Source organism: Hyla sarda, chromosome 4 (assembly GCF_029499605.1).
Source record: "Hyla sarda isolate aHylSar1 chromosome 4, aHylSar1.hap1, whole genome shotgun sequence".
Classification (NCBI taxonomy): Eukaryota; Metazoa; Chordata; class Amphibia; order Anura; family Hylidae; genus Hyla; species Hyla sarda.
The window spans coordinates 65,351,218-65,423,306 of record NC_079192.1 but is presented as its reverse complement, the minus strand read 5'-3'; the positions used below and the strand labels follow the sequence as shown (position 1 = coordinate 65,423,306).

The 72,089-nt window shown below is 45.3% G+C and overlaps 1 protein-coding gene across 2 annotated transcripts; it reads right to left on the bottom strand.

Moving 5' to 3' along the window:
* Nucleotides 1-35,487: 35,487 nt before the first annotated feature.
* Nucleotides 35,488-63,841, bottom strand: NUDCD3 (NudC domain containing 3). 2 transcript variants are annotated; one of them, XM_056571258.1, is made up of 7 exons: nucleotides 63,693-63,841; nucleotides 57,560-57,760; nucleotides 57,233-57,483; nucleotides 46,016-46,148; nucleotides 41,922-42,065; nucleotides 37,862-38,050; nucleotides 35,488-35,720 (listed from the first exon to the last, which is right to left on the bottom strand). In XM_056571258.1, exons 2-7 carry the CDS (start codon nucleotides 57,749-57,751, stop codon nucleotides 35,610-35,612), a joined length of 1,020 nt encoding a protein of 339 aa, XP_056427233.1. In that variant the 5' UTR covers nucleotides 57,752-57,760; nucleotides 63,693-63,841; the 3' UTR covers nucleotides 35,488-35,609. The 2 variants fall into 2 exon arrangements, with proteins under 2 accessions (XP_056427233.1, XP_056427232.1); XM_056571257.1 differs by lacking the exon at nucleotides 63,693-63,841 and adding an exon at nucleotides 63,346-63,469.
* Between the last annotated feature and the right edge of the window lie 8,248 nt (nucleotides 63,842-72,089).

Sequence of the window (72,089 nt, the reverse complement as noted above, 5' to 3'; positions counted from 1 at the left end):
CAGACCCAGAAAGGGTCGGAGCACAAAGTCAGTGTGAACTTAGCCTAAGATGATATACAGGTGAAATGTTAGGCTGGGTTCACATCACGTTTTTGCAATACAGTTCCCGTATATGTTTTCAATTTGAAAATCGTACGGAACTGTATTGAAAACCATATGCATTGACTCTCCATTGTAAGCTGTATGCCAAATGATGCATCCGGTTGTGTCCATGTTGCATCCTGTAAGGTTTTGTCAGTTTTTTTCCTGTACCCAAAACCGCAGCCTACCACGGTTTTTGGTCCGGGTGAAAAACCGTATTGAAACGTATACGTTTTTTTTTAACATGGGAGTCAATGGGAACCATACAGAACCGTATGTGCGTACAGTTCCATACGGTTTTCACCATACGGTTTTTGACTTCACACGGTTTTTTTTTCTTGGAATTTTAATCAAACAAGTGAAACTTTATTCATAATGGAGTGAAAAGTTAAAAATTTATACTTTTTTTCCTTAAAAAACGCACACAACTGGACATAATTTTTCAAACCATATATGGATTAAAATTTGTACACACGTTTTGATACAGTTTAGTCCGGTTTTGAGGAATCCGTTTTTATTTATCACAAACCCGATACGGGAACTGTATTGCAAAAACGTGGTGTGAACCCAGCCTTAGCTTTGAGTGCTGAACAATAGGTGACAGTGCCAGCATGCAGCATAACTAACAGTCCTTTACAAATATATCTAAGAAAACAGGTAGAAAAGAAGTAAGACTAGAGCATATTGCTGTGGATCTGTAATGTGTGGGAGGGGTGTGATTGACAGACATCTTTAAGTTCCATTTAGTCGATGATATACAGGCATCTAAATAACATGTAATGCAGAACAGCGCTGTGACGGTATACAGTGGTCCCTCAACATACGATGGAAATCCATTCCAAATGGACCATCGTTTGTTGAAACCATCGCATGTTGAGGGATCCGTGCAATGTAAAGTATAGGACAGTGGTCTACAACCTGCGGACCTCCAGATGTTGCAAAACTACAACACCCAGCATGCCCGGACAGCCAACGGCTGTCCGGGCATGCTGGGTGTTGTAGTTTTGCAACATCTGGAGGTCCGCAGGTTCAAGACCACTGTTAGAGGAAGTTATACTCACGTGTCCCCGCCATTCCGGACCATCACCGCTCGTCACCGCTGCCCGGGATGTCGCCGTCCATCGCTGTCGCAGCGTCCCCGAGGTGTCCCCGACGCTCCGGTAAGGCCTCTTCTTCCCCGGCATCTGCGCTCTCCGTCATCATGTCGCTACGCACGCCGCTCCTGTTGGATGATGGGACGGCGTGCGCAGCGACGTGATGACGTCGATGGAGAGCTCCGCCGATGCAGGGGATCCCGAAGAGGACGCACCGGAGCCCCGAGGACAGGTAAGTGATCATCAGCAAAGGGCACCGTAAATGGCTATCCGGGGGCAGCTGAAGCAGTCAGCCCTGCCGGATAGCCGTTTATGCGATGGCCCCGACATACAAAAGCATCGTATGTTGATGCTGCCTTCAACATGCGATGGCCTCTGAGAGGCCATCGCATGTTGAAATGATCGTATGTCAAGGCCATAGTAGGTTGAGGGGTCACTGTATATGTAGTGATGTATGGTATTGTCGCTCATATTCTTTCCGCGTGTTTATCCTTTTTCTATTGTCATTCTCTGTCTTTCTAAGTTGGCCTCATTACTTAACCATCTCTTCTGCTTGAGGTGTCGTATAAGTCTGTCTGTCTCCCTTTTCCGCACTACACAGCATGGAAAGCTGTCTCTTCCAGCTATTATTGGGTGTTTCCATGGACACCGCTATGAAGGGGGTGGGCGAGATTTCCATTATTACTCAGGCTGCAGAGAAAAAGCCTGACAGATGCAACAGTTGTGGCGAGGAAGAAGTGCGAGCTCTCCCGTCCAGCCTGACAATGGCCGCAGTCCACCGTGACACGGGCCTCGTCATCTACACCGCTCGTAATAAAATCTATTTCCTTGCGTTTTGTTATTTTTAGCGTACGACAAAAGATCGCATTGGTGGCAATATCACCGGAGAGGAGTGGGAGTACACTCGTACAATTTATATGCTGTGAAGCAGTGGGAATGTGTTACAATTATCCCAGGCTGAGGTTAATAAATGACTTTAAACATTGAGATGAATTGGAGATGTGTGTAAAATAGAATAGGAAACATGAGTGGAAAAAAAAAGCAGGTTAATGAAATTTTAGTGACGCTTATAATACGATTTTCTATTCTGTCTCACGTTCCGTGGTAGGAATGAGTTTCTAGTGTAGAGTATTGCAGGTTATAATTCATGAAAATACGGGCCCATTCACACTACGTATTTTCCGAGTGGAATTCCGCTTCAGAGTTTTGCTGTGGAAAAAATACGGTGTTGCAGCTCCCCATTGTTTTCAATAGGATTCTGCTGCACCATTTACACTACGGAATTTGCGTGGTGGATGTTCTGCCTGAGAAATTCCGGACCCCAGGCTCCAAAAGAATTAACCTGTTCATTCTTTCAGCTTAATGCGCTTTGGAACGGTCCTAGCACCTGCTTGTTCTGCCAGCGCTCGGGCAGAGATTCCGTAGTGTGAATAAATCCTAAGTCATTCCTAACGAATAGTAATGTAGACTAGAGCAGTGTGTGCCTCTAGCAAAACTCCCAGCATGCCTGGACGGCTATTGGTAAAAAAAATATAAAAAATTAAGGCAGGGTGTGGGTGTGGGTGTGTGGGGGGGTTTATCAGGATAGGGGGAATCATTAGTGAGGAAGGAAAAAAAATAACATATAACAGGTAATCTTTAAGGTTTTTCTTTACCATAGCATTATCCTTTCTCCACCAAACTTTACAGCTGGCACAATGCGGTCCGGCTGGTAATGTTCTGGCATTCACCAAACTCAGACTCGTCCAGCAGACAGCTAGAGAAGCGTGATCCATCACCCCCACAGAACCCATCTCCTCTGTATGATGTTAGGTTATTGTGCACTGCACCATACACATGACAATGCATGAAAAAAAGCTCTGTATATATATATATAATATACAGTCATGGCCATAAATGTTGGCACCCTTGAAATTTTTCAAGAAAATTAAGTATTTCTCACAGAAAAGGATTGCAGTAGCACATTTTTTGCTATACACATGTTTATTCCCTTTGTGTGGAGCTAAACAAAAAAAGTGAGGAAAAAAAATTAATTGGACATAATGTCACACCAAACTCCAAATATGGGCTGGACAAAAGTATTGGCACCCTTTCAAAATTGTGGATGAATAAGATTGTTTCAAGCATGTGATGCTCCTTTAAACTCGCCTGGGGCAAGTAACAGGTGTGGGCAATATAAAAATGAAACCTGAAAACAGATAAAAAGGAGAGAAGTTCACTTAGTCTTTGCGTTGTGTGTCTGTGTGTGCCACACTAAGCATGGACAACAGAAAGAGGAGAAGAGAACTGTATGAGGACTTGACAACAAAAATTGTGGAAAAATATCAACAATCTCAAGGTTACAAGTCCATCTCCAGATATCTAGATTTACCTTGCCAGTGCGCAACATTATCAAGAAGTTTGCAACCCATGGCACTGTAGCTAATCTCCCTGGGCGTGGACGGAAGAAAAAAAAATTGATGAAAGGTGTCAACGCAGGATAGTGCTGATGATGGATAAGCAGCCCCAAACAAGTCCCAATATATTCTAGCTGTCCTGCAGGCTCAGGGAGCATCAGTGTCAGTGCAAACTATCCGTTGACATTTAAATGAAATGAAATGCTATGGCAGGAGACCCAGGAGGACCCCACTGCTGACACAGAGACATAAAAAAGAAAGACTGCATTTTGCCAAAATGAACTTGAGTAAGCCAAAATCCTTCTGGGAAAACGTCTTGTGGACAGATGAGACCAAGATAGAGCTTTTTGGCAAGGCATCATGAAATCCGAGGATTACCAACTGATTTTGAGTCGCACTGTACAGCCCAGTGTCAGAAATCTGGGGTTACGTCCGAGATCTTGGGTCTTCCAGCAGGACAATGACCCCAAACACATGTCAAAAGCCCCCTGAAATGGATGGCAGCAAAGTGCTGGAGAGTTCTGAAGTGGCCAGCAATGAGTCCAGATCTAAATCCCATTGAACACCTGTGGAAAGATCTTAAAGGAATACTGTCACTTGTTTTCTCCCGCACTATCCACAGGTACTGGTGGATAGTGCGGGAGACGCTGATTAAAATGAGCCCTACCTTGTCCGGATGCCGCGCCTAACTGGGGGGAAGGGGGATGAATATTCATAAGCGGCGCTGACGTTAGCACCAGTTAAGCGCCAGTAGCCCCGCCCGTGCCAGTTACAGGAAGATTTCAACAGATAATAAAACTATAATTGCAGGAGAACGGCAGCGCAGATCCGGACAAGGTAGGGCTCATTTTAATCAGCGTCTCCCGCACTATACACCTGACTGAAAGTGTATAGCATATTCGCACAAAAAAAATATGCGTCATTACGAATATATATCACTATATTCTAAATATTTGCATTTAGAAAATTCACGCTCAACACTAGTGCCAAATCATTCCCCTCTTTTTTATCCTCTGTGCCACATAATTTTCCCTTGATCTCCCCCTGTGCCATTTTATTCCCCCTTTATTACCTTCTGTACAAATTCATCACCCTCTCTTTACCACCCCATGTGCCATTTCATTTCCCTTTATCCACCTGTGCCACTTTATTCCCCCTGTGCCAAATCATCCCCCTTTCACCCCTTGTGCCACATCACTTTTCCCCTCCCCTTTCCCCCCTGTACCTTGTCAGCAGGCTCAGGTGCTGGGGCTCTCAGCCGGTTTGATGCTCTCCTGGTGTCCTTTGCGCTGCACTTACTGAGAGCAGCAGCGGTAGCTGCGGGCACTGACGAGTGGCGCCAGGAGCTTCACTCCTCAGTCACCATTGCTCACAGCCTCTAAGCAGCACAGTGGATGTCAGGAGAATGTCAAACCCATTGAGAGCCCCTGTTCCTGAGCCTGCAGGCTAGGTAAGAAGACCAGCAGGGGGAGGAGGGAGGAGGAAAAGTGATGTGGCACAAGGGGTGAGGGGGGGGGGATGATTTTGCACAAGGGGTGGTAAAGAGGGGTGATGAATTAGCACAGAGGGTAATAAAGGGGGAATTAAATAGCATCAAGGGGAAATGGGTAATCAAGGGGAAATTATGTGGCACAGGGAATTAAAAAAAAAGGAGGGTATGATTTGGCACAGGGAGAATAAAGTGGCACGGGGAGAGGGGCAATGATAAGGTCAGCAGACGTACAGAAGGAGACCACTGTTTAAACAGCAGTCTTCTGCTTCTGTGCTGGGACTGCTGCAGGGGGGTGCAGCGGGGGCCTGGGCCCATTACTGGGGTATTGACTGTACCCCCCCTGACGGCAGCCCTGTGTACAAGGTAGAGCTGGCACATAAGCCAGGTTGTCCCCTTCTGGGTGTGTTTTGTCCCCTATTGGGTTTGTACATTAAATCTTATGGGACTCTGCGGGGGAATTAAATACTGTCTGCTATTGGGAGGTGTCCGCTAAGAGAGATTTTACTGTATATATATATATATATATATATATATATATATATATATATATACCGTCACACATATTGGCTGTCTCTGATAGTTATGGGAGCCAGCACCCCTACAGCGCAGAGCTCCATGTCTAAGGGGATGTTGATCTCCCTTTAAGCGTGAATTACATAACATTATAATAATAGCTTCCCTGTAAAGGAAATGACAGATTCCCAAACATTCGGTAAAATAAATGAAACAAATCTCTTCATATTCCAACGCTGAACTCTGATAACTTTTAAATGCGATAAGTTCAATCATGGCTGGATTTAGCATTAGATATGACAGGCTTGTGTCTAGGGGAGGCAGATAAGCTGCTCTTCTCCGCCAAAGCCCTTATTCAAGCTTTTTTTCCCCCCTTCAGACTAAAATTAACTTAAGGAACGAGAGAAAAAACAAACGACAAAACGGGAGAAAGACATTTTGTAATTGTTGTTTCCCTTACGTCCTAACCAGCAGAACAAGTGGGGTGTTCTGCCCCTGTGAAGCTGGCAGGACGGTGGAATTTTTAATTTTGCCCAAGTAATTAAAGATTTAATTAGCCCCCCCATATAAGGCCTCCTCCCTTAGGCCACATTGCTTTTTTTCTGTCCTGTGGACAGCAGGATGGTACAGGCTCTGTGTATCACTGAGCCTGCATGGAGTGTTCCCCCTCCTTTGTGGGGGGGGGTATCTTTTTATATTTTAGTATGGTTTCCTGCAGCCTTACTGCCTTCCTTTTATTCTTATTTATTTTTGCTGAGCGGCGTTGGACACGCCGCCCAGTACTCATAGCTATATCTCCCTGCGTCCGGGCTGCCCATATCTTATAGCGGGGAGCGGCGTGTATGAGGCACTGCTGCGCCTCCTATTTTTTTCTCTTCGGCTGGGTCCGGGTTTCCTCCCCCTCCCTTCCCTCTTTGTTTAGTGACTTACCGGTGCGAGCTTGTCTGGGCAGCTACGTTGCCTGCGTTCAGCCCCGCCGGGGCCACAGACCAGAAGTGCGTCATCTGACAACTTCCGGTCCGGCGTCTGTGCTGCTAAAGCGCACATTTCTAATACTTCCGTTGGATTGGAAGGGGCATAGTTTTGAAAATACTGATATTTTCTATTTTTACTGTGCTTGTTACACACTGTGTTGTCACATCCGGTGGGGGCGGAGCTTATTTCAAAAAGCCCGCCCGCTCCTCTATTTAAAGCAGCAGGTCTCTTGCTGCCTAGCTGCTATAGTGACTACAAGCGTGACTATCTTGTGTTTGTGATAACATTTCTGTCTTTATCTTAGGTACTTTGCGGTCTATGCGTTCTGCATTATTGATGCAAAACATCTTTAAAAAAAAAAAAACATTTTTTTTCCTTTTTCCCCAGAATGTCTACTCCCCCTAGTGGTGAGTCACACCCTGGTAGCCGCAAAACTACCTCTAAGAAAAGACATCTAACCTGTGCGGAGTGTGGTACCCCTTTACCGGACTTCTATGAATTTCATAGATGTCCGGGCTGCCGCCCTCCTCCCAATCCAGAGGAACCTACTATCCAGGACATGTTTGTGTGGATGAAGGAGTTTATGGGAAACTCCATTAATGAGTTAAAATCCGCTGTGGTTGCTAAGAGACCTAGAGTCTCCCCCAGTCCATCTTCCGTTCCTGATGACTCGCTGATGTCGGTGGATGTTCGGTCCGAACAGTCGGTTGAGGAGATTACGTTACCATCTCTCTTCCCAGTCGACAAGACACAAAGACTACTTAGGTCCATACGGTCAAGGAATCAGGATGTTGACCCAGGGGAAGCCTCTACGTCCACCTCTAGAGGGCCTTGGCCTTTCAAAGTGGATGAGTCCCTTAAAAAACTTATGGTGTCCGAGTGGAAACACCCTGATAAGCCTCCTGTTCTTACTAGGAGGTTTAAGTTGATGTAGCTGCTTCCAGAAAGTGAGACGGAATCCTGGCTTCCACCTCCCAAGGTGGATATGGCAGTCACCAAGCTCTCCAAAAGGGTTTTGGTACCGGCGGATGATGGGAGTAATCTCCAAGATCCATTAGATAGGAAAGTGGATTCGCTGTTAAGACGCTGCTATTCATCAGTTTCTGCCTCTGCAAATGTGGCTATAGCAACATCTGAAGTAGCTGACTTTGCAAAAGAACGTGTTCTCAGAGTGCAGTCAGATATTGAAGGGAATGTTCCAGAAGAAGAAATTCTGGACTCATTCAAGACTCATTCAAGTCTGGATTATTTGTGCGAGGCATCTCAGCAACATCTTAGATTGGCTGCAAAATCTATGGCTCTCGCCTCTGCTAGCAGACGCCCCCTATGGCTCTGCCCCCGGATGGCGGATAATTCTTCAACGTTTAACCTCTGTGGTCTTCCCTTTGAGCCTGGTAGACTCTTCGATTCCGAGCTGGATAAGATTATGGAAGGCCTTGCTGTTAAGAAAGGGAAATGCCTTCCTGTTCAGAGCTTTCGTGGGCACGCCAGAGGAAGAAGTGGTAGAAACCAGGGCGCTTCTAGACCTCAAAAGCGCCAGTCCAACCAAAGACGTGGTGGGGGATGTGGTCGTGGTAAAGACTGCAAGTCTGATCTATGACTCCATAGCCTCCACCCACGATTTCCTTCTCCCTTCCCTTCCTATCCCTCAGGTGGAAAATCCAGCCACCATTCCCCCTCCAGTAGGAGATCGTTTAAGTTTATTTCTAAGTGCCTGGATCCAGGAAATTCAAGATCCTTGGGTCTTAAATATAGTCAAGTCAGGCTACAGGATAGAGTTTATTCCCCCCCCCCAAGGAAATTTGTGTTAACCAAATTGTTACCCCAACCAAGTCAATCCATCCTAGAAGAATCCGTTCTTCATTACATAGAGAAGCATGCTCTAGAAGAGGTGCCTCTTCATCAAAAAAGGGACAGGGGTTTATTCCCCTATTTTCCTAGTCCCAAAGCCATCAGGGGACTGGCGTATGATTATCGACCTTTGTTTCCTGAACCGTTTTATAAAGAAAAAATGGTTCAGAATGGAAACCATTCGGTCAGTCCCCAGCATCCTGGACCCTCAAGATCTCATAATTACCATCGATCTGAAGGATGCTTACCTTCAGTTCCCATCCATCCTGCTCACAGGAAATTCTTGAGGGTTGCTGTCACCATCAAAGGTGTGGTAAAGCATCTCCAGTTTGCTGTTTTGCCGTTCGGCATTTCTTCTGCTCCCCACACTTTCACAAAAGTTGTGACTCCAGTTGTTGCTGCTCTCAGACTAAAAGGTCTAGAGATCATCCCTTACCTGGACGACTGGCTTCTAAAAGCCGCCACTCCAGAGGTTTTGCAATCCCATCTTCACCTGGCTCTAGATTTTCTCCAGTGTCTAGGCCGGATTATAAATTGGGAAAAGTCCGAGATTATTCCTTCCACCACCAGTAAGTTTCTGGGCTTCATAGTCGATTCTTCTCAAATGACCTTATCTCTGACTCCAGAGAGGAAAGGTCGAGTAGTAAGAGCCGCGGAGTTCTTGAGGAGCCCTCGCAGGGTCGCCAGTCGAACTCTGATGAAGATGTTGGGTCACATGTCAGCCTCTGTAGAGGCATCTCCGGCCAAGAGCAAGTGTTGGCTGTCTGGAATCGCAACCCCAGAAGGTTGGACAAAAAGTGCTCCCTGTCTCCCGAAGTCTGAGCATCCCTCAGTTGGTGGAGGGATCTGACGGATGGGATGTCCTTGATTCAACCTCGTTGGATCATTTTGACCACGGATGCCTCCCTTCTGGGCTGGGGAGCCCATCTGGACAAAAATCCGGTTCAGGGTATTTGGACCCCTCAGGAGAGACTTCTCTCCTCCAATATGAGAAAGCTGAGAGCAGTTTGACTAGCTCTCCTCCATTTCGCTCCCCTTATTCTAGGGAAAGCAGTAAGCGTCCGGTCAGACAACACCACGGTGGTCTCTTACATCAACAAACAGGGGGGCACAAAGTCACAAACTCTCCTCAGAGAGTCAGAACTAATTCTTTCCTGGGCAGAGTCCAACCTAACCCACCTTTCAGCAATCCACATGATAGACGCTCTGCCCATTCCATGGAGATTTAGGCTGGCCTACATATTCCCTCCACTTTCCATGATACCGAGGGTATTGATGAAAGTCAGGCAAGACCAGGCCTCTGTGATAGCCATCATACCATTCTGGCCCAAGAGGTCCTGGTTCACCCAGCTCATGAGGATGAGTCAAGGGTGTTATTGGAGGCTTCCCCCCGTGCATTACCTAGTGTCTCACAACAGAGGCTCCTGCCTAGATCTGAGGAGACTCAATCTGACAGCCTGGAAATTGACAGGACCCTACTAGAGAGTGGGCTTCCTGCAGAGGTTTTGAGAACCATTGCTCACTCCAGAGCACAATCAACAAACAAAGTTTATTCCTGGATAAAACAGATCTTTCATCAGTGGTGTATTATGAAAGAGGTAGTAGCCTCAGATCCTCCTCTTTCTGCATTACTACGCTTTCTCCAGGATGGCCTTGACAAGGGTCTAAGCCCATCTACTCTAAAGGTTCAGGTTTCAGCACTCTCTGCCTCTTTAGGCAGATCTTTGTCACAAGATCCCCTAATCAAAAGATTTCTCAGGGGAGCTGAAAGACTTAAACCTAGGGTTCTCAGGCCTATCCCCAGATGGGATTTACCCACTGTTCTTAAGGGGTTATGCGCTCCCCCCTTTGAACCCCTGGAAGAAGTTGACTTTAGGTATTTATCGGTTAAAGTCACCTTTTTATTGGCCATAACCTCAGCCAAAAGAATTGGTGAGCTTCAGGCCCTTTCGGCTTTTGAGCCTTACACACTCTTTCTCCAGGACAGAGTCCTGTTGAGATATCTGCCCACCTTTGTTCCCAAGGTCCCAACTTTCTCAAAAATCAACCAGGTCATATCTCTCCCAGTTCTGTGTCCTAACCCATCTTCTCCTGAGGAAGCTGCAGATCACACTCTGGACATTTCAAGAATTCTGAAAATCTACATTGCAAGAACTGGAGAATTCAGAAGATCAGAACACCTTCTTGTTTCTTTTTCAGGGAAGAACAAATGTTTTAAAGCCTCTAAACCTTCTCTGAGTAGGTTGATTAAAGAGGCAATCCGAGAGTCCTTTGTAGCCCAGGAGTTGGCTCCTCCTGCCTTTGTTACTGCCCATTCTACCCGGGCAGTATCTACCTCCTTTGCTGAGAGGAAATCTGTGCTGCTGCCTCTTGCGGCACCCATAACACTTTTGTCTGTCATTACAGGGTTAATGCCAAATATTCAGAAGAGCTGGCTTTTGGGCAATCAATCCTAAGTGCCGCTCTGCCGTAGTCCCTCCCTATTTGTGTTGTTACTTGCTAAGTCCCCACTTGTGCAGCTGGTTAGGACGTAAGGGAAGCGTTAATTTTTAACGTAAATTTGTTTTCCCTTAGTCTTAATAGCAGCACACAAATTTCCTGCCCGTAATTTTTTTGTTTATTTTACTTGTTATTAAGCAATGTGGCCTAAGGGAGGAGGCCTTATATGGGGGGGCTAATTAAATCTTTAATTACTTGGGCGGGATTAAAAATTCCACCGTCCTGCCAGCTTCACAGGGGCAGAACACCCCACTTGTGCTTCCAACCAGGAAGTGGATCGCGGCGGAGACCGGAGCCGGTTACCGGAGGCCCCGGGGGAGCGGAGGAAGGTATGTACATCTTTATTTTTTAACTGCCAGCACTATGGGGGACAATTTTTATGTTCTGGAGTTCCCTTTTAAGGACCCAGGTTTTTTCCATTTTCGTTTTTTTCCTCCTTACCTTTAAAAAATCATAACGTTCAATTTTGCACCTATTTTGCGCTTATTTTTTGCTTCACTAATTCTACTTTGTAATGACATCAGTCATTTTACCCAAAAATATACAGCGAAACGGAAAAAAAAAGTTATTGTGAGATAAAATTTAAAAAAAAAAAAAAGCATTTTGTAACTTTTGGGGGCTTCTGTTTCTACACAGTAAATTTTTCGGTAAAAATGACACCTTCTCTTTATTCTGTAGGTCCATACAATTAAAATGATACCCTACTTATATAGGTTTGAAATTGTCGTACTTCTGGAAAAAAATCCTAACTACATGCAGGAAAATTTATATGTTTAAAATTGTCATCTTCTGACCTCTATAACTTTTTTATTTTTCCGTGTACGGGCCGGTTTGAGGGTTCATTTTTTGTGCCGTGATCTGAAGTTTTTATCGGTACCATTTTTGTATTGATAGGACTTATTTTCATGATAATAAAAAGTGACCAAAAATACATTATTTTGGACTTTGGAATTTTTTTGTGCGTACGCCATTGACCGTGTGGTTTAACTATATATTTTTATAAAACGTATATTTCCACACGCGTCGATACCACATGTTTATTTTTATTTACACTGCTTTTTTTTTTTTTTAAATGGGAAAAGGGGGGTGATTCAAACTTTTACTAGGGATAGGGGTTAAATCTTTATTCCTTTTTTTTTTTTCACTTTTTTTTTGCAGTGTGAGGGTATGTTCCCACTACATAATTCATGCGGAATTCCGTGAGCGGAATGCCGCGAACGGAATTACGCGCTGTGAACATAAACCTCAGTGTGAATGGGTCTTCCGCGAGACCCGTTCACACTGCGGAATTTCAGCGGCGGACAATTCAGCTGATGAAATCGTTCCGCGCAAAGAACATGTTCATTCTTTGCGCGGAAGTCTGCGAACACTGCATAGCCGTCAATGGTGACAGCGCAGTGCTACGTGGTCCTACCGCTGAAGTATTGCAGCGGCGGACGCCAGAATGGAATCTCCGTTCGCAGAATTCTGCGAGCGGAGATTCCGTTCATTATCCGTAGTGTGAACATACCCTTATAGCTCCCATAGCTGCTGAGGAATATAATAGTACTGAACGGCACATGGAGGCCTCAGCAGCTGTTGGGGTCGGGTGAGGATAATCTTGGCACTTTATGCATTTGCACTTTGTTGTTATATAGTACTGTAGCGGGGTGCTCTACTAGGTTGAGACTTTCAGGTGTGAGTCCTGATATTTCAGGCATACCCACAGAGCACTAACTGCATTATTTGGTCACATTGCATATGGCACTTTTTTGAAATTATTTTGAGAAATAATCTATATATATATAAAACTCAATGGGGGACATGTATCATTATTTGTGTATGGTAGAAGCAGTTTACCCCTTTTGCCGAAGTCTAAATTATGCGCAGAAGCGCTAAATTTATCAATCAAGCGCAATGAGTTTTATAAATTGCGGGTAAATATAGTAATCTCCTCAATCCACTGTTTGAAAAATAGAATCGATGATTTAGAGCATCTTGCTACGTCAAGTCCAAGACGGCTTATATTTGCGTTCAAAAAAAGCTACTTGCGGAAAATGTTTGGGTGTAAAGGAAAAGTACGCAGTTAATAAATCAGTGCGTACTATAGATGTCACTCCAAGGTACCCCGAATCGGCCACATCTGGAGGACACGCTCTACCAAAACGTGCGCAAAAAATGCGCAAAAAAACGGCTTGCGCAAAATTTTGCACAAAAAATACACACAAAACGGGTAAAAACTTTGATACATGTCCCCCAATGTGTGTATGTAGGTGTGTCTGTTCCACAAAAACGTCCAAACGGCTAAAGATATTAACATGAAACTTGGCACACGTTACTGATATGTCAACAACACAGGATAGGTAATTTAACCCTTACCCACCCCCATTTGCCAGGGTCGGGGTTTTTGTTTAAAGTCCCATACAAGTCTATGGGAAATATATGTTACTGAATAACTTCCAAACGGCTGGAGATATTTTGATAATACTTGGTCACATGTTACTTATATGTCCACTTAAAGGGGTACTCCGTGGAAAAACTTTTTTTTTTTTAACTCAACTGGTGCCAGAAAGTTAAACAGATTTGTAAATGACTTCTATTAAAAAATCTTAATCCTTCCTGTACTTATTAGCTGCTGAATACTACAGTGGAAATTATTTTCCGTTTGAAACACAGAGCTCTCTGCTGACATCACGAGCACAGTGCTCTCTGCTGACATCTCCCTTTTAGGAACTGTCCAGAGTAAAAGGAAATCCCCATAGCAAACATATGCTGTTCTGGACAGTTCCTAAAATGGACAGCGATGTCAGCAGAGAGCACTGTGCTCGTGATGTCAGCAGACAGCTCTGTGTTTCAAAAAGAAAAGAATTTCCGCTGTAGTATTCAGCAGCTAATAAGTACAGGAAGGATTAAGATTTTTGAATAGAAGTAATTTACAAATCTGTTTAACTTTCTGGCACCAGTTGATTTAAAAAATAAAAAGTTTTTCACTGGAGTACCCCTTTAAAATATAGGATAGTTAATTTAACCCTTAACTACACCCATTTGTGAGGGTTGGGGTTTTTGTATAAAGTCCCATGCAAATCAATGGGAAATGTATGTTCCCACATAACTTCTGTACGGCTGGAGATATTTCAATACCTGGTACACATATTACGGGTCGGGATATGAGGACGGGATGGGAGGTCAAGATAGGAGGTCAAGATAGGAGGACGGGATGGTTGGGATAGGAGGTGGAGATAGGAGGTCAAGTTAGGAGGTCGGGATATGAGGACAGGATAGGAGGTCGGGATAGGAGGCGGGATAGAAGGACGAGATAAGAGGTTGAATTAGGAGGCGGGATAGGAGGTTGGGATATGAGGACGGGATAGGAGGTCGAGATAGGAGGTCGAGATAGGAGGACGGGATAGGAGGTCGGGATAGGAGGTCGAGATAGGAGGTCGAGATAGGAGGACAAAATAGGAGGACGAGATAAGAGGATGAGATAGGAGGACGAGATAGGAGGTTTGGCGATAGGAGGTCGGGATAGGAGGTCGAGATAGGAGGACGGGATAGGAGGTCGAGATAGGAGGTTGGGATAGGAGGACGGGATAGGAGGTCGGGATAGGAGGTCGGGATAGGAGGTCAAGATAGGAGGACAGGATAGGAGGTCGGGATAGGAGGTCAAGATTGGAGGACGGGATAGGAGGTCGGGATAGGAGGACTGGATAAGAGGTCAGGATAGGTCAGGGTATGAGGACGGGATATGGGGTTGGGATATGACAACAATATATGGGGATGAGATATGAAGTCAAAAGCTTCCGCATTTGTTGATTTTCCTCCCCAACAAGGATTAGGAAGGAAAAACCGGGCAACGCCGGGTACTCAGCTAGTATATATATATATATATATATATATATATATATATATATAAGTGGTTGGTGTTATAATAGTACTGAACCGCACACTCCAACTGTATTATATTGGTGAATCCTGTCTGTAAGAGCTTGATGTTATTTTAATATATGCTTAATAAAATTGTATTTTATTCCCTTATCTAAGTGTAAGCTCTACATTTCTTTAGTGTATAATGTATAGAGGTAGAGTACTTAGTACTCAGAGTAAGGCCAGAAGGACATAGAGAACAGAAATATATGATAATTGTATATGTCCGAGAGGATCTTTTTGTGTATTTATAATGTTGCACTATATAGCAGTATAGTATAAGTATATAGTGCTGGGAGTTGTAGTTTTAGTTTTGGTCAGCTGCAAATCCAAAGGAGATTTAGAGGGGGGGAAGGGGTTGTCCCAAAGGTTGGATCAGTTTTTAAGCTGGAGTACCCCTTTAATGTACTGTTTTGCATCAGCACATTTTATGTAATTGTTTATTATTATGGGCAGTTTTTGTGTTATGCAACAATATTTCATTTCATTTTTCATTTCAGATTATTTAAATTAATTAATTTATTTAATTAATTTTAAAAATAGAATACAAACCTTTTTTTTTTTTTAAGGTAGGTGGGGCAGATGATTTTCGGTTTTGATTAAGCTCATGCTAAATTATTGGTTTTGGTCCGAAATTTTCATTTCAATCTACCACTAGAGAAAAGTGCATATAAATCAGATCTAATATACTTCTATTAATAGTGTTACTGTCTTTAAGAACAATCCAATAATAGTCCAAGGACAGTCTGGCTCTGTTGCACCATTGGCGGTATACAGGCTGACGTAAACAGTGACCTGTACTCTGCAGGCGGTAAAATCACAGGGAGCCGATGACCTGTCCTGGTCACACAGGGACCAATAATAAAAATATATGAGGAAACTGCTGTATAGATAAATCCTGAATATACAAGTAAAGGTAAAATATGTATGATCTATATATGTGTGGTTATTGTAGCGTCAAATCACGGGACACAGCTAATCTGCACCGTCCTAGTGTATAGAGATGGAATGTAAACACTTCACAGCCGTGAGCAATTCTTTCCTTCTCTTTAGTGTGCAAAACACACAAACACACAATCAGAAGTGGTGAGCGGTGGCTGGTTGCCATAACAACAACCAGGCAGGTTTGTAATACTGCGGATCCCCCCCCCCCCCCATACTTGCAGCTTGTACACCCCCCACTAGCTCCGTATATATAGCTAGGAAGGAGCATTATAGAATGTCTAGAAGCCATCCACCTATAATAAACAATAAATACGCTATGCGACATCTGTATACAGCAGCGAGCTGAACCAACTGTTGCTATATGGAGTTATATAATAGTGCGGAGGACATAATGCAGCCTTAACACGGATGTGTGATAGTGAACATGCCGCACTGTATAAAGAAGAGACATAAACACTAGTCATGAACATACAGCTCCATATAAATGATGCATGAAGCGCCGTCACATCCATCGATTAAGGAAACAAAGCGTTTACAACGTAAAACGCATTACAGACACTTTCCAGCTGTGTTAGGTGATGGAGGGATTTTTTTTTTTTTTTTTTGCTTTCCTACTTCATTAAAGTATAACTCTCATATGGAAGGACCATAGGGAACTGCATAATGGGCAAATCCCTAATGTGCTTTCAAGAGCAGAATCCTAATGCATATACATAATTCCTCGTGGTTGATCCTAAAACCCACCAACAGACTATAAACGGAGGCCACGCAGTCTACATAGGGTGCCTGTGGGATACACCAAGAGCTGTAGGTGGTGCACGACCTATGGCCCAAGGGTCGCATGTGGCCACATCCATCATAAGCCACACATGCTTGTCTGTGTCTATAGAATTAAAATGATAGGCAGGGGTTCTATCTCTGGGACCCCCATATATCCGCTGAATCGGAGTCCACGTTACCCATCAGAAAGAAGATGATTGTCACGGTTCGGCTGGCAGGAGGTAGATCCTCTGTGCCAGAGAGGGATTGGCGTGGACCGTGCTGGTGGACCGGTTCTAAGTTGCTACTGGTATTCACCAGAGCCCGCCGCAAAGCGGGATGGTCTTGCAGCGGCGGTAGCAACCAGGTCGTATCCACCAGCAACGGCTCAACCTCTCTGACTGCTGAAGATAGGCGCGGTACAAGGGAGTAGACAAGAGCAAGGTCGGACGTAGCAGAAGGTCAGGGCAGGCAGCAAGGATCGTAGTCAGGGGCAACAGCAGGAGGTCTGGAACACAGGCTAGGAACACACAAGGGAACGCCTTCACTGGCACAATGGCAACAAGATCCGGCGAGGGAGTGCAGGGGAAGTGAGGTATAAGTAGGGAGTGCACAGGTGAATACTGATTAGGCCTGCTGCGCCAATCAGTGGCGCAGCGGCCCTTTAAATGGCAGAGACCCGGCGCGCGCGCACCCTAAGGAGCGGGGCCGCGCGCGCCGGGACAACACAGACGGGGAACGGGTCAGGTACGGGAGCCGAGATGCGCATCGCGAGCGGGCGCGTCCCGCATCGCGAATCGCATCCCGGCTGGGAGTAATATCGCAGCGCACCCGGACAGCAGGTCTGACCGGGGCGCTGCGAATGAGAGAACGCTGCGAGCGCTCCGGGGAGGAGCGGGAACCCGGAGCGCTCGGCGTAACAGTACCCCCCCCCCCCTTGGGTCTCCCCCTCTTTTTGGAGCCTGAGAACCTGAGGATAAGACTTTTGTCCAGGATGTTGTCCTCAGGTTCCCAGGATCTCTCCTCAGGGCCGCAATTCTCCCAGTCGACCAAGAAGAATCTTTTACCTCTGACCGTCTTGGATGCTAGAATCTCCTTCACAGAAAAGACGTCAGAAGATCCGGAAACTGGAGTGGGAGAAACAACTTTGGGAGAGAAGCGGTTAAGGATGAGTGGTTTAAGGAGAGAGACATGGAAGGCATTGGGAATACGGAGAGAAGGAGGAAGAAGGAGTTTGTAAGAGACAGGGTTGATCTGGCACTTGATTTTGAAAGGACCAAGATAGTGTGGTCCCAGTTTATAACTGGGGACACGAAAGCGGACATATTTAGCGGAGAGCCATACCTTGTCTCCGGGAGCAAAAATGGGGGGAGTTCTTCTTTTTTTTATCAGCAAATCTTTTCATCCGGGATGAAGCCTGTAAAAGAGAATTTTGGGTCTCTTTCCATATGGTGGAAAGATCACGAGTCACTTCATCCACAGCGGGCAAATCAGAGGGCATGGGAGTAGGGAGGGGAGGAAGAGGGTGACGGCCGTACACCACGAAAAATGGGGATTTAGCAGAAGATTCGGAGACTCTGAAGTTGTATGAGAATTCGGCCCATGGTAGAAGATCTGCCCAGTCATCCTGGCGGGAGGAAACAAAATGCCGTAAATAGTCACCCAGGACCTGATTAACTCTTTCTACTTGCCCATTGGATTGGGGATGATAAGAAGAAGAGAAGTTTAATTTGATCTTGAGCTGTTTACAGAGGGCCCTCCAGAATTTAGACACGAATTGGACGCCTCTATCTGAGACGATATGCGTGGGCAAACCGTGAAGGCGAAAAATGTGTACAAAAAATTGCTTTGCCAACTGAGGCGCTGAAGGAAGACCAGGAAGAGGAATAAAATGTGCCATCTTGGAAAATCGATCAACGGCCACCCAAACAACTGTGTTGCCACGGGATGAGGGCAAGTCCGTAATAAAGTCCATACCAATCTGTGACCAAGGCTGTTCAGGAACAGGCAGAGGATGAAGGAGACCAGCAGGCTTCTGGCGAGGAGTCTTATCCCGGGCACAGACCGTACAGGCCCGCACGAAATCAATAACATCAGTCTCCAGAGTCGGCCACCAATAAAATCGAGAGATGAGTTGCAAAGATTTTTTGATGCCCACATGGCCTGCGAGGTGGGAGGAGTGTCCCCATTTGAGAATCCCGAGATGCTGGCGTGGAGAAACGAAGGTCTTCCCTGGAGGAGTTTGCCTGATGGAAGCTGGAGAAGTGGAGATCAGACAGTCCGGAGGAATGATGTGTTGCGGAGAGACCTCTACTTCAGAGGCATCAGAAGAACGAGAGAGGGCATCGGCCCTAATGTTCTTGTCAGCAGGGCGAAAATGGATTTCAAAGTTAAAACGGGCAAAGAACAACGACCACCTAGCCTGGCGAGGGTTCAGTCGTTGGGCAGACTGGAGATAGGAGAGATTCTTGTGATCAGTGTATATGATAACTGGAAATTTTGATCCCTCCAGCAGGTGCCTCCATTCCTCAAGCACCAATTTAATGGCCAGTAGTTCTCGATCCCCGATGGAATAGTTTCTCTCCGCCGGGGAGAAGGTCCTAGAAAAAAAACCACAAGTAACAGCATGCCCGGAAGAATTTTTTTTGTAGAAGGACAGCTCCAGCTCCCACTGAGGAGGCATCTACCTCCAATAGGAAGGGTTTAGATGGGTCAGGTCTGGAGAGCACGGGAGCGGAAGAAAAGGCAGACTTGAGATGTTTAAATGCGTCTTCCGCTTGGGGGGACCAGGACTTGGGATTGGCATTTTTCTTGGTTAAAGCCATGATAGGAGCCACAATAGTGGAAAAGTGTGGAATAAACTGTCTGTAATAATTGGCGAACCCCAAAAAACGTTGGATAGCACGGAGTCCGGAGGGGCGTGGCCAATCTAAGACGGCAGAGAGTTTATCTGGGTCCATTTGTAGTCCCTGGCCAGAGACCAAGTATCCTAGGAAAGGAAGAGATTGACATTCAAAGAGACATTTCTCCATTTTGGCATAAAGTTGATTGTCACGAAGTCTCTGAAGAACCATGCGGACATGCTGGCGGTGTTCTTCTAAGTTGGCAGAAAAAATCTGAATATCGTCCAGATAAACCACAACACAGGAATATAGGAAATCACAAAAAATTTCATTAACAAAGTCTTGGAAGACGGCAGGGGCGTTGCATAGGCCAAAGGGCATGACCAGATACTCAAAGTGTCCATCTCTGGTGTTAAATGCGGTCTTCCATTCGTCCCCCTCCCTGATGCGGATGAGATTATAGGCACCTCTTAAGTCCAGTTTGGTAAAGATGTGGGCACCTTGTAAGCGATCAAAGAGTTCCGAGATAAGAGGTAAGGGGTAGCGGTTTTTTACCGTGATTTTATTAAGTCCGCGGTAATCAATACAAGGACGTAGGGAGCCATCTTTTTTGGACACAAAAAAAAATCCAGCTCCGGCAGGAGAGGAGGACTTGCGGATAAACCCCTTTTTTAAATTCTCCTGGATGTACTCCGACATGGCAAGAGTCTCAGGAGCAGACAGAGGATAGATTCTGCCCCGGGGTGGGGTAGTACCCGGGAGGAGGTCAATAGGACAGTCATAAGGCCTGTGAGGAGGCAAAGTCTCAGCTTGCTTTTTGCAAAAAACGTCAGAATAGTCCATATAAGCCTTAGGAAGACCGGATACAGGGGGGAACCACAGGGTCACGGCAAGGAGTACTGGGAACCGATTTAAGACAGTCCTTGTGACAAGAAGTACCCCAGTTCTTGATTTCTCCTGTGGACCAATCAAGGGTTGGGGAATGGCGTTGAAGCCACGGTAATCCAAGAAGAATTTCAGAAGTGCAGTTGGAGAGGACCAAAAATTCAATTTTTTCGTGATGAGGTCCGATGCACATTAGGAGAGGTTCCGTGCGGTAACGCACGGTACAGTCCAATCTTTCATTGTTAACAGAATTGATGTAGAGGGGTCTGGCGAGACTGGTCACCGGGATGTTGAACCTGTTGATGAGAGAGGCCAAAATAAAATTTCCTGCAGATCCGGAATCCAAGAAGGCCGTAGCAGAGAAGGAGAAGGTAGAGGAAGATATCCGCACAGGCACAGTAAGGCATGGAGAAGCAGAGTAGACATCAAGAACTGTCTCATCTTTGTGCGGAGTCAGCATACGTCTTTCCAGGCGGGGAGGACAGATAGGACAATCTTTCAAGAAGTGTTCGGTACCGGCACAGTACAGGCATAGGTTCTCCATGCGGTGTCGTGTCCTCTCTTGAGGTGTCAAGCGAGACCGGTCAACTTGCATAGCCTCCACGGCAGGAGGCACAGGAACGGATTGCAGAGGACCAGAGGAGAGAAGAGCCGGGGAGAGAAACCGCCTCGTGCGAACAAATTCCATATCCTGGCGGAGCTCCTGACGCCTTTCGGAAAAACGCATGTCAATGCGGGTGGCAAGATGAATAAGTTCATGCAGGTTAGCAGGAATTTCTCGTGTGGCCAGCACATCTTTAATGTTGCTGGATAGGCCTTTTTTAAAGGTCGCGCAGAGGGCCTCATTATTCCAGGATAATTCGGAGGCAAGAGTACGGAATTGGATGGCGTACTCGCCAACAGAAGAATTACCCTGGACCAGGTTCAGCAGGGCAGTCTCAGCAGAAGAGGCTCGGGCAGGTTCCTCAAAGACACTTCGGATCTCCGTGAAGAAGGAGTGTACAGAGGCAGTGACAGGGTCATTGCGGTCCCAGAGCGGTGTGGCCCATGACAGAGCTTTCCCAGACAGAAGGCTGACTACGAAAGCCACCTTAGACCTTTCAGTTGGAAACTGGTCCGACATCATCTCCAAGTGCAGGGAACATTGCGAAAGGAAGCCACGGCAAAACTTAGAGTCCCCATCAAATTTATCCGGCAAGGATAATCGTAAGCCGGAAGCGGCCACTCGCTGCGGAGGAGGTGCAGGAGCTGGCGGAGGAGATTGTTGCTGGAGCTGTGGTAATAGCTGCTGTAGCATCACGGTCAGTTGAGACAGCTGGTGACCTTGTTGCGCTATCTGTTGCGACTGCTGGGCAACCACCGTGGTGAGGTCGGCGACAACTGGCAGTGGGACTTCAGCGGGATCCATGGCCGGATCTACTGTCACGGTTCGGCTGGCAGGAGGTGGATCCTCTGTGCCAGAGAGGGATTGGCGTGGACCGTGCTGGTGGACCGGTTCTAAGTTGCTACTGGTATTCACCAGAGCCCGCCGCAAAGCGGGATGGTCTTGCAACGGCGGTAGCAACCAGGTCGTATCCACCAGCAACGGCTCAACCTCTCTGACTGCTGAAGATAGGCGCGGTACAAGGGAGTAGACAAGAGCAAGGTCGGACGTAGCAGAAGGTCAGGGCAGGCAGCAAGGATCGTAGTCAGGGGCAACAGCAGGAGGTCTGGAACACAGGCTAGGAACACACAAGGGAACGCTTTCACTGGCACAATGGCAACAAGATCCGGCGAGGGAGTGCAGGGGAAGTGAGGTATAAGTAGGGAGTGCACAGGTGAATACTGATTAGGCCTGCTGCGCCAATCAGTGGCGCAGCGGCCCTTTAAATGGCAGTGACCCGGCGCGCGCGCGCCCTAAGGAGCGGGGCCGCGCGCGCCGGGACAACACAGACGGGGAACGGGTCGGGTACGGGAGCCGAGATGCGCATCGCGAGCGGGCGCGTCCCGCATCGCGAATCGCATCCCGGCTGGGAGTAATATCGCAGCGCACCCGGTCAGCAGGTCTGACCGGGGCACTGCGAATGAGAGAACGCTGCGAGCGCTCCGGGGAGGAGCGGGAACCCGGAGCGCTTGGCGTAACAATGATGAGGTGGAGAGGTTGCGTTGCATGCTTACTGCTCTCTATTGTGTCATTCTGGAGTTGTCTGTTTCTGTGTTTTCTGATAAGACTATGTTCAGACTGCGTAATTTTCGCAGAATGTCCTTCTGGACATTCCGCAGACAGCAGGCGCCAGAAGAACATGCCAGCGCTAGGACCACTCGGAAATGCGCCGTCTTCATAGACTGCAATACATTTCCAAGCAAAACCCGCAGAAAGAATTGACATCTCCATTCTTTCGGAATCTGAATTTTGCCATGTACAAGGTGCCACAGAATCACACTGAAAATAATGGGACTCTGCTACAACAGCCCACACTCATCTTAGGTCATACAAACGAGTATAGAGAGAGGGGTGCCGGCACAACCTTCCTTCTGACACATGCACTAGTGCAAAGTGGATTTATAGGCAATGCATACAGAGGAGTTTGCATCCGTGGGGTGCTCTTTCAGAAATGCAGTTTGCAATATCCAAATGGTGAATAAAAGAAGATGAAGACACTCAACACTTCTGATGCTTGGAAACTTTAAAGGGGTACCCTGGCCCTATAACATCTTATCCCCTAACCAAAAGCATAGGGGATAAGATGTCTGATCGCGGGGGGCCCGCCGCTAAGGACCCCCGCAATCTTTCATTCCGCAACCTTCCGCTGGAGGCTCCGAGTGTGGAGCGTTACGACCACGGGGCCGAAGTATCGTGACGTTACGACTCCGCCCCGTATGACGTCACACCCCGCCCCCTCAATGCAAGTCTATGGGAGGGGGCCCCTCCCCCACAGACTTGCATTGAGGGGGCGGGGCGTGATGTCCCACATGGGCGGAGTAGTTACTTCACGATACTCTGGCACCATGGTGGTAACGCTTCACATTGGGAGCCTCCAGCACTGCAGAGAGCTCACAAAGGTAGGTGAAAGATTGCGGGAGGTCCCCAGCGGCGCGACCCCCGCGAACAGACATCTTATCCTCTGTCCTTTGGATAGGGGATAAGATGTCTTAGGGCCGGAATACCCCTTTAATTCATTGTGCACAAAGGTAAAAGCATCAGGATCGGGTTAGGACGCCAACTGGGAGCTGTAGTAACAAGACTCTTTCACACCATCCGGTGTTTCTTCAGACTACAAACAGGGGAGGTACAAATCTTGTTCCTCACGTGATCCAGGTGACGGGGAGGTACCATACAAGTATTCTTGAATCAGGTATACCATAGTGAAAGGAACAAAACACAATAATAAAACAATGCTAAAACCATATATGCAACCATTAGATAAACATACTTAGATCTCGTCTATCGTTCAGACCTGTATTCCCCAAGGCATTCGTTTCCGAGATCCATCGTGCCTCTTTTTGCACCAACCACTTGCGCTTCTCTATGCCTTCTTTTGGGTGCACTCTTTCAATGCCAAAAAATCTGAGGCATTTTTGATCACCGCTATGTGCCTCTTGTACATGCGCGATCAACCTAAGTGTCCCTTTTCCTGTTCCCAGAGAATAAATGTGCTCTCTGCACCAGGTATTTAGTGCTCTAGTGGTGTAGCCGATATAAAATCCACATTTATAACTTCCATTAAGTGATGTTTTTTCTAACCAGTTCGATTTTGCGGCATTTTCGGAGAACTTGTTGTTCACTAAGGTGTCTCCTATCTGTGACATTTCTTGAAGGATATGAGTGGTCGCTGGGTACCGAAGTGACATACATCTGTATCGTTTATTTATTCTTTCACTTATTTGTTTTGCCACAGGACTGAAACGGAATGTGAAAGCAAACCGTTCGTTTTTGATGGTAGGAATATTTTGTGTACATTTTCTAATGAGTAGGGAGGGATGATTTTTAGATTTTGCCTTAGTCAGGGCCTTGTCTAGGATGTTAGGGGGATACCCTCTACTCTCTAGTCTTTTGTATAGGTCTTTCCTCACTTTTGTTGATACAACGCAACCGTAAAAATTGACTATAAGGGATGGAAGTTTTCATATGTGTGGGGTGATAACTAGAGATGAGCGAACTTACAGTAAATTCGATTCGTCACGGACTTCTCGGTTCGGCAGTTGATGACTTATACTGCGTAAATTAGTTCAGCTTTCCGGTGCTCCGGTGGGCTGGAAAAGGTGGATACAGTCCTAGGAAAGAGTCTCCTAGGACTGTATCCACCTTTTCCAGCCCACCGGAGCACCTGAAAGCTGAACTAATTTATGCAGGATAAGCCATCAACTGCCGAGCCGAGAAGTTCGTGACGAATCGAATTTACTGTAAGTTCGCTCATCTCTAGTGATAACTGTTGAAATGTAATAAAGCGTTTCCTGCTGTACTCTTTTTATACCCTGCTATTCCAACCTGCTTCTCCGTCTTAGTCAGTTGTACATCTAAGAATTCTGACAATCACTGATGTAAACTTCAGATTGATGTTATTTACTTCGTTCAAGTAAATGACAAAATCCCCAAATGCTTCTTCTGTGCCTGTCCATGTAATATACATATCATCTACAAACTTCAAATATTTATAGATGTGTCGTAGGTAAGGGATTTTATCGGTGTGGACAAAATTTCTCTCAAAAAGGGCCACTTAAATATTTGCCAACATACAGGCCATTGGTGTGCCCATGCCCACAGATCTGCGACATGGATCGTCAGTCGCAGACGGACGTATCATGCCTACGGCATTTTGATATGGGGTAACTACACATGGATAATGGCTGGACATTTTTTGGACTATACTGTGGTTATGTGGACATCATAGAGGTTTCTTTATCTAGGTGGCACTATTATCTGAACTCTTTATCTAATAATCTGGAGGGTCAAACAAGATCCTGGCGATTGGACAATTGTGGTCTGGAGTTATCTATAGTAAGGAAGCAACTATTTTCAGGTCTTTATTCCAGGGGGCCATTTACTAAGCCTATTTCCCCTTCTCTGTGGAGGAGCCCTTATCGTAGGGTCCTCACTTTATCAGTGATCTCGTTCTCTGCTACCTAGAGGTTGTTACATCAGTCGGAGGATATTCAAATGAAGCCACAAATAAGCCTTGCTATCTCCTATCTGCATTCACGTGCTTTGTATTGTATTTATGCCTGCTGTTATGTATTATAACATATGTTATGTATAGTTCTAAATGTCCTTTCATCTATTGTACATTGAGCTGTGCTTTTGTCCATGTGTTGCACGCTATTTATATATATTGTTCCTCCATATCTCGGTGCCTATTAGGTATATATTTGTATACTGTTGTTGTCATCCCCTGATGAACCGTTGTATATCACAAGATACACGGGGAAACGCGTTGGGATATACGGTTGTTCATCATAGGAGAGCCCTTTTTTTCTTATGTATTGATACTAATTATACTATTGTCATTGGGTTTTTTACGAGGATTAAATAAAATTGTTAATTTTTAGCTACATGGTTTAATGTTATTCCATGCCCACAACCCCTACTTGTGCATAACATACACCATTTATTCTCTGAGAACAGGAAAAGGGGCACCCAGGTTGATCGCGCATGTATAAGAAGCACATAGCGGCAATCAGATTTTTTGGCATTGAAAGAGTGCACCCAAAAGAAGGCATAGAGATGCGCAAGTGGTTGCTGCAAAAAGAGGCACGATGGATCTCGGAAACGATTGCCTTGGGGAATGCAGGTCTGAACGATAGACGAGATCTAAGTATGTTTATCTAATGGTTGCATATATGGTTTTAGCATTGTTTTATTATTGTGTTTTGTTCCTTTCACTATGGTATATCTGATCCAAGAATACTTGTATGGTACCTCCCCGTCACCTGGATCACGTGAGGAACGAGATTTGTACCTCCCCTGTTTGTAGTCTGAAGAAACACTGGATGGTGTGAAAGAGTCTTGTTACTACAGCTCCCAGTTGGCGTCCTAACCCGATCCTGCTGCTTTTACCTTTGTGCGCGATGAATTAAAGTTTCCGAACATCAGATTTGGCGAGTGTCTTCATCTTCTTTTATTCACATCTCAGGTCATGTCCACACATTGGAATTTCCATGCAGGATTCCGCATTGGATTTCTGCATGGAGATTCCGGAACAGCAGTGTCCCGTTGAATCCAATAGGATTCTTCTGCGCTGCGCACACGGTGGAATTTCCATGGCAGATGTTTCCAGCAGGAAAATTCTGTTTTCCTTGTCCGCAGAAAGAATGAACCTGTTCATGCGAACATAGCCTTAAAGGGGTACTCTGCCCCTAGACATCTTATCCCTTATCCAAAGGAAAGGGGATATGATGTCTGATTGCGGGGGTCCCGTCGCTGTGGACTACCGCGATCTCAGTTGTGGCACCCCAGACATCCGGTGCACGGAGCAAACCTGGCTCTGTGCCTGATGACTGGCGATGTGGGGCAGAGGCTCGTGACATCACGGTCAAACCCACGGCCATGCCCCCTCAATGCAAATCTATGACGTCACAAGCCTCCGGTGCTGCACCCGACACTCTAAACGAACGCCGGGTGCAGCAAGGAAATCGCAAAGGACCCCCGAGATCAGACATCTTATCCACTATCCTTTGGATACGGGATAAGATGTCTAGGGGCGGAGTACCTCTTTAATGTTGTTTTAGCTCTGATACACATATCTGAGAAATATGAAACAGACCGGTTGCTAGGGACCTGCTGCCTGACAACTCAATATAATAGGCTGTTTCCATAGAAACCGGTCTGCCTTACAGGCTTAGTACAAAGGTGGACTAGCATGCTGAAGGGCGAATAGCAGCCGAGCTGTAGTCATGTTTTTCACTTCTGTACTTCCATTCCCAGGATACTGACTATCCTGGCAAAAAAGTGTAACTCTGATCACGCTCTGGCGGCAGAATATCTGTTTAAAGTTGCGGGAGATCTGAACAAACATTCTGCCGCCAGAGCGTAATCGGAGATACGCTTTCGCTTTTTTTCACCCTTTTAACAAATTTAATAGTAAGCACAAAACATTACTATGAGACTGAAATCTGTAATACAGTAATATGGGTACAATGTATCCACCATAGCCCTAAAGGTTCATTGGTACATTACAATGATATTACTAAAATAAAGTATAAGCCTTGTCAGCGCTTGACTAACTTTACATTGTATATAGATGCAGCATCGGGATAGTAGAAAACTTCTCTCATGAATTTCTATTTTTAGTTCCGCACCTAGAAGGTCTCCGGTTCTATAGTACATTCTGTAATGCACTATGGCAGTGGTCTTCAACCTGCGGACCTCCAGATGTTGCAAAACTACAATTCCCAGCATGCCCGGACAGCCGTTGGCTGTCCGGGCATGCTGGGAGTTGTAGTTTTGCAACATCTGGAGGTCCGCAGGTTGGAGACCACTGCACTATGGTATTTACTCTAATACTACAGGCGCCAAGTCCCCAATAATACAGAAATTTCCTGCTTGTGCCTGAACATCTCCTCAGCATTATATACACTGATCAGCCATAATGTTAAAGCCACCTGCCTAATATTGTGTAGGATCTTATTTCATTCACTTCAGTGGAAGCGGAGATGAATATTCATGACCAGAACTCATGTCAAATTTTTTTATTTAAAATTTTAACCTGTACACACTTGTTACATTAACACCTTAAAGGGTTACTCCGCCCCTAGACATCTTATCCCCTATCTAAAGGATAGGGGATAAGATGTCTGATCGTGGGGTCCTGCTGCTGGGGACCCCCGCAATCTCGGCTGCGGCACCCCAGACATCCAGTGCACGGAGCGAACTTTGCTATGTGCCGGATGACTGGCGATGTGGGGCGGAGGCTAGTGTCACTCCCTGCTCTTGACATCACAGCCACGCCCCTATCCCATAGACTTGCATTAAGGGGCGTGGCCATGATGTCACGCACAGGGCATGCCGTGATATTACGAGCCTCCGGTGCTCCATCCGACACTCTAAACCAGGGGTCTCCAACTGGTGGCCCCCCAAATGTTGCAAAACTTCAACTCCCAGCGTTCCCGACAGCAGTTAGCTGCAGCAGTTGAAGGGAGTTGAAGTTTTGCAACATCTGGTGGGCCACCAGTTTGAGACCCCTGCTCTAAACGAATGCGGCTGGGGACACCCACGATCAGATATCTTATCCCCTGTCCTTTGGATAGGGAATAAGATGTCTAGGGGCAGAGTACCCCTTTAAGTACGCAGGGCATACATCTATGCCCTGTCACTGTTACAGAATTTAAAGAGAGCACAGAAGCTGAGCATGCTTCCAAACTGGTGAGAAAAGGCTGCAATCCAGCAGAAGTGCTAGCTGCTAATACAGTGAAGGGGTTTAGGCATGCATAGGACAGTCATAAGGCTACCCTTTATATAAGATAGAGATAGGCATAAGGCTATCTTTTATATACGATAGGGATAGGCATAAGGCTATCCTTCATATAAGATAGGGATAGGCATAAGGCTATCCTTCATATAAGATAGAGATAGGCATAAGGCTATCCTTTATATAAGATAGGGATAGGCATAATACTATCCTTCATATAAGATAGAGATAGGCATAAGGCTATCCTTCCTATAAGATAGGGATAGGCATAAGGCTATCCTTCATATAAGATAGGGATAGGCATAAGGCTATCCTTTATATAAGATAGAGATAGACATAAGGCTAGCCTTTATATAAGATAGGGATAGGCATAATACTATCCTTCATATAAGATAGAGATAGGCATAAGGCTATCCTTCCTATAAGATAGGGATAGGAATAAGGCTATCCTTTATATAAGATAGAGATAGGTATAAGGCTATCCATCATATAAGATAGGCATAATACTATCCTTCATATAAGATAGAGATAGGCATAAGGCTATCCTTCCTATAAGATAGGGATAGGCATAAGGCTATCCTTCATATAAGATAGGGATAGGCATAAGGCTATCCTTCATATAAGATAGGGATAGGCATAAGGATATCCTTCATATAAGAAAGGGATAGGCATAAGGCTATCCTTCATATAAGATAGGGATAGGTATAGGGCTATCCTTCATATAAGATAGAGATAGGTATAATGCTATCCTTCATATAAGATAGGGATAGGTATAAGGCTATCCTTCATATAAGAGAGATAGGCATAAGACTATCCTTCATATAAGATAGGGATAGGCATAAGGCTATCCTTCATATAAGATAGAGACATGCATAAGGCTATCCTTCATATAAGATAGGGATAGGCATAAGGCTATCCTTCATATAAGATAGGGATAGGTATAAGGCTATCCTTCATATAAGATAGAGATAGGTATAATGCTATCCTTCATATAAGATAGGGATAGGTATAAGGCTATCCTTCATATAAGAGAGATAGGCATAAGACTATCCTTCATATAAGATAGGGATAGGCATAAGGCTATCCTTCATATAAGATAGAGACATGCATAAGGCTATCCTTCATATAAGATAGGGATAGGCATAAGGCTATCCTTCATATAAGATAGAGACATGCATAAGGCTATCCTTCATATAAGAGAGATAGGCATAAGACTATCCTTCATATAAGATAGGGATAGGCATAAGGCTATCCTTCATATAAGATAGGGATAGGCATAAGGCTATCCTTCATATAAGATAGAGACATGCATAAGGCTATCCTTCATATAAGAGAGATAGGCATAAGACTATCCTTCATATAAGATAGGGATAGGCATAAGGCTATCCTTCATATAAGATAGAGACATGCATAAGGCTATCCTTCATATAAGATAGGGATAGGTATAAGGCTATCCTTCATATAAGATAGAGATAGGGATAAGGCTATCCTTCATATAAGATAGGGATAGGCATAAGGCTATCCTTCATATAAGATAGGGATAGGCATAAGGCTATCCTTCATATAAGATAGATAGGTATAAGGCTATCCTTCATAAAAGATAGAGATAGGCATAAGACTATCCTTCATATAAGATAGGGATAGGTATAAGGCTATCCTTCATATAAGAAAGGGACAGGGACTATTCATGGTTTCAGGATATTGGGCAGACTAGATGGGACAAATGGTTCTTATCTGCCGACACGTTTCTATGTTATCCGGTTTTCAGTTGTCATTTTGCAGGCTAGAGCAGCAGAGCGCAGAAAACACTGATCAATGCTGTGCAATACCACAGCATTGAACAAAGTTTGCAATCAAAAGATTGTATGTAATAAAAATAGTGAATAAAATAATAGAAAAAAAAAAGTGTTAATAAATGTGCATAAGCCACTCCCCAAAAATGTTAAAATCCCTTTCCCATTTTTTTCAAATAATGTAAAGTAAACAAAAATAAAAATATCTGGTATCACCATGTGTGGAATGTTCAAGCTCTTAAAATATAACATTAATGAAACCACATGGTAAATGCTGTAAATGTAAAAAAATATATATATATTTTTTCTCTTTTATTTCAAAACTTTTGAAAGTTTTTAGCCAGTGCCTGCAAAGTGGCACAAGTGAAATGCACTAAGGGGGAGATTTATCAAAACCTGTGCAGAGGAAGAGTGGTGCAGTTGCCCATAGCAACCAATCAGATTGCTTCTTTCATTTTCCACAGGCCTCTAAAGAGGCCTGTGGAAAATGAAAGATGCAATCTGATTGGTTGCTATGGGCAACTGCACCACTCTTCCTCTGCACAGGTTTTGATGAATCTCCCCCTAAGTAGCACAAAATATGCACACCAATGGAAATCCATTCTATATGATGAAAGCGTAGTGGGTTTGTTTTTGGTGACTTTTCTGGATAAGCTGACATGTGGGTGTACATGAGGGGTAACACTCTTTCTGGCCATTACACTTATTGTATATGGGACTTTCACAAGTTTTCCCTCTGCGAACTCTTGGGGAGATTTATCAAAACCTGTGCAGAGGAAAAGTTGCCCAGTTGCCCATAGCAACCAATCAGATTGCTTGTTTCATTTTTAACAAGGCCTCTGCAAAATGAAAGAAGTGATCTGATTGGTTGCTATGGGCAACTTTTCCTCTGCAGATGTTTTGATAAATCTCCCCCTCTGTCTCTAATTATAAGTTGTCCCTTAGTGAGTGTAGACTAGCCCCTGAGGTCTCCCATATACTTCACATGTGCAGAAGAGATAATCATGTCCCCCTATCTCTATAGCATGGCCTTTAAAGGGTCACTCTCATTAACACAAATTTTTGCTATTGCACTCCTTATGGTAAATAAAAAATATTTCTAATATACTTTGTTTAAAAAAATAAATGTAGTTTTCTATTTTTTATTTGATTTTAAAAAAAGCTCAAGAGCACATTTTTCCCCATCTTATACACAGACTTAGGACCGAAGTCCAACCACAAAGTGCAGCCTGGAGTGCTGAGGGGGGGGGGGGTGTCCAGCCTCATCCAATCATAGCTCCTCTCACACTTAACTGCCATATGCTGTTGGTTGGACCCCCCTCAGCACTCCAGGCTGCACTTCCTGTGTTTGGGCTTCGGTCCTAAGTCTGTATATACGATGGGGGAAAATGTGCTCTTGAGCTTTTTTAAGATGAAATAAAACATAGAAAACTTCACTTTTATCATAAGGAGTGCAATAGTAAACATTTGTTTTAATGAGAAGTGGCAGCAATATGGAAGACATTATAAAGCAGTACTGAGTAGTGTTTCAGATCAAGTAATGTTTCAGTTCAAGCAATGTGTTGAGCTCCTGTAGTCTTTCTGCTCTCTTTCCAGCTACCTTCCTCCTCACTTCATAGACTTGTATAGGCAAGCATGGAAACTGATCTTTCAGTGATCTGCTCATCTTGCCTCTCAGGACGTATTTGGGCAGATTTTTTACTATCTACTACTGATTTATGCAAAAAACATTTAACCATTTAAAGGGGTATTTCCAGATTTTTTTTATTTTTATTTGACTATGCTACAATGTTTATTTTTAACAGCATCCAAAATGACTGTGGTCTCAGGTTTTCCCAGGTTGTAGTGGGGCCGAGACATGACATCACTAGTCAGGTGTTCAGAGGGAGCCTGTCTTTGCTTCCATGGGTGGAGCGGCATCTGGGTGTGAGGGAGATCCTTCTGCAAGAATTCTATTTTTGCAACAGCTGGAGGCACCCTGGTCAGAAAACACTGGTCTATTGCATTGAAGGGAACACAGGTGTGTTTTAATGGGTGGGGTGGCTGATGTGGGGGAAGAAGAAAAGTGACCTCACACTTACAAATAAGAAATCATGGGATTTGTAGAATGAACTCCAACAGGAAATAGCCAGTTCACAAAAAGATAGCCCACAACATAGCCATTTAGCCCCAAGACAAGCACAGATCCTTCCTAAGCATGTCCATTACTGCCTGGAAGGTAAGTACTAAAATCACCTTATGGTGGATAACCCCTTTAAAACGTCAACTCTTATTTTCCTTTCTATTTCAAGGTTGGCTAGAGGATTGACTGCACTAGTGATTTACATAAGTCACAATTGTGACGCTGTTACATCTTACACCTATATAAACAAACAACATCAGGCAAAATGGGTTGTAAACGGTTTTATATACAACATAAAAAGAACTCCAGTGATTTACCCATGTGCTGAGAAAGTGAAGGGAAATGTTATTTGATTTACACTTGCATTGTCCCTTGTTATTTTTAAAGGCTGGGTTTACACATAGTATTTCGGTCAGTAGTTTTTGCTAAAAAATACTAACCAAATATTTAATGTGAACATGGCCTAATCCTTCACGGACTGATCAAGGCTTCGTGCAAATTAAAGCATTTATAATCCTTTATTAATCAATATATAAAATCATTTCCGCCATCCCAGTAAAAAAAAAAAAAAAAAAAACCCATTGGAGGATGCGAACCCCTTGACATATCATGCAGTGCAGCAAATTCTGGCATATTTCTTTCTCATAAAGGGGGTACTCCGCCCCTAAACATCTTCCTTTGGATAGGGGATAAGATGTTTAGGGGCAGAGTACCCCTTTAAAGGAACCGATGCAGATAAACTATTGCAGCCACACCAGAATTTTGAATTAATTTGCGCCAAAAACAAAAAACTGGTTTATGTGGTATAAGGCATATTTTGTTATGTTTTAGAGACTCAGGGTTATGGTTTTATTTGTTTTTTTCTATTTACTAACTCAAATGGCGGAAATCTTCTCATATGTTGATTTAGGGTAAATTCACACACAACGGATCCGATGTGGATTTGAAGATATTTCACCGGATTTTGCTACCCATTGACATTAAAGGGGTTATCCAGGAAAAAACTTTTTTTTATATATATATCTCAACTGGCTCCAGAAAGTTAAACAGATTTATAAATTACTTCTATTAAAAAAAATCTTAATCCTTTCAGTACTTATGAGCTTCTGAAGTTAAGGTTGTTCTTTTCTGTCTAAGGTCTCTCTGATGACACGTGTCTCAGGAACCGCCCAGTTTAGAAGAGGTTTGCTACAGGGATTTGCTTCTAAACTGGGCGGTTCCCGAGACACGTGTCATCAGAGAGGACTTAGACAGAAAAGAACAACCTTAACTTCAGAAGCTCATAAGTACTGAAAGGATTAAGATTATTTAGAAGTAATTTACAAATCTGTTTTAACTTTCTGGAGCCAGTTGATATAAAAAAAATTTTTTTTTCCTGGATAACCCCTTTAATGTGCCGCAGCAAATCTGCAATAGTCAGTAGCAAAATCTGCCCCAAAATCCACCTGTGCGATCGTACCCTAATAAAGGATTGTGATTCAATTTGAAAATCATGTTAGCCCAGAGGTAGTCCTGGTCTTCAGACCCATATTGGGATTGAGAGTCTGGTAGCCAGGGATCACATAGGTTTATTAGACCAAAATTAAGTAAGATTAAAACTGAAGTTCTGTGTAAGCTACATGGTGGATTGAGGTAGCACAATTGCATTACCGATACGATCTTCCCTAGGAGAAGCCTAGATTATGTTATTGATCAAGAAATGTAGAGCAGGATTGTATCACATTGTTTGTCCACCATAGTTCACTGCTACTGCTCAATGGTAATTTAATACTGTACCCTCACAACCAAAACAGCTTGGGTTGAGCAAATCTGCAGTAAGATCCGTCGAACAAGCGTCTAATGACTGGGCCGTCAGTCTTCTTAAAGGGGTACTCTGGCCCTAGACATCTTATCCCCCTATCCAAAGGATAGTGGATAAGATGTCTGATCGCGGGGGTCCCGCCGCTGGGAACCCCTGCATTATTGCATGCGGCACCCACCTGTTTTTTCCCCGGAACCGCTGGAGGGTCTGAGCCGCGACTACGGGAATGGAAGTCTGTGATGTCAGGACCGTGTCCCGTTTGACATCACACCCGTCCCCTCAATGCAAGTCTATGGGAGGGGGCGTAACGCCCCCTCCCATAGACTTGCATTGAGGGGACGGGCGTCGCGTCACACGGGGGCGGAGACCTGACGTCACGGACTTCCGTTCCCGTAGTCGCGACTCAGACCCTCCAGCGGTTCCGGTGAAAAAACAGGTGGGTGCCGCATGCAATAATGCGGGGGTTCCCACCGGTGGGCCCCCGCGTTCAGACATCTTATCTAGAGACGAGCGAACTTACAGTAAATTCGATTCGTCACGAACTTCTCGGCTCGGCAGTTGATGACTTTTCCTGCGTAAATTAGTTCAGCCTTCAGGTGCTCCGGTGGTCTGGAAAAGGTGGATACAGTCCTAGGAAAGAGTCTCCTAGGACTGTATCCACCTTTTCCAGCCCACGGGAGCACCTGAAGGCTGAACTAATTTATGCAGGAAAAGTCATCAACTGCCGAGCCGAGAAGTTCGTGACGAATCGAATTTACTGTAAGTTCGCTCATCTCTAACCTTATCCACTATCCTTTGGATAGGGGATAAGATGTCTAGGGTGGGAGTACCCCTTTAAGTTGCAAGGGAAAACAGCGGGCATCTGACAGACTGTCATGGGTCTTTACTTTCCATTGCAGTATATATATTAAAAGGTGTTTAGAGCTCAATTCTAGAATGAGGGTGGAGGGATACTCGCAGTGTATGTATAATGATGAACTTCCAGCTGCAAAGTACTACAAATATATGTTCACCTCTCTGTCTTACCGGTAAGAAAGGAAAACATGGAGAGAATAAATGCACCAGTTCCGCTTACAGAACAGAAATGAACAGAACTTACAATAGAAACTCCAGTCTCCGGCCATCGCCGGATTACAAACAGAATATAAATAAGCATTTAAATACACTGTTATAAGTGGATGTGTACTGTCATGAAATAAGAAGGCTTTGGTCACTCAGGGGTGGCCCAGTAAACTTGGACTGCAGGAGGGACAGACGAGTGCTTGCTCCTGTGTCAGAACTGCACGGCACCTGGGGAGATGTTGAACAAGGAAGGATCAAATGCCTGCCCCTTGAACGGTGAGCCTTCAGCATCCCAGCCTTTTTTCAGCATATCATGGACTTTCTGTAAGGGAACAAGAAAATGTGATGACAATACTACAGAGACAGCAATATGAAATATCTGATCCTAGGAAAGCCTAATAGACTAAATTCATATGTTGTGGAGTCGCTATGGATTGTACCCAGGATAAGATTACAGTAAAATACAAGTGGTGGAGACTTTAAACATCTCGTCAACATGATACGTTAAAGTGGTACTCCGGCCCTAAGACATCTTATCCTCTATCCAAAGGATAGGGGATAAGATGTCTGCTCGTGGGGGGTCCCGCCACTGGGGACCCCCGCAATCTAGCATGTAGCACCCACCTGTGAGCACTGCAGGAAGCGCTGGAGGCTCCAAGTCTTATGCCTATCGAACACGGGGACGGAGTATCGTGGCGTCATGACTGCGCCCCCCCCCCCCGTGTGACATCACACCCCGCCCCCTCAATGCAAGTCTATGGGAGGGGGCGTGGCGGGACCCCCGCGAGCAGACATCTTATCCCCTATCCTTTGGATAGGGGATAAGATGTCTTAGGGCCGGAGTAGCCCTTTAAGCAAGCTGTGCAAAATCTGCATGTCACAATTGTCATCCAACTCTCCCAGGTTGCTGAATGACAAATCTACTTAGCTAAGGAGAAACATTCATTACTGTCACCTGCATTAACCTGTTAAGTACGGATGTGTAGTACGGGTGACACTGATGATAAATACACTAACTCATCCCTGATGGCCCCATTCGTCCGTTATCCTCCTCATTCGGGCGGCAGGCTTGGTGCACAGACGGTACTCCAGGAGCATGACGACATCACAGCTGCCGCTTCCTCACTCGACCTGTCTGAGCAGACTTAAAGAAGCAGCAGCAGTGAGGTCAGCATCCACCAAGACTACTGCCCGAATAAGAAGCATAACAGATGAACAGGACCACGGATCAGGGATAGGTAAGGATCATTATGATCAGCGTCACCTGCAATACACAACTGTACCAATGGGTAAGTGCTGGTGACAATCATGACAGATTCCCTTGGCTAAGTAGAATTGACATTCAGCAAACTTGGATGACATTTTCTATAGGTTAAATCCACACTAAGATGTGGATACAAAGCCACAACGAATTGTGACATGCAGGTTTTTCAGATACTGATGACAGATTCCTTTAAAAGGAGTTTTCCAGGGAAAATCAACTTATCCCCATCTGAAGGTTAAGAGATGAGTGTCTGATCAAGGGGGGTCCGACCGCTGGGACTGTCGCGTGACCTCCTGTATGGGGCCCTGCAAGTCACCCTTGACCCTTGCTTAGTGCGCTCCAGCGACACCCTCAGGGATGAGCAGGAGTGACGGCCTGCTCAACCAATCACTGGCTGAGACAGGACCCAGTGGGCAGTCACTCCTACTCGTCTTGGAAAATGGGGGCTGAAGAGTTCAGAGGATGGTTGAATTGCCAGCCAGCATACAGGAGATGGTGCATCCCAGTGGTCGGACCCCCATGATCAGACACTTATCCCTTATCCTGTGAATAGGGGGATAAACAGAGTTGCCCGTTATACCCAATTAACTAATACACCCCTGCTCTCGTATTGCTACATATCTAACCAGATTTCTTTTCAAAATTCTATAAATAATATTATAATAATATATTAGTCATTTTTGTTCCAGAAAACATGACAGTATTGTCCGCAGCAAGCAATCAGAAAGCCGGAAGCAACCTTCATGGGTCCAGTGTAAGTATATGCAGATAAACAGTATATTTGGGACATGTATTTCATGGCTGACACATACTATAAGGGTATGTTCACACTACAGAATTCCTGCGGAATTCCGCGAGTGGGATTCCGCGGTGTGAACTTAACATTAGTGTGAATGGGTCTCCGCGAGACCCGTTCACACTGCCGAATTTCAGCGGCGGACAATTCCGCCGCTGAAATTGTTCAGCGCAAAAAAAGAACATGTTCATTCTTTGCGCGGAAGTCCGCGAGTACTGCATAGCCGTCAATGGTGACCGCGCAGTGCCGCACGGTCCTACCGCCGCCGTCTGCTACCAGACTGAATCTCCGCTCGCGGAATTCTGCGAGCGGAGATTCCGTTCACACTCCATAGTGTGAACATACCCTAAGACATATGAACCGATACTATAGGGAGGATGAAGGACATAAAGCTACCACATACCATCTCATGACTCTGTGGCTTCCCTTGCAGCTTCTGGTGGTAGTCAAAAGTCAGCCTGTCCAGTACAGCGTGTTCTTCGTCGTCCACCGTTGCCATGCTGCGCTCCTTGTTGATCTTGTCAATGTCAATTTTCTCCTCTCCTTCCAAAACTGCGTTCCACCAGACTTCCCCGCATTTACTCAGGCTAATCTATGGGAGAAACCAAGGGTTAAAAATGTTATAAAGTGGAATTCTCTTATATATACCTCTAGAACAGTGTTTCTTAACCTGTGTGTCTCCAGCTGTTGCAAAACTACAACTCCCAGCATGCCCGGACAGCCGTTGGCTGTCCGGGCATGCTGGGAGTTGTAGTTTTGCAACAGCTGGAGGCTGCTCCCCCACCACGTGAATGATCAGCTCGCACGGGTGTTCATGTGTTCTGAATGGAGAAAGAAGTGGTAAGACGCTGTCAGACTGCTCTGGCAACAGCTTTAGGGTGTATTCACACATCAAATATACTGCGCATATTTGATGCACAGGATTTGAAGCTATGTTCAGTCTTAACCCCTTAAGGACTCAGCCCATTTTGGCCTTAAGGACTCAGACAATTTAATTTTTACGTTTTCATTTTTTCCTCCTCGCCTTCTAAAAATCATAACTCTTTTATATTTTCATCCACAGACTAGTATGAGGGCTTGTTTTTTGCGCGACCAGTTGTCCTTTGTAATGACATCACTCATTATGTCATAAAATGTATGGCGCAACCAAAAAACTATTTTTGTGGGGAAATTAAAACGAAAAACGCAATTTTGCTAATTTTGGAAGGTTTTGTTTTCACGCCGTACAATTTCTGGTAAAAATGACATGTGTTCTTTATTCTGAGGGTCAATACAATTAAAATGATACCCATTATTATATACTTTTATATTATTGTTGCGCTTAAAAAAAATCACAAACTTTTTAACCAAATTAGTACGTTTATAATCCCTTTATTTTGATGACTTATAACTTTTTTATTTTTCCGTATAAGCGGCGGTATGGGGGCTCATTTTTTGCGCCATGATCTGTACTTTTTTTTGATACCACATTTGCATATAAAAAACTTTTAATACATTTTTAATAATTTTTTTTTTAATAAAATGTATTAAAAAAGTAGGAATTTTGGACTTTAAATTTTTTTTCGTTCACGCCGTTCACCGTACGGGATCATTAACATTTTATTTTAATAGTTCGGACATTTACGCACGCGGCGATACCAAATATGTCTATAAAAAATGTTTTTTACGCTTTTTGGGGGTAAAATAGGAAAAAACGGACGTTTTACTTTTTTATTGGGGGAGGGGATTTTTCACTTTTTTTTTACTTTTACTTTTACATTTTTTTACATTTTTTTTTACACTTGAATAGTCCCCATAGGGGACTATTCATAGCAATACCATGATTGCTAATACTGATCTGTTCTATGTATAGGACATAGAACAGATCAGTATTATCGGTCATCTCCTGCTCTGGTCTGCTCGATCACAGACCAGAGCAGGAGACGCCGGGAGCCGCACGGAGGAAGGAGAGGGGACCTCCGTGCGGCGTTATGAATGATCGGATCCCCGCAGCAGCGCTGCGGGCGATCCGATCGTTCATTTTAATCGCGAACTGTCGCAGATGCCGGGATCTGTATTGATCCCGGCACCTGAGGGGTTAATGGCGGACGCCCGCGAGATCGCGGGCGTCGGCCATTGCCGGCGGGTCCCTGGCTGCGATCAGCAGCCGGGATCAGCCGCGCATGACACGGGCATCGCTCCGATGCCCGCGGTTATGCTTAGGACGTAAATGTACGTCCTGGTGCGTTAAGTACCACCTCACCAGGACGTACATTTACGTCCTGCGTCCTTAAGGGGTTAAAGGGGTACTCCCGTGGAAAACTTTTTTTTTCTTCAAATCAACTGGTGCCAGAAAGTTAAACAGATTTGTAAATCACTTTTATAAAAAAAATCTTTTCCTTCCAGTACATTTTAGAAGCTGTATACTAAAGAGAAATCCAAAAAAGAAATGCATTTCCTCTGATGTCCTGACCACAGTGCTCTCTGCTGACCTCTGCTGTCCATTTTAGGAACTGTCCAGAGCAGAGGAAAATTCCCATAGCAAACATATGCTGCTCTGGACAGTTCCTAAAATGGACAGCAGAGGTCAGCAGAGAGCACTGTGGTCAGGACATCAGAGGAAATGCATTTCTTTTTTGGATTTCTCTTTAGTATATAGCCGATAAAAAGTACTGGAAGGATTACGATTTTTTAATAGAAGTGATTTACAAATCTGTTTAATTTTCTGGCACCAGTTGATTTAAAAAAAAAAAACTTTTCCACAGGAGTACCCCTTTAAGTTTACAATGAAATCTGAAGCATAAAATCTGCAGCTTCAAATCATGCGCCTCAAATATGTGCAGGATACTGTGTATGTGAATAGGCCATGAAGGGGTTATCTAGGATTCCTTTAAAGTAAATGAACCAAAACTGTAATATCACACACAACCTAAACATAGGAGAGGTGCTGGTTTTGGAGGAAAGCATGTTTTTTTGAATCCTGGATAACCCCTTTAACCCCCTTCAAGACCAAAAGGATCGGGCAGTTAAAATCCAACATGCCCGATCCTTCTCTTTCCAGTTATCCTCTTAGGGGGGAGAGTTGGAAGGCCTCCATACACATTAGACAGTCAGTTAGTCCCACAAATTTTTTCTAATGGGTATCGGGGCCTTGCTATATAGGATCTTAAAAGGGTTGACTAATGGTACAAGAGAGCTCCAGTCCCTGCTGTTTGTCACCTCTGTGTTTGGGGACATGACGTACCACACCTGCTCAGCCAATCAGTGGCTGAAGGAGGAAACCAATGGAGATTTGATAAGTGGGCGTGTGACATCATGTCTTCGAATCCGTAGACGTCAGACAGCGGGGACCAGAGCTCCATCATGCCGATAGCAGCACGGGAGCGAGAAAATTTATAAAATACAGGAATTTAGGTGCACTGCTGTGGTGGATGTAAACAATGACATTGGCTATCCCTCAACACTGATGTTAAAATCGAGACATTAGCCAGTAAATCCTTATATGAAGGACATACCAGAGCCCGCACACCAGCGCCAAGGTTCCTCAAGGTCCCATGCCACTTGAGAAGCCTTGGCATTGGTGAGCGGGCTCTGGTGTGTCCTTCATATAAGGATATACTGGCTAATGTCTCAATTTTAACATCAGTGTTGAGGGATAGCCAATGTCATTGTTTACATCTACTACAGCAGTGCACCTAAATTCTTGTATTATTCTAATTGTTACACATCCACACTGTCTATCTGGTGTAGGATTCTATTGTGGCACTTGTAGTCCGCTGCAGGCATCCTCCATTATATGCATTTTTATGCTGGGGATCGCCCCTAGCAACAGACTACAAGGGCAGGATCTGCTCCCCCAATATATATGCACAACTGCATTTGGGGTTTAGCACCTCCAGCCATTTGAGACCACGTCTTTGTTGTCGTTGTTTTATGTATATATCATTTTTTTTTTTTTTTTAAACTCACCCCCTCCCTGACTAGGTTTAAAAAAAATAAAACTATTTTAGCTCGGACAACCCTTTGGATGCAAATCTGGATGTTTGCTTTGTGCTATTGTATCTACCATTTACGCAACACTTATACTACATGATATGGTCACATGACAACTCACTGGAAGACCATAGCTTCTTTGCTAATATACAACTACAAATGTGAACCCAGAGCAATTATTTTAGTTTTCTTATTTTATTTTAACTACTCACCTATGGATTTGTACAATTCTATTTAGAGAGCAGAGACAAGTCACTTACTATTACAAGGCGTTTACTATTAAAAAGTCCTTTTTTTGAGCAATTCTCTTCCTAGAAGGGTCAACTAGTACTAAGAATTAAATAGGCAAATCATATCCAGGTCTTGAATATGCTGCAGAGCTGCACAACACAATAATCAGAGCAGATCTACAATGTGCAACTCTGAAGGGCCGAACCTGCCTCCAGGAAAGCATTACGTGCCACTTGCCAGGCCTCAATCTATCTTATTACCGAAATGCATTTCCCAGGTTCCAGGCTCCACAGGGAGGACTCTGCATTTATTTTGTGAGTGAAGTTTCCATCCATCAGGACGCGCTCGCCTTGACCGTCTCTCATCGCCACTCGGATACACGTGCTGCTCATGTCCACCGACACCTAGGAGAGTTTACCAAAGAAAAAGCGTTGATGGAATATCGCCCTGTCCAATGCAAAGTATCGTAATATATCAGAGGTTAAAGGGGTATTCCAGTGGAAAAAAAAAAATATTTCACATCAACTGGCTCCAGAAAGTTAAACAGATTTTTTAAATTACTTCTATTAAAAAAATCTTAATCCTTCCAGTACTTATCAGCTGATGAAGTTGAGTTGTTATTTTCTGTCTGACCACAGTGCTCTCTGCTGACACCTGTATGTGTCTCTCTCAGGAACTGTCCAGAGGAGGATAGGTTTGCTATAGGGATTTGCTCCTACTCTGGACAGTTTCTGAGACAGACAGAGGTGTCAGCAGAGAGAACTGTGGTCAGACAGAAAAGAAAAACTCAACTTCAGCAGCTGGATAAGTAGTGGAAGAATTAAGATTTTTTTATACAAGTAATTTAATAATCTGTTTAACTTTCTGGAGCCAGTTGATATGGAAAAAAATGTTTTTTTTTACTGGAATACCCCTTTAATGGTTATGTAGAGCTACGAAATGCCTAAAGCGGTGGTCTCCGAAGTGTGGACCTCCAGCTGTTGCAAGACTACCACTCCCAGCATGTCCGGGCATGCTGGGAGATGTAGTTTTGCAACAGCTAGAGCAGTTGTCTTCAACCTGCGGACCTCCAGATGTTGCAAAACTACAACTCCCAGCCAACGGCTGTCCGGGCATGCTGGGAGTTGTAGTTTTGCAATATCTGGAGGTCCGCAGGTTGAAGACCACTGAGCTAGAGGTTCACAGTTTGGAGACTACTAGGCTAAAAAGCCCATAAAAAGGCATATCCCTTATAATGTAGAACTTCAAAATGCCTAAAGCAGTGGTCTCCTAACTGTGGACCTCCAGCGGTTGCAAAACGAACTCCCAGCATGCCCCGACATGCTGGGAGTTTGTTTTGCAACAGCTGGAGGTCCACAGTTTGGAGACCGCTGGCCTAAAAGGTCCATAAAGCGGCATATCACCCTGTCCAATGCAAAGTACCACAATATATCAGAGGTTACTGGTTATGTAGAGCTTCAAAACGCCTAAAGTGGTGGTCTCCGAAGTGTGGACCTCCAGCTGTTGCAAAACTACACCTCTCAGCATGTCCGGGCATGCTGGGAGATGTAGTTTTGCAACAGCTAGAGCAGTGGTCTTCAACCTGCGGACCTCCAGATGTTGCAAAACTATAACTCCCAGCATGCCCGGACAGCCAACGGCTGTCCGGGCATGCTGGGAGTTGTAGTTTTGCAACAGCTGGAGGTAAACAGTTTGGAGACCGCTGTCCTAAAATGTACATTAAAAGGCATTGGAAGCTGGGGTGATATTTTTTTTTTTACAAGGCTAGGGATATGTCGGAGCTGTGCTCAGCAGTCAAATGGTCAGATTAACTTCCAACGCAAACTGTGCGCCAAACAAATATCCCATTATTACAAGTCTATATTGGTGCATGCAAATGATGAAGTTCAGGAGATTAGAAACAGAAGCTTCTTCTCCGGCTCAGCCTGCTGACAAGTCTCATAAGAATATGTAACCTACAGATGGCGGAGAGAAACACTCCGCTTCATCAAAACGTCTCCGTCTTAACCAATGGCTCACATTTCCTTCTGTCGATTACATAATGCATGCCTTCGGCACGGTAACTAAGGGTTAAAGCGTAGGTTTCTATTTGGCAAACCTATGGTTCTATTTTAGGGAGCTGCATGTACGACGAGTCTCTAAGAATACTTCTACCAATGGAGACTATGGGGGAGATTCATCAAAACCGGTGTAGAGGAAGAGTGGTGCAGTTGCCCATAGCAACCAATCAGATCGCTTCTTTCATTTTTAACAAGTCCTTTAAAAAATGAAAGAAGCGATCTGATTGGTTGCTATGGGCAACCTTTACTCTAAACAGGTATTGATAAATCTCCCATTATGAGCAGGAAGTACCTGATAATAGAGAAGGGCCGTGCCCCATTAATCCGTCGGGCTCTTCACAGCAGCAGCGGCAGGAATTTTACTTCCCTGCAGCTGCCGTCCACTCTTTTGTCTTTTTAATTGAGCAGACTGGTTAGGGGATTGCTGTATAGGTGATTTACTAGTATATGAGCGGCGGTTGTAGGTAACCATTCTATGGTGCCAATAGAGCGCTTATGAGGGCACTATACTCCTAGAACTGGGCACTATACTCCTAGAACTGGCGCTCTCATATATTGACTGCTGCCCTTTGTGGCAGGTAACATGATTTGGTGGGGGGGAGGGGGGAGCAGAACAGCGCTGGCAGGTAACATGATTTGGTGGGGGGAAGCAGAACAGCACTGGTGGGTCACAAGATTTGGTGGGGGGAGCAGAACAGCACTGGCGGGTCACATGATTTGGTGGGGGGGGGGAGCAGAACAGCACTGGCGGGTCACAAGATTTGGTGGGGGGGGAGCAGAACAGCACTGGCGGGTCACAAGATTTGGTGGGGGGGAGCAGAACAGCACTGGCGGGTCACATGATTTGGTGGGGGGGGGGGGGGGAGTAGAACAGCGCTGGCGGGTCACATATGATTAGTTCCCCAATGTGGGGCAGTGTAGCGCTGGGCTGATAATTCATTCATTCCCAAGGGGGAGGGGCCCAACCGGTATTGTGGTATGGGAAAAATTCATATCGGGCAGCACAAAAATTTCGGTATACCGCCCAGCCCTATGAGAACGTGTTTTGTTTTTAATGCCATCCTGGCTTTGTATGAACTGATTGTAACTAAAAAACCTGGATATGTGTCATTTGAACAAACTTTGCAAAGATCAATTGTAAAAGTGAATATAAGAAATCGAAACTTTGTAATATATCCTATTAGACAAAAATGCTTCTTTCTCCTGTAATCAAACTTTTTCTCTATCCATCCCCCCCACCTTCTGCTGTTAAAATCATCTCTAAAAACAGCTCAGTTTTTTCCTGTGTCTGCAAGACAAACAACACAAATCTAAAAAGAGGGGAGGAGAAAGCTCTTCCCACCAACAGCTCTGGGAGAACGGCAAATTAGAAATGAAACCTGCAGAGCAGAAACCTGCTGAAAAATACAAGTTATATTATGGCCAAAAATAGTGCTGCTCCTCATATATATATACACCCAGGACAGCTGATCCTGAAACATCACCTAAAATGACAGGTATGCTTTAATCCAAAATTAACTTGCAACACGTAGGGTGGAAATGCCGTGCATCACAGTAGAGCATGGTAGAAGGCAAGCTGAATTTTACAACCTCGTCCATAGTCTGCAGACATTTTCTGCACGGAAATACTGTGCGGATTTTAAAATCTTACACGTCCACTTCTGTAGTGGATTTTTATTGAAGATTTCACCCCTTTCAATTTAGTAAGGGGCGAAATTCCCAGGAAATTTGCAGCGAAATCTACATTTAATACATGCTGAGTTTGCTGAGGAAATCAGTGGACTATGAAAATGAAAGCCACCTTTGTGTCCCACTATATTACCCACACTGCTCATACAGTAATCCAAGCTGGGCAGAAGAGATGTAAGTCAATAATGGCTTATAATGCACTTGGCTATGTTTCCTTAACATCCAGTCCATGTGTGAGGTTCTTCAGCTGACAATGTACTGAATAGCCTGGCACAAAGGCTGGTGATCATGTCTGTAAATTATGGGCAGCTTGGGCTGTACCAGTACAGGACATGCCATACCGCACTTGTTCTGTGAAGATGAGCTGCTTCTCTATTAAACAAGACAATACGTTCTCAATGTTCCTCTACAAAAAAAAGGTGAGACATATGCTGGTTAACGCTCTATCAGACATCTGCAGCTGAATAAAAAACACTTTGGCTGCTCAATTTCCTTTGTGTCTGCTTAAAGCAATTTTCAGTCTGCATGTTGTCTGTATCACCCTCTGCTGGGAGCACTGGCCGCATGTCAACCTCAGACATAAGGAACAGCAGAAAAGAAGTCACCTGTCTGCCTTTAACCACATCTTTAGGCACCGGCACTTTAATTTCCACGTCGGCGTAATCCTGCGACCATATGTAGTTGTCTCTCACGGCGCCATTATAGCTGTCCGACTCTGTTTGAAAACTCTCTTGGGCCCTGATGGGAAAAATAAACAATATTACAGATAATACTGCTGTATAGGAGGAATATGTTAAGATACAACGATCAATGCTTTCCAGGCCTACATACCTTGGCACTTGACCCTTAAAGGGGTTCTCCGCTGGAAAACATTTCATTTTTTTTTTTTTTTTATTCAACTGGTGCCAGAAAGATAAACAGATTTGTAAATTACTTCTATTTAAAAATCTTATTCCTTCCAGTACTTATCAGCTGCTGTATGCTCCAGAGGAAGTTCTTTTCTTTTAGAATGTATTTTCTGTCTGACCACAGTGCTCTCTGCTGTCACCTCTGTCCATTTTAGAAACTGTCCAGAGTAGGAGCAAATCCCCATAGCAAACCTCTCCTACTCCGGACAGTTCCTAAAATGGACAGAGGTGTCAGCAGAGAGCACTGTGGTCAGACAGAAAGGAAATTCAAAAAGAAAAGAACGTCCTGTGGACCATATAGATGCTGCTGAGTACTGGAAGGATTAAGATTTTTTTAATAGAAGTAATTTACAAATCTGTTTAACTTTCTGGCATCAGTTGATTAAAAAAAAAAAAATAATGCTTTCCAGTAGAGTACTCCTTTAAAGGGGTATTCCTATCTCATAAAGCAGTATTCCCCAACCAGTATGCCTCCAGCTACTGCAAAACTACAACTCCCAGCAGCCCTGATTTCGGTGAATGAATGAACATGTCAATTCTTTTGGTGGAGACCGAAATCGGGATTTCCGCGGCGGAAATTCCACCATCTGCACCGTGCAGCAGTATTACCAGCCGGAATTTTTCCACCGATTCTGCTTGCAAATTCAGTCGTGTGAACATGGCCTTAAATGGGTTATCCTGCCAAAGAGCAGCACTTTCATTTTACGCTGGGCAGCTTCTCCAGTCTTGGAAAGCTCTTTGTTTCCAGGACTGGGGATGTGAAGTAACGCCACGCCCCCTCTATTAATGTCTATGGGAAGGGGCGTGATGGCCGCCATGCCCCATCCCATAGACATGACTGGAGGTGGTGTGGCATTTCAACACAAGTCCCAGAAACTAAGAGCTTTCTGAGACAGGAGACGCAGCCCCGCATAGAAGGCGGGTGCTGCACGGAGATCGCGGGGGGTCCCACCAGCGGGGCCCCCCCGCAATCAGACATCTTATCCCCTATCCTTTGAATAACCCCTTTAAGCCGCCCACAACAGTTTTGAGAGCTGACAGCCAAAAGCTATTCCTACTGACTTTCTCATGCTCAGCTGAGTCCATGTTTATTTTAATAGGAAGAGGGGAATAAGCCAATGCCTAAATAGAAAAGTGTGGAGGTGTTGGCTAACAACTAGAGATGAGTGAACTTACAGTAAATTCGATTCGTCACGAACTTCTCGGCTCGGCGGTTGCTGACTTTTCTTGCATAAATTAGTTCAGCTTTCCGGTGCTCCGGTGGGCTGGAAAAGGTGGATACAGTCCTAGGAAAGAGTCTCCTAGGACTGTATCCACCTTTTCCAGCCCACGGGAGCACCTGAAAGCTGAAGTAATTTATGCAGGATAAGTCATCAACTGCCGAGCCGAGAAGTTCGTGACGAATCGAATTTACTGTAAGTTCGCTCATGTCTACTAACAACCAAACACTAGCTTACTGTACCACATTTTGCTGGTATACTCCGGTGGTCTCCAAACCTTGAGATGTTGCAAACTACAACTGCCATCGGCTGTCAGGGCATGCTGGGAGTTGTAATTTTGCAACAACTGGTAAACCCCTGTTAGACACTGACAACCTGTCAAGAAGGTGTGCTGACAAATACTATAGTGAGCTCCTGTGAATTTCATAGACTAAATCTAGACTACTAGTAACTACATTTGGTCCATTTTCAAAACATATAGGCCCAGATTTATCAAACTGTGTGAGAGAAAAAGTTGAGTGATTTTCCAACAACAACCAATCACAACTCAGCTTTCACTTTACCAGAGCTCGTTAGCTGAGCTGTGATTGGTTGTTGTGGAAAAATCTCTCCACTTTTTCTCTCACACAGTTTGATAAATCTGGACCTATATACAGTTTTTGTGCAGCAGACCAGGCTTTTACGTCCCATACAGAAATAGCACCAAAATGGCAGCCTGGAGCTGGTCAGATCCCCGGAATCCCCCCCCCCCCATCTCCGTTCCTATGGATATGGGATGCTTACTAGGCACAGCTCCATCCATGCAGAAGTGGCTATGCCTCGTACCGCAGCTCAGTCCTACTCACTTGAATAGTGACGGGAACTAAGTGAAACAGGCAAAGCTATAAGTACCGTATATACTCGAGTATAAGCCGAGTTTTTCAGCACGATTTTTTTGTGCTGAAAACGCCCCCCCTCCACTTATACTCGAGTGAACTCTCCGCCTGTCACTACCTTCTCAGTGGTCTTCAACCTGCGGACCTCCAGATCTTGCAAAACTACAACTCCCAGCATGCCCGGACAGCCATCGGCTGTCCGGGCATGCTGGGAGTTGTAGTTTTGAAACCTCTGGAGGTCCACAGGTTGAAGACCATTGCGGCCTTCGTCATCATCCAGACCCCCCCTTTAGTTTTCTACTCATCTCCCCTCGACGGGAAGGAAGGGTGAGCTGGTCCGGCCCATTTATGTTGCCTAGTGACGTTGCCTTGACGACGACGCACGGGGACGCGCATTAACGTCCCTGTGCGTCGTCGTCCAGGCAATGTCACTAGTCCGGGGCAGGCCCGGAGAGCGGAGAAGAGGGCCTCCCGGTGAAAATGGACAGCCTGGAACGACTAACCCTCCCCACCGGACGGTCCCTGCAGCATAGATGGCCCGGACCAGCTCACCCTTCCTTCCCATTGAGGGGAGATGAGTAGAAAACTAAAGGGGGGGTCTGGTAATGACAAAGGCCGCAATGGTATTCAACCTGTGGACCTCCAGAGGTTTCAGCCGATGGCTGTCCGGGCATGCTGGGAGTTGTAGTTTTCCAACATCTGGAGGTCCGCAGGTTGAAGACCACTGATGAAGTAATTGACAGGTGGTGATGATGAAGGGGGGGGGATGATGATGGGGGTCTGGATGATGACGTGGGGGGATGATGTATTTCCCACCCTAGGCTTAAGGTCGAGTCAATAACTTTTCCTGGGTTTTTGGGGTGAAATTAGGGGCCTCGGCTTATATTCGGGTCGGCTTATCCTCGAGTGTATACGGTACATGTCTTCCACTGAGTTTTGGAGTCCCAATTAACCTCTTTAAAATAGACCACAAATAAGATTGGGACTGGCTTAACCCTAAATATTCTAATGCTGCTCAGTCCTTTGCTTATAGGAAGTCATTATGAGTTGCTGATCTTACAGCAAGGAGAGAGAGAAGAAACCGTAAAGTCATCAGAAAACCTGGAAGCTTTCATATACTTTGATAAACACCTTGGGGGGGAGAGGTGTAAATGGTGGCAACATAGCAGTAATACATAGACCCATACCCATGAATTGTGTGCTGGAGATGGGCCCGTCGGCTCAATGTGAATATTAATTGCCAAAGGTCATGTGAGCGATGCGCCGAGTGAGCGCTCACACAGCAATGAATATTCAAATTGAGCCGGCGGACCCGCCTCCAATGCACAATTCACGGTAGATGTAAGAAGATCTCCGAAGTGCAGGTACGTATTTAACCCATTAACCCCTCATCGGTCTCCTGTTCACTCACACTATAACCCAGTGTATTGGGTTTAGTGTGAGTGAACAGATGACCATTTTCCTTTAAAATGGTTATCCAGGAATAAAAAAACAGACCTAGTTTCTTTCAAAGGCCGCTCCCTGTCTGTTTCCCCTTTGGGTGTAGTGTTACAACTTGGCTCCATTCACTTTAATGGAACTGAGTTGCAGAACCACACCCAACCTGGAGACAGGGAGTGGTCTTTGAAAGAAATTATCTCTAATATTCGATTCCTGGATAACCCCTTTAAGTCCCGACTACACTCATATATTTCAAATGAAATGAAGCATGGCCTACTTGTCAGTTATTAATCCATTTAGTCTAGAAAACTGCTGTGAATTCATTTATATGTCTGCTCTCTTATCAAGCAGATTTTCAATTCAGGAATGTGGGAAAGCTGAGTGATCACTCCTGTTAGAGCTGTAAGGCAGGCGGTGGATGTCATCCTTGGAAAACAGATATAACCAAGAAACAAGTAGATTTTTTGTGCTTACCATAAAATCCCTGTCGGAGGATCCATTGGGGGACACAGAACCGTGGGTATATGCTCTTGCCACTAGGAGGCACTGACACTAGGCATACAAAGAAAAAAGTTGGCCCCTCATGGCAGGATATACCCCGCCTACTGACCCTGAGCTAATCAGATTAGTCCCAAAGCAGTAGGAGGCAACCGACAGAAGAAAAACCAGCAGGAGTTAGAGGGAATCCAGACTACAAAAGGAACCGAACCACCCCTCGGACAAAAAAAACAAAACAAACGGCAATCACAAAACATGGATGAGTGCTGTGTCCCCCCAATGGATCCTCAGAGAAAAAGATGTTACGGTAAGCACAAAAAAAAAAAATTCTACTTTTCTCGGTCGGAACCATTGGGGGGACACAGAACCGTGGGACGTACCAAAGCAGTCCCGGGGTGGGAAAAAAGTACCCCACAGAATCAGGCAGAGGACTGAGCCACTGTCGCCTGCAACACCTTGCGTCCCAAACCGGCACCAGCTGATGCAAAAGTGTGCACTTGATAGAATTTGGTGAAAGTGTGAAAGGACGACCAGGTGGCCACCTTAAAGACTTGCAGGGCCAAATCCCTATTACGGAGAGCCCATGAAGCCCCAATGGAAGGCGTGGAATGCGCAGTCACCCAAAAGGGCGGGACCTTCCCTTTTCAACGGTACGATTCTGAAATGGCAGAGCGGAATCCCCACGAAATGGTCACCTTGGAAGCCGGAAGACCCTTGCGACCAACCCTCTAGATTCACAAAGAAGGAGAAGGTGATCGAGAGATAAATCAGAACAGCCCGAACAATGTCCATGCTGTGAAGGGAACGCTCCTTAGCATTGGAAGGAGCTGGACAAAAAGAAGGAAGAACAATCTCTTCATTCACATGATAGGGGGAAACCACCTTGGGCAAAAAGGAGGGAGGTGGCCGAAAAACCTCCTTGTCCTGATGGCCACACCCTGCAGAAAGGTGCGGACATGAGAATTAGAAGCCAACTGCCGTTGGAACAGAATAGAAAGAGCAGACACTTGACCCTTAAGAGAGCTGAGGGTCAAATGCTGATCCAACCCAGATTGGAGAAAAGCAAGAAGGCGCGGAAAGGAAAACCTGACCGGGGCAAAGGACTGCGCCTCACACCATCAGAAATAAGCCTTCCAAGTACGATGGTAAATACTTACCCTAAATCTGCCATACTAACCTAAAGATGTCCTCAGCCAGCTTTTTAGACACCTGCATCACGTCAGGCTGCAACAGAAGGACGAGCAGGAAAAACAGCGGGACCTGGACCCAAGGTGCAACCCCAGGCGCTGACGGGAAGGGGTTAATGGTGCATACTCTATGCCCTGTGCATCTTAGCCGCATATGGGGGAACAGTTTTTTTTTTTATACAGAAAAACTGTGCAATTGCTACTGATACAAAAATTAATCTTTATTGATATAAATAAATATAACACATAAGGAACATCAGATAATTTAAAAACAATACTGGTGGGACTGGGTAATAATATTGCATGTAGTGTACACCAATGTAAATACAGTATTATAACATATACAATAGGATGAGAAGGGGATGGAGGTAGATGAATAATTGCTTAATGCCCAATATTGCACAGTACTATTGTAACCCCAAGTGGAGTGCTCTATATCATGGGCTAATATGCTCACTATGGCCTCCCCTAGAGTGCTACTGCAGTATCCCCAGGTTAACCAAATTCAAGTATAAAACCACTCGCCCATATTGCGCCCAGTTGCTGCTCGTTCTGACGTACATTATATCTGGATGACTTTCTCAAGGAACGTGAGAAAAGTCATCCCAACAAAACGTACATGATATAGTGCACTCCACTTGGGGTTACAATAGTACTGTGCAATATTGGGCATTAATTATTCAATTATTCATCTACCTCCATCCCCTTCTCATCCTATTGTATATGTTATAATACTGTATTTACATTGGTGTACACTACGTGCAATATTATTACCCAGTCTCGCCAGTATTGTTTTTAAATTTCCTGATGTGTTATATTTATTTATATCAATAAAGATTCATTTTTGTATCAGTAGCAATTGCTCAGTTTTTCTGTATAAAATAGTTAGTTGAGAGCTATACTGAGATATATTGTATTATATGATCCCAGGCAATTACCATAGTGACGATATGTCTTAGACAAGATGGGAGGAGTATGCCACATGGGTATTGTTTGCATAATATGGGGGAACAGGTAGCGCCATTCTCCTGAACCCCCACCTAAAAACAAGAAAATAAAAGTATAAAAGAACCTAACACAGGCCCTAACTGAAAAAACAAAAAAGAAGACCTGGTCTGGAGAGAGCTCCAGACCTGTGTCTGCCTCCTATGACACTAAGCTAAAAACTGATTAGCTCAGGGTCAGTAGGCGGGGCATATCCTGCAGGATGGGCTGACTTTTTTCTTTTTATGCGTAGTATCAGCGCCTCCTAGTGGCAAGAGCATATACCCATGGTTCTGTGTCCCCCAATGGTTCCGACCGAGAGACTCATTTTTACCTCCAATAACATTCATTACCTAGGAGCATATAATCAGTGGGGATCCAATCCCTGGGAGCTCCAAAGACTATTGGATTGGGGGTTCCATGTTTTCCTGGTTAAAAAGAGCAATAGTCAAATATGTGTGCTGCAGATACATTAAAATCTATGGTCCTGATAAAAATCATTGTCACACAGTTTTGAAGGTGGCAGGGGTTGGCAATGCATTTTTCTATTTTTAACATTTTCTAAAAATATATACTTTTTAATAGAGCTGCAGAGCACATATCCAATCTCCATTCCATTCAACCAGAGGGACATGGGACCCCCATTATCATGATATGTGGGGCTCCCAGCAATCGGATCCCCCGATCAGACACTTATGGGCAATGAGGTAAACCCCTCCAAACATTCTGTCAAACAAAGGCGTAGAGTCAGTGAGTTGCAAGGGCAGATTTTGAAAGATATATAAGGTTGTTCATTCACAGAAAATACTGTAAAGTGCGGTCACACCATTATCTTTTGTCATAGTGCTAGCCCTGACCCAATCACCCTAAAATAAACATGCAAATTATCAAATGTAAGGGTGCGTTCACACAGCATAATTTACACTGCAGATCCGCTGCGGCATCGGAGCGGCATTACGCCACTATGAGCAGACACACTGAAGCGATGTGCGAGTCGCCGCGCATGCGTGGCGTAATCGCACACATAGTGGCCGCTCCCCCGGCTAGGCTGAGAACTGCCGCAATGTGAGAATATACTGCGCATGCGCGCTGCGACTCTCACATCGCAGTGTGTCTGCTCGTAGCGGCATATTGTCTCTCCAAGCAGGCACATGTAAAGCCACCATGCAGCGGTCCTTCAGCGACGGATCCACAGCGTAAAATACGCTGTGGGCCGGTCATGTGAACATACCCTAACAGTAGATGACAATGAACACAAATAGTAAAACTGTAAGGTTACCAGAAAATGTACTAGAATACATTCTATTTACATGCAGACATTTTTTTTTAACTATAAGCTTTAAAAAAAAAAAAAATTAAAAATATACCACCATTAGGAAAAATGTTTGACATGTTGCCCATACATGTGAAAAGTTTTGATCGCACCAGGTTTCATTCGGAGACCCACGGCAGATCTGACCTTTTTACCATACAAGTCTGCATAGACTTCTATGGAGAAAGGTCGAATCCGATTGACAGCCGGGGAGCAATCACATGTGTGGGCAACCTTTTCCTAATGACTGGGGCCATTTAAAGTAAAATTTAACAAATACAGTATCTAAAGTCTCAGAATACCCTGGACCTAAACTGATTAAAGAGGTTATGCGGGAATAGAAAATAATAGAGATAATTTCTTCCAAAAACAGCACCACACCTGTCCTTAGGTTGTGTGTGGTATTACAGCTCAGTTTCATTGAAGTGAGTCATGCCAAGTTGTAATACCACAAACAACCTGAGGACAGGTGTGGTGCTGTTTTTGGAAGAAATCAGCTCTGTTTGTCTGTTACTGGATAACCCCATTAAGAAAAGCTGTCTAGTTCTTAGTAGACCAGATGCTGTCCTTGTAGGCCAGGATCTAATATTATCTTACACCATCTATCAGTTTACTTAGTTCTACATCAAAAATGTGCAGCTAAATGTGGCAAATTATTAAGTCCCTTTGGCTGTCTGGGCATGCTGGGAGTAGTGGGTTTGCAACAGCTGGAGGCACATTGGGAAACCCTGATCTTTAGATAACAGGGTGTCCATAAACCTTAGCAGGTAAGGAGTTAAACTACAAGGATTGCAGTTTATCTCCAAACTCAGCATTTGTGGCAGGAGCCCGGCTTTATATCTTAGGTTGCAGTGACAGTACCCAAAAAATACTTGTGAAGAAAAGCCCTTCCTCGTGAGATGTAGGTCATAGAGAGTGAAGGCGTTAAGGATGTAAACATAAATATAGATATAGATGTCTGTTCACCAGAAGAGAACCTGAACCTGCACATGGTGTATTCACACATACAGTATTCTGCGCAGACTTGATGCGCAGGATTTTCTGCTGCAGATTTCAATGTAAACTGAATGACTGAACACAGCTTGAAATCCTGCACATGAAATCTGCGCAAAATACTGTACGTGTGAATAGACCCTAAAGGGGTTATCCAGGATCAGAAAAACTGAGCTGATTTTTTTTTAAATTGCACCCCAGCTGCCCTGCGTGGTATTGCAGCTCTGTTTTATTGTAATGAATGGCGCTAAGTTGTTATACCACACACAACACAACGACAGGAGTGGTGCTCTTTTTGAGAAAAAATTACCTCAGTTTTTTTCTATTTCTGGATAACCCCTTTAACCTGTTAATGACCCAAGATGACTATACGCTACAGCTTTCTCAGGGATTCTAGGGTTAAAAAAGGGGTGATCTGTATAATATATCTATAACCCCTTTACCATGAACCATGACAAGTGTTCTCATCATGGGGCCGTGAGCAAATTCATGTATCCCCCTCCATGTATCTCTATGGGAGAGGCGGAGATGCAGCATTTGTTTATCCCCACCTCTCTCATAGAGCTGCATAGAGTGAAGGTCGACCACATGCGCATTAGCCGCACAGAGCCGCAGCAGTGCTGGGTCCCTGTACAGGAGATTGCGGGGGGGGGGGGAATCCCAGAGGTTGGACCCCCCAAGATCAGACACTTATCCTGTGAACAGGGGATAAGTGTCTAAGACTGCAGTACTCCTTTAAAAGGTAGTAAAACATGATGAATACAATACAATACCAACCTAAGAAATACAAATGTCACTACAAAGTGTAATTGGTCCCAGAAAAGCAAGCCCACAAATTGTTCTGTAGATGGAAAAAAAAAAAAAAAAATAAAAATAAAAAGAGTTGTGTGTCTTTAAGGAATTCAATCTTTAAGGGTACGGTCACACGTACGCAGATTTGATGCGCAGGATTTTCTGCTGCAGATTTCAGCGTAAACTAAATGACTGAACACAGCTTCTAATCTGCAGTTACAAATCCTGTGCATGAAATCTGCGCAGGATTTGTAGGTGTGAACGTACCCTTAAGGGGTTATCTAGGAAGCAGGAAAGATATTGCCTTTCCTCGCTCCCCAGAGGTTTACTTTCAGCTTGCTGTCATCTCAGCCCAATGCCTTCTTACCTCACCTTATAGGAGAGAGCTGAGAAAGTGGGGTGGTAATATATCACGATCGCTGTATGTGGGTGAAACCACACACGCATGCAGTGGCCAATATTGGAAAGAATGTTAACGTTTTTTAGGGTTCTGTCTCTATAACATTTATTATGTGGCAAAACGGACATGTTACTTTTATTCTGTTATCAGTATGATTACAGAGATATCAAATTTATATAGTTTTTGTCATGATTTACTACTTGCAATTATTACTACTAGTATTTTTTATGCTTTGTATCCCCACCTTCTTACCCTTGTAGATTTTTACTTTTCTATCTATGGAGCCGTGTGAGCGCTCCTTTTTTGCGTATTGAGCTGTAGTTTGTATTGGTATCATTTTGGGGTAGATGGGACTTTATCTGATCACTCACTATTCTATTTCTTTCTGGCACATGAGATGACCAAAAATCTCTGGAAAAGTTTTGGCACCGGGTGTTCCTTTTCATAACAATCACTCTGCAGGCCCAATTACTGAATTTAAAGGGGTACTCCGCCCCTAGACATCTTATCCCCTATCCAAGGATAGGGGATAAGATGTCTGATCGTGGGGGTTCCGCCGCTGAGGACCCCCACGATATCTGCTGCTGCCCCTAGTCATCTGCACGGGGCCGGAGGTTCGTGACGTCACGCCCCGCCCCCTTAATGTAAGTCTATGGGAGGGGGCATGGCCGGTAATGCCCCTCCCATAGACTTGAATTTAGGGTGTGGTGTCATAAGGGAGCGGGGCTGTGATGTCACGAACCTCCGGCCCCTGCATCGGGAGTTATCAGGCACGGAGCAAATTTCGGCTCCATGCTGAAGATGACTAGAAGCTGCAGCAGATATCACAGGGTCCCCAGCGGCGGGACCCCCGTGATCAGACATCTTATCCCCTATCCTTGGATAGGGGATAAGATGTCTAGGGGCGGAGTAGCACTTTAAAAAGTTTAGCCATTTCTAAACACAGTTATACAAATTACGTTCATACTTTAGTCTAGATTTTCTTGAAATACTTTTTTTAGTCCCCCTAGAGGACATGACTATGCGATTGCTTATACAGTACACTGCAATACATGCATTGCAGTGAACTGTCAATATCCTATTAGGGCAACAAGAAGGAAAGCTACGTTTAGCAGTCCTTTTAAAGCTGGGAGTAGTGAAAACATACAGAAAAGAAATATATATACAGGCCAGGAGAAGGCACATTCCAACTTGGTAAATTGTGGTACTTTACTGGGGCACAGCAACGGAGTCCTCTGTGTTATCTGCACCGGCCACAGCTGTTTCTTGTGCATCTGGTACATTATGCTCCTCTGGCTTTTGTGGTATCTCTTCTGCCGGTGCTTCTACAACAACTTCTTCTGCTGCTCCGGGAGTATCACCGCTCTCTGCCAAACTTTCCTCCTTCTTTTTCAGCTTCTCTTGCAAGTCTCGCATTCTCTGCTCGTGGTCCTGCATGGCCAGTCGCTCATAGGATTTGAATGCCTGATAGAGGATAAGTGTGAATTACCTGCCCTATAAGAATTATATATAAGGCTCACAGTATTTACCAGTTACTCACCTGCAGCACCATATTCTGTGCAGTACCAGGGGGGAATCCCATGCGGTCCTGGGGGCTCACAAGCAGCCGATAAAAGTCTGTCTTGCGATACAAGAATCCGAAGTAAACATTTAAAAAGTCCTGAATGTTTCCCACATGCTGCAGGATACCCAACAGCGCATGGTCATAGCGGTCTGACAGGCCCGGATCCATCACTGCAACCTGCAAGGAAAAAACAAGGGACTTAGATCTCTGGAAAAGAAGCAAAGTGCGCAGCGGCTAAGAACACATTCATTGATTTAGCCTAAGGATATCATTGTTCCATTAAAAATAAAGCTCTGCAGTGAAGTCACATGAAAGAAAAACAGTCATCCTGTTCACCCACACTAAGCCCAATACACTGGGTTAACATGCGGTGAACAGGAGACTGATGAGGAGTCACTGACCCCTATACATACCTGCACTCCAGAGATCTAACCTTACTAAGATCTGCTTCCATCTTCCGCGAATTGCGCACTGGAGGCCGGCCCACCAGCTCAATTTGAATATTCATTGTCGCGGGTCAGGTGAGCACTGCGCCCAGGCAATGAATATTTAAATTGAGTCGGCAGACCTGCCTCCAGTGCGCAATTCGTGGAAGATGGAAGCAGATCCTGGAGGGACAGATCTCCAGAGTGCAGGTATGTACAGGAGTAAGTGACCCCTCCTGTTCACCTGCACTATAACCCAGTGTATTGGCTTTAGTGTAGGTGAACAACATGACCGTTTTCCTTTAAGAAAAAATGCACACTAAATGGAGTGGCAAATCCACAGCAGATAAAAGCACTAGCATCGGAATTTTGATATCTACATGCAGTGAAAATGTCTTTGACTTAGTATATGTACACACGTGCTGTGTAAATCAATATAAATTAATAGTTAAACACAGAATAAAAATCTATAGCGTATACAATACATGTAAACATACCTTAACATTCATGGGCCACTACTCTGCTGCTGGGTTGTAGTGTGCAACATTGACTCTTTTAGATTCATAGGGTCAGTGTGTGCTGCACTATGCATTCCCCCCAATCCGACTTCATTGAAGTTATATGAAGGGGGACACCTTTCTGTTACCTGTGCAAAAGGTACTATTGTGATCTGTGAGGGTGTGCTTTCAATCCGCTTCTGTGTCTGACCTGGCTTTTTAGTTGAGCATTCTTCTCCATTCAGCCCTGACCTACCACATGAACAGCTATGCCTCTGCTACATTTTTATTCTGCACTAAGCTCTACCTAAGTGTTTCCCAACCTTTTTCGGGTCGGGGCACACCTCGGAAAAAAAAAATTCCGCGGGGCACCGCTACCGAGGTTGACGAGCAAAGGGAAAAAACGCACTGCACTATATCTATTTATCTGTCTCACTCACTCAGTACTTACTGCACTTGTCTCCTTGGAGGGCCGGACTATAGTTAAATAAAAAAAAAAACTATGAACAAATTCCTATGCACACCCTTATTTTCCCCCACATTAGGTTAGCAGTATAGTTCCCCCACATTAGGTTGTAGTTCCCCCACATTAGGTCGAGTATAGTCCCCCCACATTAGGTCCAGTATAGTTCCCCCACATTAGGCCCAGTATAGCTCCCCACATTAGGTTGGCAGTATAGTTCCCCCACATTAGGCCCAGTATAGCTCCCCACATTAGGTTGGCAGTATAGTTCCCCCACATTAGGCCCAGTATAGTCCCCCACATTAGGTCCAGTATAGTTCCCCACATTAGGTTGGCAGTATAGTTCCCCCGCATTAGGCCCAGTATAGCTCCCCACATTAGGTTGGCAGTATAGTTCCCCCACCTTAGGTCCAGTATAGCCCCCCCCCACATTAGGTCCAGTATAGCCCCCCCCCCCACATTAGGTCCAGTATAGCCCCCCCCCCACATTAGGCCCAGTATAGCCCCCCCCCACATTAGGCCCAGTATAGCCCCCCCCCCACATTAGGCCCAGTATAGTCCCCCCACATTAGGTCCAGTATAGTCCCCCCACATTAGGTCCAGTATAGTCCCCCCACATTAGTTCCAGTATAGACCCCCACATTAGTTCCAGTATAGTCCCCCCACATTAGTTCCAGTATAGTCCCCCCACATTAGTTCCAGTATAGTCCCCCCACATTAGGTCCAGTATAGTCCCCCCACATTAGGTCCAGTATAGTCCCCCCACATTAGATCCAGTATAGTCCCCCCACATTAGGTCCAGTATAGTCCCCCCACATTAGGTCCAGTATAGTCCCCCCACATTAGGTCCAGTATAGTCCCCCCACATTAGGTCCAGTATAGTCCCCCCACATTAGGTCCAGTATAGTCCCCCCACATTAGGTCCAGTATAGTCCCCCCACATTAGGTCCAGTATATTACCCCCACATTAGGTCCAGTATATTACCCCCACATTAGGTCCAGTATATTACCCCCACATTAGGTCCAGTATATTACCCCCACATTAGGTCCAGTATATTACCCCCACATTAGGTCCAGTATATTACCCCCACATTAGGTCCAGTATAGTCCCCCCACATTAGGTCCAGTATAGTCCCCCCACATTAGGTCCAGTATAGTCCCCCCCACATTAGGTCCAGTATAGTCCCCCCAAATTAGGTCCAGTATAGTCCCCCCACATTAGGTCCAGTATAGTCCCCCCACATTAGGTCCAGTATAGTCCCCCCACATTAGGTCCAGTATAGTCCCCCCACATTAGGTCCAGTATAGTCCCCCCACATTAGGTCCAGTATAGTTCCCCACAGACATACAGCCTTCAGCCATACAGTGTATTACTGAAGGCTGTATGCCTGTGTACTGCCCCACTTCAGTGTTCCGAGCACCGCTCCTCCGGTCCGGCTATAGCAGTAGGTCCCGGGACCGGAGGAGCGGTGCTCGGAACACCGAAGGAGACGCGCCGCTGGTAACACTTACCAAGTTGACAGCGCGCGTCCTCCTCGCTGCTCCGGTCCTCCGCGATTGCTGCTATGGGCGCACGCATGGGACGTCAGTGACGTCAGTTTTAAAAGTAAACACGAGGCCGCAGGGACTTAGAGGCATCCCTGTGTCCCGAAAGCAACTTTCGGGACACAGAGATGTCCCGCGGCAAAAACAACCGGCGGGTGTTTTTCCCATGGCACACCTTACACTATGCCACAGCACACTAGTGCGCCGCGGCACAGTGGTTGAAAAACACTGCTCTACCTACATCATCAGCATGCTAAGGGGAAGCGAACTGGGAGTTCTCTTCTATGGAAATTCACATCCCATTGCGCAGGGGTATTCTGACTTAAATTAACTTATCCCCTGTCTACAGAATAGGGGATAAGTGTGAGATCATGGGGGTTACGAACCGCCACCCCCCCTGGACAGGACAAAAGGAGGAAAACTGGAGAATGTAACGGAATTAAAAGAATTTATAAAAATATTAAACGTGTCAGCAGATGATATTGTGAATACCGTATATACTCGAATATAAGCGGACGCAAATAAAAGCCGAGGTCCCTAATTTCACCCCAAGAACCCAGGAAAAGTTATTGACTCGACTTTAAGCCTAGGGTGGGAAATACACCCACACACCCCCACCCCCCCCCCCCCCCCCCCCCGTCATCATCCAATCCCTTCAATGATAGTGGTCTTCAACCTGCGGACCTTCAGATGTTGCAAAACTACAACTCCCAGCATGCCTGGACAGCCATCGGCTGTCCGGGCATGCTGGGAGTTGTAGTTTTGCAACATCTGGAGGTCTGCAGGTTGAAGACCACTGCGGCCTTCGTCATCATCCAGACCCCCCTTTAGTTTTCTACTCACCTCCCCTCGGTGGGAAGGAAGGGTGAGCTGGTCCGGGCCATCTATGCAGCAGGGACCGTCCGGTGGGAGGGTTAGTTGTTCCGGGCTGTCCATTTTCACTGGGAGGCCCTCTTCTCCGCTCCGGGCCAGCCCCGGACTAGTGATGTTGCCTTGACGACAACGCACAGGGACATTCATGCGCAGGGACATCTGCTGCGCACGGATGTCCCTGTGTGTCGTTGTCAAGGCAACATCACTAGGCCGGGGCCGGCCCGGATCGGAAAAGATGGACAGCCCGGAACGACTACCCACCAGACGGTCCCTGCAGCATAGATGGCCCGGACCAGCTCACCCTTCCTTCCCACCGAGGGGAGGTGAGTAGAAAACTAAAGGGGGGGGGGGGTCAATGTCAGGGTCTTCAACCTTCAATGTCAGTGGTCTTCAACCTGCGGACCTCCAGAGGTTTAAAAACTACAACACCCAGCAAGCCCGGACAGCCATCATGCTGGGAGTTGTAGTTTTGCAACATCTGGAGGTCCGCAGGTTGAAGACTACTGAAAGGGATTGACAGGCAGAGAGTTCACTCGAGTATAAGCCGAGGGGGGCGTTTTCAGCACGAAAAATCATGCTGAAAAACTCGGCTTATACTCGAGTTCATACGGTATATGAAAGATAGCCTTATGCCTATCCCATACATGCTTAAACTCCTTTGCTGTATTAGCAGCGACCACTTCTAAAGGGGTTATCCAGCAACTTAAAAAAAAAACAGAGCTAATTGTTCCCAAAAACAGCACCGCACCTCTCATCAGGTTGTGTGTGGTCGCTGTGTGTCATGTACTAGGCTGCAGCGATGTGCATGTATGTTGCATGTCCTCTAGGGCAGTGGTCTCCAACCTGTGGACCTCCAGATGTTGCAAAACTACAACTCCCAGCATGCCCGGACAGCCAACGGCTGTCCGGGCTTGCTGGGAGTTGTAGTTTTGCAACATCTGGAGGTCCACAGGTTGAAGACCACTGCTCTAGGGGGTTAAGGACTAGGGATGTCCCTAACCCCCTCTTCTCCATTGGGCAGAACAGGGAATTTGCATTGGCGGCGAGACCGATGACCACATGGTGAGCGGCGGTAGAAACCGGCACCTGCACTATCTACCTATAAATTCAAGTTAGTGCAGGTGACTCTGCTGTAAGATTGTCTTTAATAGTAGGCAGTATCCCCCTGCAGACATTAGTAGCAGCCCCCCCCCCCTTTTAGACATTAGTTGCAGCCGCCAGCCTTGTAGACAGCTCACCTGCGGCTGTCCTCTGACAGGCGCTGCTGCTCTGTTGCCCCGTTCTCCCATCCGCATCATGGCGTCCATGTGACATATACATCACTCTGCTTCCTCCGTAGTGTTACTCTGGGCGCAGTGGAGGAGGTGGAGTGACATGTGTCACATGCTCCTCCATGGAGCGCCATGATGCAGACGGGAGGACGGGGCAGCAGCAGGTATCGGATTTGGTATCGGGGGACATTGAACGAGTCCCCGATACTATGGAAATGGCTAGTATTGGTCCCGATACTAGTAATGGGACATCCCAATTAAGGACAGACCCATTTGGACTTGACCAAAGGAAAGCTGGCAACGTACTAAGCCAGAACTGTGACCCCCTTCAATCCCAGGATCAGTGCGGGTCAAGGACTTCTATCCCCATCCCTAAAGTGAAGGTGTATCCTAGATACACTGTATGATTTCACAAGACAGAGATTCTACTCTTCTACTGGGCCTCCTGCGGTTGCAAAACTACAACTCCCAGCATGCCCGGACAGCCTTTGGCTGTCCGGGCATGCTGGGAGTTATAGTTTTGCAATAGCTGGAGACACATTATTTGAAAAAATACTTTTCTACTTAGTAGTCAGCTTTACTATAAAGCAATATAAACTATTAATGTATTCATACAGCAGAGTCCTGTTGGAATCAAGATGCTGGGGAACAACAAATCCCAGCACATGTACCAGTAAACAGAACATACTAGAACTGTATAACATGTCCCCATGATTACATATTACAGTGTATCAGTTTCCAGTATCAGCCAATCAGATCACAGCTTACTGATTCTAACCTGCACTGGGGAAACAAAAGCTGGAATCTGATAGGTTGCTATGGGCAACTATTGCACCAACCCCCTACACTGGCTGTGAGTAGCCCCGCCCGGGGGTGACGTCACTGCCCCCTGCCGCGCTCCCCTTCGTACATATCACTATGTGTGAGCGGCAGAGATACATAATACACCGGAATTACACGGCCCATATCTACTCCGAACAGGGCGCTACACACAATCGCCCGGCTCCCGGAACCGCACAAAGCAAAGAAACTCACATGGGACTTGGGTCACCCACTCCACTGTTTTCACTCTCCGGTCTTCGCGGGACTACTTCCGGGTCACACTGCACTTCCGCTTCCGGTTATCAGAAAAGGCATTCTATTTGCCCAGTTCCAAAATGGCGTACGTTGCCATGGAAACAAGGCAGAATAAGGCGTTAATGGCCGCAGGATACTGATTAAATGTGTGATAGGTAAGGAGATGGATGTGCCTGTAGGGGTTACATGTCAAATACCTTCCCAATATAAAGCATCTAAATTAAAGATATTAGGGTGCTTTCTCACCGTGTTGTTGCTGTCCATTTAACATATACATTTTACAGGATTTCATACAGCAAAACCTGTTTCCCATTGACTTAGCTTTCAAACACACTACATTCCTCCAATTTGTTCAGGATGCGATTAATGGTCTATTCACACATACGGTATTCTGAGCAGATTTGATGCACAGATTTGATGCGCAGAATTTTCTGCTGCAGATTTCAATGTAAACTGAATGACTGAACACAGCTTAAAATTCTGTGCATCAAATCTGCGCAGAATACTGTACATGTGAATAGACCCTAAAGGGGCAGGAATGTAGCGTGTTTGACCCCAAACATTCAAAATACAGAAAAGGACCGCAACCCATCTGTTTTTTTTGGCATGCACAATAGCGGAGTTGACCACGTTTTTTGCATATGGCAACATTAAACAGCCTGTAAGGCTATGTTTAGGGTACGGTCGCATGTAGCACTAAGGCAGCATATTTAACGCTGCGCAAAATGTGCTGCACAGACGGAAATACGCTGCCTATTCTGCATTAAGCATACACATAGTGCTACCTGGTGGCAGGCCTGTGTGTTCAGTGCGGTTTGGGGGCAGAGCCACGCGTTGCAATCATGCCGATGTGTGGCCCCTCCCCCAAACCTCATTGAACACACAGAGCTGCCGTTAGGTAGCCCTGTGTGTATGCTCATCACAGAATATGCAGCAAATTTCCCGCTGCGCAGCTTGAAATATGCTGCATAAGCGCTACGTGGGACCATACCCTTACACCACGTTTTTGTCTCTGTTTCACTGTTTTCGTTAGGGTACCATCACACGTTAGGGTACGTTTCTGCCCCGATAATTGTATCTGTCCGCACCCTGCCAAAAACGGATTGCCGACGTATACTGTTAACAGGAGCAACGGACCCCAGTCACTTCTATGGCCGAATGGAGTCACCTAGTGATCCGCTATCTCAAAGGCGCAACATCCACTGTCATTAGTCTGCCTAAAATATCGCATACAGCCCGAACAGAGTCACATGGGTGACTACATTCGGCCATAGAAGTGAATAGGGTGCCGCTTGGAAATGGGCCATCTCCATAGATGGCAATGCATTTCAGAGCGGAATCTGCTGAAAGAATTAACTTGCATATCCTTTTGGTGGAGTCTGTGGTCCGGAATTTTGGCTTTCACTGCCAAATTTCCTAAGTGTAAATGGTGCAGCAGAATCCAATTGAGAACAATAAAAGGCTGCCGCAACGTGTTTTCCAAGCAGAATTACTTTTGAATTTCCTTTCTGTCTGGCCACAGTGCTCTCTGCTGACACCTCTGTCCATTTTAGGAACTGTCCAGAGTAGGAGGAAATCCCCATAGCAAACCTCTCCTGCTCTGAACTGTTCCTAAAATGGACAGAGATGTCAGCAGAGAACACTGTGGTCAGACAGAAAGAAAATTCAAAAAGACAAGAACTTCCTGTGGAGCATACAGCAGCTTCTAATTACTGGAAGGGTTAAGATTTTTAAATAGAAGTAATTTACAAATCTGTTTAACTTTCTGGTACCAGGTGATTAAAAAAAGTTTTCCAGTGGAATACCCTGTGGCAGTGTGGCAAGGAAAGAGTGTATTTCCTTGGCTCACCCTGCAGAAGCTCTCACCTGCTTCTTAAGTAATGAGGCAGGAGGGAAGGGAGGTGTATATGAGATGGAGACTCAGTCTAATGTGGGCTCTTCCTAGGAGACAGCATGTGGGCTGTAGGGAAGAGACAGAGCCTGCTGAGGAGTACACAGCCCAAGCTATGAGTGGCACAAAGAGAGTGACATGAATTGTGAGTAGAAGGTTGCAGGGGACATATGTTTAACCGGCTGAGGGAAGCTCAGCGGTTGTTAGTCAGGACAAGCTGATCTGTTTAGTCAGTGACCAGACGGTCTAGGATTTTGTTTTGTTCCTGCTTTTTTACATAGTTACATAGTTAGTATGGTTGAAAAAAGACATACGTCCATCAAGTCCAACCAGGGGATTGAAGGGAAGGATGTAAGGGGATAAGGGAAAGGGATGTAGTTTTATAATTCTGCATAAGCATTAATGTTATTTTGTTCCAGGAATGTATCTAACCCTGCTTTAAAGCTGTTAATTGTTCCTGCTGTGACCAGTTCCTGAGGTAGACCGTTCCATAAATTCACAGTCCTCACGGTAAAGAAGGCATTTATTTCTTTCCCTGCAACCTGTCTAATAAAACTGGCAAGGTGCCAGATTTGCATTATAAGCATTTGTTTGCTGGTTTATTGAGAAGAAACGCATCCTGTGGCGTGGTCCAGGACGATCCCAGAGCGAATCCCCAAGACGGATCGTCACAACCCCTTTAAGAGGTTATCTCATGATGAAAAGTTATTACTTATCCTCATATAGATATATTTGTGGTTTTTTTTATTCACTTCATAATCCGAAAGAACTGAATCCCAGGAGAGGAAGAAAAAGACCAATTTCTCAACTCTTGGTTTTCCTATTCATCCAGATTTGCCTTGAGACCTTAATACAGGGCAAAAATGGTTCTCGGATACAGCTTTGTGTATGGCTATCCCGTTTCCTGGCTGACTATGATCAGGGCAACAGGCTCCAAACATTGTGCCCAAGTGTACCAGGAACTTTGCCTCCTCATATGACCCCCATGGGGACTTCAATGTGTTCTCCTCCACATCACATGAGCATGGGATACCATGAACATGGATGGATGGATTGAACAGCTGATGTACGGACTTTCTACTGACCATAGACATTAGAGATCTGTCAGGAGATCCTGCCACCTTGTATTTACTGATAATGGAAAGTCTATGTGGCTCGACAGATCCTTGGAAAATAGAATCTGACGGAATGGATTTTTTTCTGTCAGACCATTTGTTCCCCCAGAGATAAGTGACGCAGGGGGTGTATGGCAGCTGCTTATTATGTATCACAGTGGGGTGGGGACCAAAGGTTTTCAATAAGGGTACCCACTAGTGAGACATTGGCCTTGAGATAGGCATGTGTGGTGTCCCGGTACCGTATTGCATACCGTACCTAGTGTGGTGTCCCCAAAGTCAGAGTAACTGCGCTCAGGTAGGGTCCCCCAGGTGGGACAGCCCCTAGTCGCCTCTTCTCTACTCTAATTCTATACTGTTAATACATGTACATATCTAGTAATAATGTATAATGTATAGTACTTACCTTGTTTAGCGTCACAGGACCTTCGGTCATGTGACCATGTTAATATCCTCTATGGTATGTTGGAGGACCTTTGGAGGTCCTTGGGTCACGTGTTACCCATAATCCTTTGTAATGCTGATTGACACAAGTATGGATCAATTAGCACTAGTCCAGCCCCTGCCCATATAAGGGAGCAGTAGCCAATTATCGCTCTCTTGGGTTGCTGCTCTCGTGGATGCCGGACTAGCAGGATGGATCTGCGCAACTTGCAAAGACACACTAGGCCTGAAAACCTACCAGCCTCAGCAGAACTTAAACCGTGACTTCTAAACTACTCCCCGCTAAAGCTAGCGTGACTACTGGACCGCAACTAAATCCCCTAAATCCAGTGGAACAGCACATATTATCCTAAAGACTCTAAATTGCTAAAGTCCCAACCTTTCTCAATCTCCAAAGAAAGCTTGCATGAATGGCAACTGTTCCTGTTACGAAGATTGCATAAAATCTTCAGTAAAAGTTACAACTGTTTCAGCAAACTCTCCGATTGTGGACATTCCATTATTATCTACCTCCCTATCGCTCTTGGGAAGGGTGGCGGTAGGAGAAGCATTACAGAGGAGCCCTCACCCTGCCGTCACGAATTGCAAGGGTTAACAAGCACCCTTTAGTAACCGCACAGCTACACTTCCCATACCCTACTCCCCCAGGCTCACACATGTGGATATATCGGTGATACCTTCAATCTTTGGATAACCCCTTAGGGATGCAGCCAATATTCATTTTTATCTTCTTCTCCTGTGAAAAAACCCACAAACATATCTATATGAGACACTGGTGATCATATAATGGATATTCCTGATGGCCAATAGATCCCATTGACTTACATTAGCACAATATCTATGATGGATAGGATGGATCTATTAAATGTCCAGTAGATGCAGGTCCCACATGTATTGAGATTGAGGGCCCCTTGGTCCCCTCCTGGCTGTTTGTGGCCACCAAAGGTGAAAGGGGTAAACATCTGAGTTGGCTATTTCATTTAGTTTGCATAATTCCCATTGTTGTTAATGATAGTTGTGTAAACAGCATAGCACCGTGAGCTATGATGTTACCATAACGCTATCTTGTGGTGATGTGCTGGTTACACAACTCTTATTTTTTTGCTAGACAGAAGGCCTTTACATTATGCTATTCTTTCTTTACTACTTTAAATAGCAGTACAGTAAAGGGTTAAATAATTACAAACGGTACACAGAAAAAAACTGAAGTATTATGCAAATTAGGTATGGTAACTGTTACCAATCACAGGACATCCTAGGTTGTATAAGGTGAGAACAGCCAACCAACGTCCTCTTTCTTTACTGCTGGGAACAGAGATAAGTCATCCATTTATTTTACTCCGGTCAAACCTTAATACACTGCTCAAAAAAATAAAGGGAACACTTAAACAACACAATGTAACTCCAAGTCAATGACACTTCTGTGAAATCACACTGTCCACTCAGGAAGCAACACTGATTGACAATCATCTTCACATGCTGTTGTGCAAATGGAACAGACAACAGGTGGAAATTATAGGCAATTAGCAAGACGCCACCAATAAAGGAGTGGTTCTGCAGGTTGTGACCACAGACCACTTCTCAGTTCCTATGCTTCCTGGCTGATGTTTTGGTCACTTTTGAATGCTGGCGGTGCTTTCACTCTAGTGGGAGCATGAGACGGAGTCTACAGCCCACACAAGTGGCTCAGGTAGTACAGCTCATCCAGGATGGCACATCAATGCGAACTGTGGCAAGAAGGTTTGCTGTGTCTGTCAGCGCACCAGGAGACAGGCCAGTACATCAGGAGACGTGCACCAAGACGGGACCGCTCCCTCCCCCTTTGTGAAAAGGAGGAGCAGGAGGAGCACTGCAAGAGCCCAGCAAAATGACCTCCAGCAGGCCACAAATGTGCATGCATCCACTCAAACGGTCAGAAACAGGCTCCATGAGGGTGGTATGAGGGCCCGACATCCACAGGTGGGGGTTGTGCTTACAGCCCAACACCAAGCAGGACATTTGACATGTGCCAGAGAACACCAAGATTGGCAAATTCGCCACTGTCGCCCTGTGCTCTTTACAGATGAAAGCAGGTTCACACTGAGCACATGTGACAGAGTCTGGAGACGCCGTGGAGAACGTTCTGCTGCCTGAAACATCCTCCAGCATGACCAGTTTGGCTCACCCGTTCCCCAGACCTGAATCCGATTGAGCACATCTGGGACATCATGTCTCACTCCATCCACCAACACCACGTTGCACCACAGACTGTCCAGGAGTTGGCAGATGCTTTTGTCCAGGTCTGGGAGGACCTCTCTCTGGAGACCATCCGCCACCTCATCAGGAACATGCCCAGGCGTTGTAGGGAGGTCATACGGGCATGTGGAGGCCACACACACTACTGAGCCTGATTTTGACTTGTTTTAAGGACATTACATAAAGTTGGATCAGCCTGTAGTGTGGTTTTCCACTTTGATTTTGAGTGTGACCCCATATCCAGACCTCCATGGGTTGATAAATTTGATTTCCATTGATAATCTTTGTATGATTTTGTTGTCAGGACATTCAATTATGTAAAGACCAAAGTATTTCCTACCATTAGTTCATTCATTCAGATCTAGGATGTGTTATCTTAGTGTTCCCTTTATTTTTTTGAGCAGTGTATATTGTATTTTATTAATTGTGCATCTATTTTTCAATTATTTTTCATCCTTATATGTTTATTTGCCCTCTCCCTTTTCATTTTATGCGCTTTAGCACTTCTCCTTAGATATATTTTACTATATTATTTTTCTCAGTTTTTTCCTATATATATTTTTCGGTCTCCGCTGGGCCCCCGCTGTTCGGTGCATTCCGGCACCCGAGACATACAGTAAATGCTGCTAGTCTTGCGATACTCAGCGCCCGGCTGGTCATCAGCCTTCTTCAGTCTTTTCTCCTCCTCTTCTGTGATGCAGTTCTTATCAGCGCAAGTCCTCTCATAGTCCCATTTCTCCTGTTGGCACAGCACAGATTGCCATTGTCAGTCACATTCAGTCAGATATCTTTATTTCTACGTGAGTTATCTATTATTGTTCACATTACCATCTTCTATCCATATATGACATTAATATTATTAATATTGAATGTTTTTCTATGTCTCTCTTTTCTCTCCTAGTGTCTGGCACAAGGAATTCCTCTATAATAAATATATATAACTATATATATATATACAGCAACAGAAGAATGCAGCAGCACACTGCCAGCACAAGGATATAGGTGAAACATGAAAATGCAGTTAAAACATGGAGAGCTATACAGCTATGGTGTAATAGATGCAAATGTGAAACTATGAAATAGTGAGGCACTTAGCTCGCAAATTTGTCTCCACCGGCGGTCAAATAGCTTGGACCGTCCCACCGCGATAAGGTAGCCTCCTTGGGACGGACCCTACACTGTGTATATGCCTCTGTGTGAACAGTTCAGTAAGCATGGCAGGATCTGGAACATCCAAGACACCTTATATACACACCTGATAGAGGTGGGTGGGGTGCAAGGCCAACATGGAGGTAGCCACTCCACCGTATGTGCAATACAGACAAAGAATAAGTCAGCCAGCACTTTAGTTGATACCAAACTATTATATGGACCTGGCCTACAGGTGCACGCTACTACTCTTTGTCTATATATATACATATATATATATATATATATATATATATATATATATATATATATATTATATAACTATATATATATATATTGTATGTTGCTATATATACTATTCCATTACTCCCGCATATACATATTAATAAATATTTATTTATTTTTTCTAGCTCATATTTATATGTTTATTTATTGGAGAATGTCTAAGGAGGACACCAATAAAGCTTCTGACCCCTTGTTACGCCGAGCGCTCCGGGTCCCCGCTCCTCCCCGGAGCGCTCGCTTCACTCTCCCCGCTGCAGCGCTCCGGTCACATCCTCTGACCCGGGGCGCTGCGATTCCGCTGCCAGCCGGGATGCGATTCGCGATGCGGGTAGCGCCCGCTCGCGATGCGCACCCCGGCTCCCGTACCTGACTCGCTCCCCGTCTGTCCTGTCCCGGCGCGCGCGGCCCCGCTCCCTAGGGCGCGCGCGCGCCGGGTCTCTGCGATTTAAAGGGCCACTGCGCCGCTGATTGGCGCAGTGGTTCCAATTAGTGTGTTCACCTGTGCACTTCCCTATATCACCTCACTTCCCCTGCACTCCCTTGCCGGATCTTGTTGCCTTTGTGCCAGTGAAAGCGTTCCTTGTGTGTTCCTAGCCTGTGTTCCAGACCTTCTGCCGTTGCCCCTGACTACGATCCTTGCTGCCTGCCCCGACCTTCTGCTACGTCCGACCTTGCTTCTGCCTACTCCCTTGTACCGCGCCTATCTTCAGCAGCCAGAGAGGTGAGCCGTTGCTAGTGGATACGACCTGGTCACTACCGCCGCAGCAAGACCATCCCGCTTTGCGGCGGGCTCTGGTGAAAACCAGTAGTGGCTTAGAACCGGTCCATTAGCACGGTCCACGCCAATCCCTCTCTGGCACAGAGGATCCACTACCTGCCAGCCGGCATCGTGACAGTAGATCCGGCCATGGATCCCGCTGAAGTTCCTCTGCCAGTTGTCGCTGACCTCACCACGGTGGTCGCCCAGCAGTCACAACAGATAGCGCAACAAGGCCAACAGCTGTCTCAACTGACCGTTATGCTACAACAGTTACTACCACAGCTTCAGCAGTCATCTCCTCCGCCAGCTCCTGCACCTCCTCCGCAGCGAGTGGCCGCTCCTGGGCTACGCCTATCCTTGCCGGATAAATTTGATGGGGACTCTAAGTTTTGCCGTGGCTTTCTTTCCCAATGTTCCCTGCATCTGGAGATGATGTCGGACCTGTTTCCCACTGAAAGGTCTAAGGTGGCTTTCGT

Coding starts and splice junctions, on each gene's coding strand:
- NUDCD3 (XM_056571257.1), bottom strand. CDS start 63,369: ATGGGGACATGTTATACAGTTCTA. Junction 57,484..57,559: donor CACAGAATATGGTGCTGCAG/GTGAGTAACTGG, acceptor ATCCTCTATCAG/GCATTCAAATCCTATGAGCG. Junction 35,721..37,861: donor AGCCACAGAGTCATGAGATG/GTATGTGGTAGC, acceptor GTTCCCTTACAG/AAAGTCCATGATATGCTGAA.